Consider the following 72,089-nt stretch of genomic DNA (forward strand, 5'->3'; position numbering starts at 1 on the left):
TTTTTGCCTTGTTTATGTTGGATAAGTTTCAGTTGTTAACATCAGAGGATGTAGTTGGCCTTATCATTTGCCTGCCTGACTCCTCCATCTTGGCTGGTAAAGCCTTCCCAAGAGATGCTGTTAAATCCCACTATCAATTCTTGATGGAATGGCATCTGTACTTACAGAAGCAACTTTCTAGTGGAGGCTATTATCATCCCCCCATCCCCTGGCTCCTGGAGATCCCATTTGGTCAACATAGCTAATAGCCCTGGAAGACGTATCCTCCAAGATTTAGTACATTTCCATACATTGGTAAAAATAGCGTCACGACACCTGAATGGCATAACACTAAATATAATCGTGCCTCCCGGCCCCTCCTCATCTTTTTGATGTCTCGCTCTCCTCTGCTGCCTTTTCGCGCTTCTCACCCTCCACAAGTGCTGCTGGAAATGGCAGAAGAGATAAATGCAATTTATACACGACTCTCTTACACCTGTCAGTCAAGCCAGGCAGCCAATCTCCTTTCTTCATGCTTTAAAGGTCCCGCGATGCCCGCTAATTTTTTTTAATGCATACTTCTCCATTGCTGTGCATATGCATCTCATCATAGATACATAGTACTTTTTGAACACTACCCCTTATGGAATCACGAGTCTTGATCATTTAAAAAATTAATCTTGTTCCCAATTTTTTTTGGGGGGGGGAGGGAGCTTTAGAGAGGCATGCTTTGTCCTACAATGTCTGGCATCGCTTGTCTGCCTATTTGTTTCTCTGGGATGTTAGGCATTTTTTAAAAGATGTTTCTCTCTCTGGGAACAAGGGAGAGGGAGGTGGGTGCAATGGCAGGACAAGGCGGGTGCCTTTATTTATTTTTTATATTTTGTATTTATTTTTTGGATTTATAACCCGCCGCTTTCAAAACTGGCTTGTGAAGGGCAACAACAATAATCCAACAATTAAACCCCATTAAACCCCATTAAAACCCCAATAGACAATATTACAACCCCAAACAGATGGCAAAACTTCATATGGGGAAAGACCTTATGAGGATGGCATAGGGAGAGACCAACCTGTGTCAAGATGTCCGACGCCATTTTGTTTTAGCCTCCATAACTTCCCTCCACTGGTTACCTGCTGGTTGCTTTGCATAGGTTGCTGAATCCACTTTTTGGGATTCACCAATTAATGCTTTAAGATGGAGGATGTAGCCAGCCAGTTACTGCCCAGATGCTGGATGTTGGCGACATCATATGGAGGGGCCGGAATATAACGACTACCTAAGGTAAGCATTTCACTGCTTTTAAAGGGTGCGGAAATGCCCTTAGTCTAACCTCCTTTTAAAGCTGTTAAGCAGAGCATGGCAGGTTGTTCCACAAAGTGATACAAAATATTTTCCAGCCAGTTCTGCACAATATGCCCATCAATTCCATTTGGTAACCATGAGTTTTAATATTTTAAGTTTAGTTTAAAATAGTTTAATTTTTTAAGAGAGGAAGAAATAATTATGTTTTCTCCAAACTGCATATAATTTTATAAACCACTGTCATGATCCCCCTTTTATATAATTTACAATGCTGATATATATAATGTACAATGATAATGTGTACATGATATGGGGGAAATGAGGAACAGGAATAATAAAATTGTGTGAAAACAGGGGAGAAATTCAGAATCTTCTCAAGGATGAAAAAGGTGACCCCCAGATAACAGGCATGCCTGAATGGTTGTGGGATACGCATAGATTTGGATAGCACAGCATCAGATATGATCAGAAGCAAATTAGACTTCACACAGGATATTTCCTTTCTTTTTCTGCCCAGAGGACTAATCACATTTTCACAGCTGGATGTTAAGTAGGGCCTCATTAAGTTGGTATAAATATACCCTATCTTGTTTTCTTCCACACTGACAACACGATCTTCTGGGTACACAATAAAGTTGTCTCATTATATGTACTCCAGCTGTGTTTTGCACTCTCGGTGTGATCATTTGCCAATGTAAACTTTTCAGATTATCCCCCCTTAATAGTGGTAATGTTAATAAAGCATAGTCTTTTGTCAATACAGAGAGACTAACATGGCATGTGGCAAGCACAGAAGAGCAAAAGGGAGAGAGAGAAAGGAAGAAACCCAAGTACTGTTGAACTTCCATGAATACTCATTGATGTGACCACAGCAAATTATGCTCTAATTTATCTGCAGAGGATTTTAGGTGTCCTGCAGGCTGTTCAGATGAAACAGATGGTGTTGTAGACTAGAATGGATTCCACGCAAACTCTTTCTTCAAATATAACTTGTGTTACCAGTGATAAAACCATAGATTAACACAACATACTAACTCAGATTTAGGCAGTGTAATCCTAAACATTCAAACTCAGAAGTAAATCCCATTGAGTTCCGTGGGACTTTCTCCCTAGTGTTTTTAGGATTGCAAACATTGCAAAAAACAAATAAGTCAGTTTTTGTCAGCATTTTAAAGAAACAACCATGAAGAGTTGCTGGAGCCTGCCGACTCCCCGCCCTGCTCACATTTTAATTCAATGTATGTATACATTAGTCAGCCTTCTTGCTTTCATTATATTTGTTTAAGATTTCATTTAAGAATGCACTTGGATACCTCACTACAGCCAAATAAGACTTTACCAATTTACTTCTAACGTTTAACTAAGTTAAGTTTACTTTAACTTAGAATTAGCATAATATGGAAACGGATGATGCCTCCCTCCCCCCGCCCCCCAGCATGTACTACAAGCATGCATTTAGGAGCCAAAAATCTACAAATTATATTTTCTCTGCACCTACTCCTTATTATCTTCCGTTCCACTGGGTCAGTAAGTAAAATTAAACATTTGTATTAATCAAGGGTAGTCATGAAGAAATACTTATACAAATATAAAGAGCATGTATACATAAGCATAATTATTAATTACATTTATATGCTGCTTGTTCCATATTGAGGCTCAAGGAGGCTCAGGATTGGGTTGATAGAATGTCTGTTACCCAGACATGGAGCAGATACAGAGCTTCTTCATTTCAGCAGGTTTACTGTATCAGGTATTTTCCAGGGACGTAGTGAGAAGATAATCTCTTCAGGCACTATCAATAACCATAGCTTCTTAGCTTCAGCACAGTTCCTGTATTGTTTACTTTCAGCCAGTCTAGAAGATGATGGCTTGCACATAAATGAGATGCTAAGCAAGACAGACTTGCAAGGCCCTTCCACATGTGGAATCCTTACGGAAAAGTTACAGGGCCTAAGGGAGGAAGAAAGAAATGAATAGTGGCAACCAATAAGAGTGGAAAGTTGAAGGAAATAGAGATGTGGGGCACTCCAGCAGTGAACCATCTGACCTGTTCACAGACTGAGGGCAGTGAGACTGGGCGGGGGGGGGGGGGGGGACTAGGCAATGATTTGGCCTTGTGGAAAACAACAAGAACTGCAGTTGGCAACAGTAGGCCTTAGGAATCAGAAGGGCAGACATGACCAGCCAAGCAGCCCAGTGAAATAAAGGTTTGGAAGTGGGGCTTCACAAGGGTACAATGCCTCAGAGCCCACCCTCCAAAGCAGCCATTTCTGCCTGGGGACATCATCCTTATAGTCTGGAGATGAACAGTAATTTCATGAGATGTCCAGGCTTCACCTGGAGGTTGGCTACCCCTGGGTTGGAAATCTTCCTTGAGGTTTGAATCAAAAGGGTATAATGCCTCCCAGCCAGTCACATAGTGCCCCCTGGCCTACTTCAGATCAAGGAAACACTGCAGAGAGCAGGTGAGGTTTCCAGATAGGTGTGAGCTAATGTTCTGGAATTCCACATTTCCTAGGTGTGCTTGAACCTGACTTGGGTCATGACTGTTGTGCACAGAGAAACCTCCTCATAGGGTTGCCAGCTTCCAAGTGAGGCACAAAACCCATACCAAACCATGAGCTAGTACCCATTGCATTACAGAATGCAATGGGCTTTACTACTTGTATATCTATAACATCATGTGTGAAACTCAAGGGATGTACTGATTTAATCTGTCTGAGCTCGAGACCAAATTCATATGTTCCTGTCCATTCATAAACAGGGCAGAGGAAAGATCAAATAATGCCTTATATGGGTGGTGGGGAGAAATTTAAGCACAATTCTTCACCATGGAACGATAGTTATGTTTCTAAAGTAAAATATTTATAATCCACTTCTCTAAAAATGTGCAGTGCCTCAAAAGAAAATCAAACAATAAATCTGTATAGGACCGTAAAAATCTAAGGGAGAACCCGAAAACTCAGCCCAATCCAAATTCCACTGATTTCAAAGATTTGTGCATATTTAACTGGCTTCCTGAATTTTCTGAATTTTGGATAAATCATGCCCTAAAACTGAACTCCACGGTGTTATTGGTGATCCTGTGTTGAACTTTATTCTGGCAGGGAATAGTTTTATGTGCTTTTTTAAAAGTAGCAATGAACCAATACTTTTTAATTTGGTTCCCACCAGTCTCTTGGCTCAGTGTGGCAGGAAAACTGAACTTCTTGTACCTGTCACATTGATGAATCTTCCTGGTACAAAGCCTACATTCTTATTATTTGCTTTAAAAATGCCTTTGGATACCATTGATCAGGAAGTATTAAATCGGTGTAAAGAAAGGCAAAGATGGACAGTGATGCTTTGTGAATGACATATTTTCAAGAAAAATATCTAAAAATCTTATTTTTACCCTAGACGTCTTATATTCCGATTGACAAAGCATTTTATTTCATTAGGCTTCCAGCTCTATTTTTATTGTCCAATATGTCATCTTAATCTCTTCTGTGCATTGTTCTTTGTAAGAGACAGGGAGATGATCTTAGCTAAGATGCTTCAGGAACAAACAATAAGCGAACTTACGAAGTCAAAACTCTGGATGGCAATGAGTCATGCGACATGACTAAGAAACAAGATTATTTTAATTGTATTTTTTTAGTTGCCCCCTCCACAAACTACATGTCAGTGACTCAGAACATGTTTGCAATTAGAATGTTAAAGCCCAAACTAATAGTACAAGGCCCAGTCCTTGAAGAGAACCTGGAGGGCCCTCCTTATCTAAGCTTGTTAATTAATCTCAGCTCTTGATTTTTAACAATGACACAGACACACGTATAGCTCATTCCTGTGGAATGAAGCATCTGTTCACCAAAGCTGCCCTTTCAATACGGGGTGTCAACCATAAAGTGATTTCTCTTCTCTTTCCGTCCACTTCCACACTAGTCATAATTTTCTGAACCTCATCCTCTTCTTAGTGGAGGTTTTTTTTTTTTTTAAAGGGGGGATTGCTCTATTAAAAATGATCCACCCTTTTAAGCCTTTCGTACGCTGATGAAATATGTATCAGCTCTTTATATTTTAGTTGCTCTTCATATAACTTTTATGGTTCTAGGCTATCTGTTCTGGAGGAAGGGTGGCCAGAGTGCATCCACATATTGTTAGATATTTCACTATAGCCATTCTTTGAAATTGGAGTGGTTCGTTGTGAATGACTGCTAGAATGCAAAAATAGGGCTATTTCCACTGTGTGTGGATCCTAACTGTATCCTGACAGGGGGTGCATCAAAGATCCCTGCTGTAGTACTTGCTGTTTTATTTGTTTTAATTCTGTTCCTCATAATTTAAACACTGAATTTGCCCTTTTCTGTTTATTGCTCTGGCACAGCTGAGTTTTATTGAGATTTTTTGGGAAAAAATGATCTAAAGATCTCTTTCCTAATTAGTCACAAGCATTTCAGAATCCATCAGTCTACAGATGCAATTAGAGTGTTAGGGCCAGGCATGAATCACTTTCACACTCACTTGCACTGAATCACCTCTGTTCTTCTGCTGATCACTGAGAGGTTGGCTCTTGCCATTACCTTAGCCTCAGAAGACAAAGTCATGATATATCAGAGGCATTCAGCTACAAGACAAACCATCTCAGGAGATAGCTGAAGGGATCTTCCCTCAGTAAGTAGGAAGAGCCAGCATACTTTCATTCCTGTGGGCATTCTAAGAGAAGATCATAGAAACCATGCTGGGTGATGTTGGGCCAGTCACATAATCTTAGCCAAACCGACTTCACAGGGCTGTTGTGAGGATAAAATGAAGGAAATAAGAACAATGCAAGGTATCAGATCTCCCATGGGGAGAAAGGTGGCATATCAATGAAGAAAAAAAAAAGATGAAGACTCTCCATCTGGGTGGAAGTGGTTAAGCTTGTAGGCTCTATTTGTGATGCCTCTTAGGATTATTTGGGGTGCTGTGGAAATATTCTAAATATGTAGTACAATTGTTACCTATATACTGTTGTTGAAAATTCTGGAAGGTTGGTGCAGCAAGATTTCACTTTTTAAGAACAACTCTCAGAAAACCTCAGTAGAACTTGTTGATCAAGGGCCATTTCCGCATGGAGGGGTCAAACACAAATGGCTTCCTGCTGGCAAATGTGGAATGGTAAATCTCGCATTTGCAGCCCTCCTCACAGGGAGACCCCTCCTACATTTTCCCTCTGCCCCATTGAGGCTTTTTGCCTCCTGACGAGGCTGCAAGGGGAAATAAGCCAAACTTCACCCTCTACTCCTTGGCTTGTCAGTCACAGCAAGCCACCAATCACAGCACAGCAGTTCTCTCGTCCCCCCAAGCCCTGAAATTATTTCTTTAAAGGCACTTCCACAACACAGATATATTTTTAATAGAAATCATCACTGCTCCATTGCTAGGAAGAAACACCAGAACAATACAGCATCCCCCCTTTTGGGGGGATTTGTAATTTATTTTTTGTACTTTATTTCTGTCTAGGTGGATTTCTGAGATGTTGCACATTGTCCCTGGAGCCCAAGAAGACATTTTGTGCTAATGGATTTAAAGCAAGCTGCTCAGACTCCTATGTGATCAGCAGAAGACAGCCAGATTACCCACCCGCCCACCCCTCTTTCCCAGCTCATTTCCCACCTCCAGATGATGCAAATGGGACTGTTTTTGCCTGCCTGAGTTGTGAGAAGGCTGGACAGGTAACTGAAGTCCCAAAATACATGTTGTGCTAATAGTAGGCTTAAAAACAAAGTGCAGACATGGCTGAATGATGGGGAGAAAAGTGTTTATCACTGCCCTCCCTTTCCCAGCTCATTTCCCACTGCCAGAAAACAAAAATTGTGCTTTGTTTTGCCTACCTTATCCTAAGAATACTGTGGACACTTTAAAGAAGATTTTATTTCACCTTGGAAAATATACGTTTGCAGTTGCACTGCAACTTGGATTGCACCATTAAAAAAATTACTCTTCTTCAGGGTCCAGCTTTCGCATCCATAGGTTGTTATGGGGAAGACAATGGCGTTGACTAGCCGGCACTTTGTATTAAGGCTGATATCCTTACTCTTCCATATTCAGTTCATGCCTAACATTGCATTCCAGCCCAGTTCCTGAGCCCAGTTCCTGGGCATTCCGGCCCAGTTCCTGGCGTTCCGGCCCAGTGTTATTCGCCATTTGATTTTACGGCTGCTTCCACCACTTTGATTGATCTTAGAGCCAAGAAAGATGAAATCATCAATACGTTCAATGTTCTCGTTGTCAATCGTGACTTTGGTGCTACTGCCAGTAGTTGTCATGATCTTGGTCTTTTTGATATTTAGGTCCTATAAGCATGCTAAATCACTTGAATGTACTCCTCTTCTGTAATGAAATTTGCTGTCGCTTTGCTCTGTGAGCTCAGGGAGACATTTTTGCTGCCTTAAGAGATTATCATCAGCTGCAACTCCTAGCAACTAATATATGTGGTAGATGCAATTACGTTACTGTGCATAGCAAGCCATATAACAGTCACCATTAGGGAGCAGTAACTGCTTCGTTCAGAAGACTGGGAATACAAGATGAGTGGGTATGAACGAGCAATCCGTGCTCAACAGGGGGACTGAATGAGAACATACAATTGATCACTGGCAGATGAAAATTCCATAGGGTTGAACCCACTGAATCCTTTTCGTTACGTAAAGAGCCTTACCAATGTGATATAATGGTCTCTGTCTGATCTTGGAGACCTGAGCTCAGATCTCCACGCTGCCTTGAAGCGTGCTGCCTGACAGATCTGTTGTGAAGATAAAATAGGAAAGGGAGAAGCATGCATACTACTTTGAGCTCCTTGGAGGATGAGTGATGTTTAAAAAACAGCAACTGAAGAGCAGAGGAAGTTGTGTTCCCATGCAGGAAGACTTACTACATCAGGGGATGATTCCTCACTTAGCAGAAGGGAGTAATTGGACTCAAGCCATGAAGAGAGAAGACTGCAAAAAGACTTCTACCTCTTAAATCTGAAACAGCTACTTCCAAACCTGACGTCCAATCCAAATGTAGCTGTTCTCTACTACACTTCATCCTAGGATAAAAGTATGCCTTCTCTCAACTGTGATGTAGACATACACTCTGCTGAGTGTACACATGAAAAAAACCTATAGGTGTGCATTTATCATATGTACAATAACCTACACAGAAGTGACATTTTGCAGACCTGTATTTGAAAGCAGAAGAAAATATACAATGGAAGCTCAGTTAAGGGGAAACAAACAATAAGAGCCTAAGCAGTATCCCATTAAGCTTGTCATGCATCACTTGCCCTGATCGGATTTAATGAGACTGAAAAATGCTTCTCTTGAGTTGGATCCTGCCTTGTATGTTTAACATACAGGCTTAACAATAAGTCCAAGAGGGATCCAAGAGTAAGCTAATCTTGACATTCTGGTTCTATGATGGGTTCTTGTACTTATTTGTACTCTGCTCTTGTTTCAGAATGAGCAGAGTGGCTTCTGTAGGGTTCCCAAATTATTTCCCATCTAGGAAACACATACAGTTGCCATTTCTAGGTGGGGCCTGGAGTCTGACCAGAACTACAACTGATTTCCATACTACAGAGATAAAACGCGCTGGCAGAAGTAGTAGCTTTGAAGGGCTGACTAGGGAATCATCTTCACTGAACTCACTCCCGTCTCACCCTCCCAGATTTCCCAAAGCAGAGCTGAGAAGAACCTTAGAAGGACACCTTCTAAACATGCTCAGCTTCAGAAGTTGTGTCCTTTCGAGCCATTCTCTGTGTCTGCTCGCTCTTACTGTGTACTCCACAGATTAAATCATATCATTTAGATTTACAATACGTTGCAGATGGGCATAGCATTGCTGAAAGCCGGAGTAATGACTGATGCTACACCTGTGATTGTGTATGCTACAAGCACCCACGAGCAGCTGTTCTTATAGGATGAGGATTCTGGATTTAACTCTGGGCAAGGGTCTGTTCCATACCTCTTAAAGACATAGATCCCTGTCATAGATCCTGTCATAAAAGCATGGCTCACAACTGTGGTAGTGAATTTAGTACATGCATAAGTGCGAATTCTAATGAGGAAAGCCCACTGGGAGCCCATTAAACCCCTGAAACCATGTCTCTGCTTGACCCCTGGTTCTCTTCTGGCTGTCAACTAAAAGGCACAGCATACCTTAGACCAGCTATCCTCCTATGTGTCTTAAACTCTGAGATAGTCTCCAGGAACCTTCTTAATGATGATATCCAGAAAAGAAGGGCACCAAGAAAGGCATCCTCCAAGCTCGCCCAACTACACCAACAGGGTTGCTCATTTTAGAAGCAGCCCTTCTATGCTGAATCATTAACTAAAGGTTTTTAAGCACTCATCAGACAGAGCTAAGATTTGCTGCAGAGTCCTAGGCAGAGTGTAGCTCTTCTAAATGCATTGAAGTCAATAGGCTTGGCAAGCTGTCCCTGTTTAGGATTTGCTCTTAAGCTATGGCAAACCTCACCTGCTGATTTCTGTGCTGAAGTGTTGGCTGCTTGTCTTGCACCTTCTGTTGTCTCCCTTCCCCATTTGTATATAGTGCATTGTCTATGCTCTTCTCTAGCCCTCGTTTTGTACATCAAAACCAGGAAAATAATCAAAACCCAAATATTAGTAGAGTTATAGTTTGCCTAAGGGACTTCACTGGGGTTACCATAGTTTGGAAAGCAAAAGAGAAGACATATTTCCTGACAGACCTCAAGTTGTTGGAATATGCAAGACTGGCCGTGTGCATGATTGAACAGAATATGAAGAGTGTCTTGCAGGAGGCATCAGAGGAAATGTGTATTTAGAAGAGGAACTTCCTGATGCTTTTCAAATAATCTCCAGTCTCCTGATTGGCTCATTTGGAGACTTCCTGCTTCTTTGAGCATTCTTTCTCCTTGCTTACCAGCGGCAGGGCCTTTCAGAGATGCTAGCACCCCTTCCACCCAGCAAGCAGCAGGAAGAGGAAGGACAGAAGCCTCATGATTGGCCTTCATTGGAAGAGTGTTGTCTCCCTATTGGTAGCACACCCCCAGGAAGGGCCAATCAGGCAGGGTGTGCATAGTATGCATGCAATTTAATTGGCCCTCATTGGCAGATTTGAACTGATTGGCCCTCATCGACAGAGTGAAATTTGTACTGATTGGCCCTCATTGGCAGTGTTCTCTCCCTATTGGCTGCACACTCCCAGGGAGGGCCAATTAGTGAGTTAGAATCATAGAATCATAGAGTTGGAAGGGGCCATACAGGCCATCTAGTCCAACCCCCTGCTCAACGCAGGATCAGCCCTAAGCATCCTAAAGCATCCAAGAAAAGTGTGTATCCAACCTTTGCTTGAAGACTGCCAGTGAGGGGGAGTTCACCACCTCCTTAGGCAGCCTATTCCACTGCTGAACTACTCTGTGAAAATTTCTTTCCTGATATCTAACCTATATCGTTGTGCTGTGTGTCCTCTCCTCTGCAGCCAACAGAAACAGCATCCTGCCCGCCTCCAAGTGACAACCTTTCAAATACTTAAAGAGGGCTATCATGTCCCCTCTCAACCTCCTTTTCTCCAGGCTGAACATTCCCAAGTCCCTCAACCTATCTTCATAGGGCTTGGTCCCTTGGCCCCAGATCATCCTCGTCGCTCTCCTCTGTACCCTTTCAATTTTATCAACGTCCTTTTTGAAGTGAGGCCTCCAGAACTGCACACAGTACACCAGGTGTGGTCTGACCAGTGCCGTATACAATGGGACGATGACATCTTGTGATTTTGATGTGATGCCCCTGTTGATACAGCCCAAAATGGCATTCACCTTTTTTACCGCTGCATCACACTGCATGCTCATGTTTACAATCCACAAGTACCCCAAGGTCTCGTTTACACACAGTGTTACCTAGAAGCGTATCCCCCATCCAGTAGGCATGCTTTTCATTTTTCTGAGTTGACTGCATGCAGCTTCAACTTTTTAGTGATAAGCCTTCATGTGCAGGATTCAGGCTGTGATAATTGCTCCTAGGTATGAATATTCCTAATCTTCCAACCCAAAAAGGAGGATATTTTCATCATGTTTTCATCAGTCCAAAAGGGGATGGACAACAAAAAAAAGTGGACACCTCCTCTAACCGTAACTTCAGTATTTTAAAAACAGATTTCATAACTCATGTACTGTGTTGGTGGGTTTCAGAGTTATCTCAGAGATCACTGGCAATAAAAAGTGTCCATGTAGAGCAGTTGTAATTAATACCACATGGCCCAAATTGTGTATAATCTGCATCTGTTTTTAAAGAGGCTTAAAATCTTGAAGGTAGCATGACAAATGCCTCTTTCCAAGTGTCAAAGTTGATAACTGGAAACACATTGTGTGTATACACACACTCCTATGAAGCTATAACCAGTCTTAAATGAAGTTATATAGAGTGAACTGAGAAAATATTAATTTCCCATCGATTAAAGTGCTGCCACTGAATTTTTGCCGGAAGCAGCATTCTAAGGAAAGTTTCAAAGTTCCTGCTCAGATAAGGAATTTGGCCAAGAGTGGCAAAATTACTAGCAGAAACAAGGGTCTTTAGTATCCTTAAGCTATGATGGAGCTTTGCTTAACATGAAATCTGAGCAAAATGTGCTTCTTTGTTTTTCCTAGGAGAGCTAAAAACTTCTTCTAAGACTAATGACTTTTTTGGGTACATCCTTAATACTGAGGGTATGTGCATTTTTAAATTATTTACCATTTGGGCAGCAGATGGAGACCGCAAAGAGTCGGCCTGATTATGAACTCTGTAGTTGTTATCTTGTTATTGCTAATTAGTTTGCATAAACCAAAAGCCAAGGTTACAACCTACTGCAACGATCTCATACATCTGGAAAGACAAGCCACTGGCTAAATGGCACTGAGAATGTTAGCTGGAACAATAAATGTGTGAAGAGATACTACAACTGGCTGGTAGCAGGGTACGGAATTTTTGTGCAGCAAAAAGCTGTTTTGTCAAAAAAGAGAGAGGAATAGGAACACAATAACAACATCCCTGCGCTCAAGAGTCTTCTCATGGTTAAGATATAAAGATTAAAATGAGGCCTCCTTGTTGTTGGGTAATCTCTACTATTTTGCTCCTGTGTGCCAAAACTGTTTATTTCTTGGTTTTTTAAAAAATCACTCTCCTTGTCTTCTATCCCTCTTTCTATCTTCATACCTATTTCATGTTCAGCTCCTGAATCTCTTCTGAGAAACTCACAGACTGCCCTCTTAATCATTTTCTCAGCTTGGTTCCTTATTAAGTTTATGGCTCATCCTTTCCTTTCATTCTTAAACCACTGAAAATATTTATATAACCTTCTAGTCCTTTTCATGCACCTCTAAGTAGAGCAATATTTTTGGGTGGGTAGCCGTCTTGGTCTGCACTGGATGTGAAAGTCGCTGGCAAAGGGAGTTTCGACTCTTGAAGGCTTCTGCCCTGGAAATCTTGTAGGCCAACCTGTGGGTTGAGACCCAACAGTGAGTTGCAAGGCCTCCCAAAATGGGTTGTGCGTGAGCTCTTGACTTCTTCTTTCCCCCTTGTCAGCATCTCATATAGTCCATCTGTCATATTCTAGCTGTATCCAAAGAAGTGAGCCAGTGACTCATGAAATCTCATACTCTGCCAAAACTTTTTTTAGTCTTTAGTGTGCTATTGGACTCCTGCTGATATGGCTACCCATTTTGATATAAATGTATTGTGGTATCAGTTTATGTGGATTCTTTGTTTCTATCTAGCTATTGCCCTATTTATTCCCTTTCCAGTACCTTGAATGGATCTGAAGAAGTGTGTGTGCATACAAACACTTATCTATCATAAATAAAGCCAGACAGGAATGGTGGGAGGAGTTGGGACCTCATTACATACCTGATTGGCCATCCGTCCAATGAATGGCCAGTCAAGTAGGCTGACCTGCCCCTGAATGAAAAGCCAATCTGTCCTGCTCCTGGCCACATCTCCCTCCACTGCCAGCCCACTCCAGCCAGCAAATGTGAGGAGGGGGGAGGGCCTGGGAGAGAAGGGGGGTAAACCCTGGCCTCACCGGAGTGGGGGAGGGTAGGGAAGGGAAGGCTGCGACCCCTGCCAACACTCCCCCACCCCAAAAATGCCTCTCCTGCGAGGCTTCTGCATGTGTCAATGGTTTTGCTTAGGGTGGGGGTGGGGAGGGAGGAGGCAAGTCCCTGCCAGCACTCTCCCCCGCCCCAAGAAGGCCCGCCACAGCCTCTCCAGGCCAAGGCAGCCCTGCCTGGGGTGGGAGAAAGAGAAGGCTAGCACCCTTCGTATTTTAAATTACAATGGGCTATTTTACTAGTACCTTGAATAAAACTTTGTTAGATGTTTCTGTTCTTTTTGGTTCTTTTTGGTCTGATCTTATTCATAACTCTTTGAAGGTTTCTGTCAACTGTTCCTTTTTTCCTTGTGGATGTTAATCAAGATTCTGATCTCAGTCCCCGCCCCATCTATTCTTCTCCCAGCTCTCGTTTCAATTGGATTTAATGGCTGCCATTCCTGTAACATTGTTTTGTATCTTCCACCCTTTTCAGGGAATATGTTTCCAGTGTTTCTGTCACATGTCCAGGGAGTACCTGCTGCTTGTGGTCCTCTCAGCACACTCAATCACTATTTGGATCAGGAAGCACAATACTGATACAATACTGATATTTTGCAATTTTGGTACACCAAATGCAGATTTTAGGTAATGTGTGCGATGGCTGGAAAATTATGAGTTGCCCATTTCAAACAAAGCGCCAGCTGAACATAATGAGTGGCTGATACGTAGCCCATCCTCCCTATGTCTGACTGAGGAGTGCCAGAAACTTAATGTCTCAAAAGGACTTCCCTCTTCCTTTTGCTCACAACACTTCTTACCTGTACAGACTGGCAGGTGGCGCTCCCTGCCTTCCTCCCTAATTTCCTTTTGTTTGACAGTAGGGCCATGTTGCTGTTAATTTTCACATGGTGCCTCGTTTGGCGGCAGAAACGATGAAGTTGACAATGCACGACTGCCAGCGGCAAATGAGAATTTTATTAGCCATCTAAACAGCATCGGTAAATGACACTGCAAGTGAAATGGATATTAGCTAAATTCTAAGTGACAGGGACAGAAATATGCTGGCATGCAGTGTTTTTCCTAAGCAGGCGGGGGGCGGGGAGAGAGTTTATCTAATGAGTCCCAGCTGCAATAGAAGTATCAAATACCTTTCACAGACTTTACTGTAAATGTTTCCTATTACAGTGTGGGAACCATATTTGAGGGGAAGGGAGAGGAGAAGGGGATGAAGGCTATAATGGGCCATCAAAACTTTGACTGTGGTGAAACAGGAAAAATAAAGTTGTCGATGAGTGCAAGAATCATAAAAGCATGACAAATGGATTATTAACAGCTTTACTTTGACATGTGTGAGCAATTAAAATGAGTAGGATTGCACAGATTTCGGGTCCCCTTTCAAAAATCATATATGCAATTGACTTAAAGCATGGTGATTTTGAGATTATGTGAGTATCCATGGCATCAAGTTTGATTTTCCGCTATTTTCTAATTCAGTTAATAACTTCCTTATATGCCTAAGGGATACAGTCTTGGAAGAATGGGCTGGATCCAAAGGGGATCATTGTCTTGCTTTGGTTCAGAGAGAGACCATTATGCCCACCACAGGGCTGCTGGTGAAAATGGCATTCTGGTAAAGAATATTCCCTCACTCCACTGTATTACACATGCTGTGTGGTGCCCCGTTCCCATTCCACAGCCCTGGCTGGCAGCGGAGGTGAAATTCACAACATGGTGGCACTATACTATGGGATGAGTACGCACGAATCACGGTTGTTTCCAAAGAGCAGAGGTTCTGCAGCAAAAAGATAACCAAGGAGGTGGATTTTAGCTAGGGTTATTTCTGAAATGTTCTTCATCTTCATTCTTCTCATTACTTGGAAGGTCATTGTTTTGTTTTTATTTCCAAATGTTGCAGAAGAGTTGGTACTTATATGCCACTTTTCTCTTCCAGAAAGAGTCTCAAAGCAGCATACAATCTCCTTCCCTTTCCTCTCCCCACAACAGACACCTTGTGAGGGAGGTGAGGCTGAGAGAGCCCTGATATCACTGCTCAGTCAGAACAGCTTCATCAGTGCTATGGTGAGGCCAAGGTCACTCAGCTGGTTGCATGTGGAGGAGGAGTGAGGAATCAAACCCTGCTCACCAGATTAGAAGTTGATGCTCTTAACCACTACGCCAAGCTGGTGTTGTGTGCCCTGAGTTTGCTGCATCTTTCTTTCCCTATGTGTGTGTATTTGTAAAACAGTGTAAAAACAAACCTCAACGTGTTTGTATGAGTAGCTGTATCGAGATTCTTTTTATGTGGTGTTCATCCAATGTGCAGGAGTTAACTACTCTTTTTGTTGTTGTTGCTGTCAAGTTGTAGGGTGCTGATAGGGACCCTGTATGGCAGGGGTAGTCAAACTGCGGCCCTTCAGATGTCCATGGACTACAATTCCCAGAAGCCCCTGCCAGCATTCGCTGGCAGGGGCTCCTGGGAATTGTAGTCCATGGACATCTGGAGGGCCGCAGTTTGACTACCCCTGCTGTATGGTTTTCAGGGCAGGAGACGTTCAGAGGCGGTTTGCCTTTGCCTACCTCTGTGCCTCAACCCTGGTGGTCCTTGGTGGCCACCCATCCAAATACCAGCCAGACTTGACCCTGTTTACTTTCTGAGATCTGATGAGATCAGGCTAGCCTGGCTTAATCAGGTTAATGGCAGTAAACTACTGGAATGAATCTAACACACATAAGCAAAGTTCATGGGAAAGGGCAGTGTTCTACCAATGCATGTCATAAGGATGAATGGAGCATTCAACAAGACATTGAGGTGAATGGTAAAATTCAGCTACAAGTGGAGTTAGCTTGATGAAGGCATTTTTGCTACCCTTCTTTTCCATGTCAGCCTTGTGGAAGGTGTCTTTTGGGTCAGAACTATGTGGAATATGATGGGGCGGGGTTGTATGCAGTCAGAAGGGGAAATTTGCAGACATTCCTCTTTATCTTGTGCATGTCAAGGAACAGCAATTTCTGCCAGTTCTCCCTTCTATTGCCTCCTCTCCTTCGCTGTATGGTGTTCTAGAAGGTTCCCTGGGCATCCAAAGTAGCTTTGTGGAGGATTACAGTGAGAAAGGAATCAGTAAAGACTCAGGAAAAATCCCTTTCATTGATTTTCATCTACAATCCAATCCAATATTGTCTTTCAAAAGTAGTGCAAAGAAACTTGATTTAATGTACAAATGGTTTGTTTTTTTCCTTAAAGGAGCTTTTGTTCCCAGTTGAGAAGCAATTCCAGTTAACAAGAAAGTGGACCTTTCCTCTTATCTGTATTATGGTTTTAAACCTTTGAGAAAGAATGGGGAGTCCCATTTGCATTGAGGCGCTGAAGGTTGTTAGGCCTGACTGTTTATCAGGCACCATTTCAGTTTTCTTCTAATGATGGCTCTGGCTAGCAGCTCTCACCTCTCCTTGACATGCTCATGCCTCCTCTCACTCCTGCCTCCCTTTTTGTGACACACCTGTTGAACTCCTTGATCCTGAAGAAAATCTTGTTGATGCTTTCCTTTGGAAGAATTCCCAGGCCTTTGCAAGACTGCTGATGCTGGGAGAAATCTTTATAGCTATTAGGAACGTATTGTAAAAGGAGGAAAACATCAACTGGTATCAGCTTACATCCCCTTACTACACTTGATCATAGCCAAAAGGCCAAGCAGCTTGTTATGTAAACTATAACATCTATATGCACCCTCTAGCCCAGCTGGTCAAGGGCTGTGGGGTGGGATGTCACCAATATGCGGATGACACCCTGAGCTAATAGCAGCTGAGAAGGGATTTGTGTCAGGGAAAAGGGGGAAAATATGCTTAGTGCTCTTACCTTATACTGTTGTAATTGAGTGTCTTCAGATGATGAAGAAGAAATTCTTCCTCACAGACGGATGATCTGATTGTTCGTTATCACTGGTCTCTCTTGCTTGTCTGGTTTGGTGGGTGGATCTACCACATACGGGAAGGAATTTCTGTCTGTCTGTAGAATTTCTGTCTGTGGAGTATATAAGAACATTCAAGAAACCAAATATATCCCCTGTCCAAGGCAAATGCCTGTTGTGGGGGACAGGGCTTGGGTATCTCTTATTTCACAACACAAGAAGGTCCCCTCTGCAACGCATATTCTTGCTGCTCACATGGAAGCAGGAAAGCAGCTCAGCATACCTTCAATCCCTACTGTGACTATTAAGTTGAAGGGAAGTAAGTGGTATTTGTTCTTCAACCATCCCAGAACTTGAGTAACTTAGTTCTGTTATACTATGGGGGACAGGGAAATTTCCCCATCTTTCTGAGATCCCCCCAATCCAAAACAAGTAGCCCATTTACTGATTTCTCTATAAACATGCATTTTAGAAGACTAGAATGACCTATTTCAACTTTTCCCAGAAAACCCCTCCAATTTTGATCATAGCTATGATTTAGGCCACTAGATGGCCTTCTAATTTTCTTTAGCCTTCCTCTATTCTTGTTCTTCTGTAATGAGATATGGGCAAAGTTAAACTCACCGCCATCTATTTCAACCAAAAGTTCTATGAGAAAAAAATCATGGCAGATTGTTTCTAATCTTGACAAACACATTGCAAACGAAGCAGAACACTGTAATTATGACTGGCATGATTGTATTTGATACCATCAGTTGTTCAGGAGATACTATTTTTTTCCCAAAATAAGTTTTTAAAAATAGACCGTATGAATAAGCTTTAAAATCTATGCACACTTCTTTCAGCACAAAGTCATCTTATGCAATGAGATGAGATTTAAGATGTTCTTTTAAAAACCAGAGACAATGTAGTTGTGAGCTCCTGCATCGTGTTAGGGGTTGGACTAGTTGACCCTGGAGGTTCCTGGAACACAGAGGTTTATGTTTTTTTGTTGTTATTTTGTTTGGTTGTTCAGCAAGAAACTACTTTCTTCCAAGGCCCCCAACTTTATTCTGTTGCTGTAATTGTTGTTCTTAGATGATTTTCAAGACATATCCTCTTCACCACCACTATATACTGGCTTGGTTACAATTGTCCAAGAAAACAGTCCAAACTGATTCTCGTATTAAAACCTCCTGAGGAAATTATACAAGCCCACAAAACATTAACAGCAACCCTATCCCCCAGCTGTTAATTATATTCCACTACCTAAGAATCACACCAATTTTTATGCCAAAAAGACAGGTGTGTGATAGACTTTAGTGCTGGGTTATTTCATTATCAATCAATAAACAAAATCAACCTCCTGAAGGTAGCGGGTGATGTATACTGGGACTGGTTGGGAAATTGGGGAGAGTATTTACTGGTTTTAGGCCACTGGGTGTGTGTTTTATCCTTGTTTTATTGCCTTTTTGTAAACCACCACGAGCTTGCATGGTGTGGGATTGGTAGTCAACAAACAAACAAACAAACAAATAAATAACCCTGGAAGACTTTTGGCGGTAGGGCATGGGGAAAAGAATGTTGGTGACATGTTGGCATCCATTTTGCCTGTAACCTGAAGGTAAAGTGCCTACAAAACTATTTTGTCCAACTCTATGGTAAAAACCACACACAATGAGAAGATTCCTAGAGTGTTGCCAACATATTTTCTGAGTCCCAGCTGGAAGTGATGTTGACACATTGCCAGCATTCTTCCTCTATTTCCCCCTGCAAATCTAGTGGGGATAGGAGTGCATTGGTGGCAGAAATCTGATGACACGTCAGGCCGAGTCTCATCATGCAGCATAATGATGTGTGTGTGAGAGAGCTGCAGTGGTAGAATGGATGGTCCAAATTCAGACTTCAGGTGAGAAATTAACTTTTTTCAAAGTTCATTTACATTAATAAATTCTTTGTAAATGGAAAAGGCATATGGCATGAAAAGGGCTAGGCCAGACATTTTCTCCCTGTTCAATGCCCTAAATTTTGATTTGCAGGGAGACTTAGATGGAGGGCCATTTCAAATGTGAATTTCTCCCCACAAAGTGTGGCAAAGTACAACACTTTACCTGCTTTTGCAGCATGCAGACTAGGCCTTGGAGCCTGAATCCAGGCTGCTGTTTCTAATAATATGAAGGTGTCTTTTTAAATAAATGCACCAAAAAAGGAAGGAAGGAAGGAATGGATGAATGAGCTGATACTGATGGGGTCAAGAGATCAAGGCAAGTTATTAAAGATATCTCCCCGGGCTCTCTGTTTCACTGCTCTCGATGTGTCTGATTGGGATAGACAGAAACAATTAGTAGAGTTATTAAAAGCCACCCACAAATAGAAAGGGCATAATAACTCCCACTAGTAATTTTAATTTGTCATCTAGTTAGGAATTTGTTGACCTTGCATTATGACTCTTCAGGCTTTTAGTATTAACGTGTTTGTCGTGTTTAATGCACCAAACAACAATGAGTGATTGTGCGTGTGTTGCGTATATTCTACTGTCTTCTCCTCTCTACCTATTTTGTAACATTTCCGGGTGAACAACTGAAACACCCATAGTTTTAACTAACAAAGAGAATATAATGAGAAAACTGTAATTGTCTCAAGCGCCCGGTACACACATAATGATTAAAGATCCTTTAAGCATATTTCTATGAGTTCCTAAATCAGGGTTACTGAATCAGACTTCTGGAGTTTGTCACCCAAATTTTTATAAACAGTCAGCCAATGGACAGGAATGTAAAAAGGGGTGAGCTAGAAGCTGTTATAAACGTGTGCCAGATTCAAAGTTAGGAAGTTATATATGAGTCAACAAATGTATTTGGTTGAGTCAGATCACTTCTTCAATAGCTGAAACTATGAGGAGAGGCTCTATTTGGGGCCTTCATTCCAGTCACATTATTTCAAAGTAATAACCTTTGACGGAGCAAAGCAAGGACTGGAGTTTTGAGAGGCTGGTTAAGACATTATTGTGGGAATATGTAGAACATCAACATGGGAGGGAGTAGGGGGGGGGACGACTCAGGACTTGGGCAGAGCAAACATTCACATTTTGAATTTATAAAATATTAGTACCAACAATCTGGGTAATATTTTTTTGCCTTTAGTTCAGGGGATGCATGTGGGTTATGTGAAATGAGAAGTAACATTTAGCAAACTTCAGGGGAGAGAGAAGACCATGTCTCTACCAGTTGCTATCAAGTGGAAGGATTGTACGAAGGGAAGAAGATGGCTAGCACCACTGAAGGTGAAACTGCTTTATGGCCAAGTGGGCACTGATGGTCAGCTAGCTACTGGACACCTGTGTAGTGCTGAGCTTCTTTCCTTCTGCATCTTGACTGCTCCTGGAAGGGACTTGGGAATTTTCTTTCTGTGACTGCTTAGAGCAGCCTTTTTGAACTGTTTTGCCATTGAGAAACCCCTGAAACATTCTTCAGGCTTCGAGAAACCCCAGAAATGGCACGATCATGCAGAATATGATTGGGAAGCATAGCTGTGGACATACCCACCCCAGGGCCTCTCCCCTTCCCAACCCCTACAGGCCATTTTTGGAGGGAGGGTGGGTCAACATGGCCATATATGGTCATATCGCCCAATAAATATTTAACAAATTAAAAATATATAAAAACCTATTTCCCACCCACTCAGGATCCCCTCCATGGCCATAAACCCCCTCCCCCCAAGGGTTTCATGAGCCCCTGATTGAGAAAGCCTGGCTTGGAGTCAGCTCTGTATTAACTTTTACCACAGCTCACCGGCTGCTTGAAATAAAAGTTTAAAAAATGATTCTCGTTGTTTTCAGTCTGGGAAGTTCATAGGCAACTTCAGTCCCTGATTTATCTACCAATTGTTATTTAGAAAAAAAAAACCTGCCCTTCTCCTTAGTCCTAAAGGTACACATATTAAAAAAAGACTAATATAAGGTCCCAAGAGTAGTAGCTAAACATACTCAAAACCATTAAAACCCAATAAACTACCAAAAGCCTGGGGTATAAATGCATTAAGTAAAGGAAACAGAGGTGGTGTCTTATGACTATTTCTGAAGGTACTTGTAGAGGCCTGCCATACTGGGGTGACATCACTGTGGGACCAGAGCTAAGACACTCCGCCTGGTGCTCCGCCTCATGGTGGGAGGAGTCTGTCTAGGCACCCGTAGAACCATAGAGGGAGTAGGACCAGGCATGGGCAGCTGTCAAGAGGAGACTGGCCAATGAGCCCATGGCAGGATATGTAGTCTTGCTGTGGATAGTTCTATTAAAGGTTTGAAAACATGCTCTGGAGTGTTGGAAGATATTATCAAATCAGAGATATGTTCAAGGATTGTCTGCATCTTTCCTAGTGGAATATGTATCAATGGTTTATCAGTATTTCTGTCCCTTGTGGGATGGATCATGTGTTCTTCCTGGAGTGTTTAACAGGGCCCTAGACATGTGCCAGATGATGCCGTCTTCAGAAATAGATTAAGCGCTCCACGCTGCAGTGGAGTCTTTTTCCTTGTAAGAGTTTCTCTGCTACTGCAGTGTAGAAAGGGGTTGAGTGGCTTGCTCAGAAATCTCTGTGGTTCTCCTTTTCAGTTACTGGCTATTAGAGAAGCAGAATATCTTCCTTATGTGCTGCTGAACGACTGGAAATTAGGGTGTGTTACACAAATTACCTTATGTGAATGCCATTAATGCAAAGGAGGAGGCAGGAAAGAACCATTCAAAATGGATTAGCCCATCCAGGAATTATGCCTGCTTTACAGAGGGTGGAAATGCTTGCATCAAATTTATCCTTAAAACCATACGTCCTGATTCAGAATATCTGCAGATTTCCCAGTTCAGAGCTGCGGAGAGATGAATGCTTACATGTACATTCCTTTTTATGTCTCCTGCCAATCTGAAATTAAGAAGAGTTCCATAGATGGTCACATGCTGGGGCTTCTTCCTTCATGTCAGGTGGTCCTGCTATGCTTACCTGCCATTAGATAATTAAAGACAGAACAACCCTCCTTGAGAAAGGGTCTATGGACCTTATAGGCGACCACAGTGATGTGAATCCAAATTTTAGTGAGAAAAAAGAAAATGCAGGTGGGCAACTCACATCAATATCATTCTGGGAAAAAGAGCTGGAAGTCCTTTTTAGTAAAAAAAACAAAACAAAAACAAAAACCTCTAAAGTAAGATATTTTAAACTTTCTCCCAGGATTGGATACACTCAGATCCAGGGAATATATGGGCCTGTTTGTCACTTTACAGCCTATGGGGGGAGCTGTGAGAATGTTGAGAAGATCACTGTCCACATATTATTGTTGGCATAATATTCTCCTAGGTTGTATATTTTAACCTTTTTTCGTGGGGGGGGGGGATAAGAACTAAGCCAGGAGACGTTTATGTGCTTCTGTATCTCTAGGACAAGAATCCCCAACCTTGAAGGTGGGCCTCTCTTGGATTCTCTGAAGAGCTAGTGTGGCCAGTCACAAATTATGACGGAGGCTGCTGTCTCTTGAAAAGTTGTCTGCAGCCTCCAGGACCCTTCTGAAGCAGCTCCTGCTCCACTGAGGCAGAGGAAAGTCAGCACTGGCTCTTTACTTTGGGGAAGAAATGCTTATGGGAAGAGGGAAGTGGGCGCCAGGAAATGATGGGGGCCACAGTACCCAAAGCTGCTGCTTCTCAGACCACTGGGATACGTCTAACAAACTTGCAAATTCATTTTTAAAAAGAACACGAGACACAGTAGAACTTGACAGATGAGGAAATCCTGACTTCAGGTAAGCCTACGCCCAGTTTTGTTCATCTCCTCCAGCAGGGTGGCTGTTTCCACTGTCATGAGCCACAGATACAACTCCACTCTCCAGTTCAAAATGGATCAGTGAAGGTAAGGTCTGAATTGGCCATGGTGGAAAGGGGAGCAGGACTGGAATAACCGTCTAACCATAATTTAGATGATGATCAAAGTTCAAGTCTAGGGGCAACTTTAAGACCAACCATGTTTTACTCAAGGTATAAGCTTTTGTGCCCGCCCTCAGATATCTGGAGGCATCTTGTCTTCAATTAAGTATCATCATCATCTTGAATAAAACTTCACTTTGTTCTGCTGCTTCACACCAACTCACCTGAATCTAGTATACACTAGTGATGCGTGATGGTTTCAATAATAAGCCTAACGATAATCATAGCACACTGAATATGTCTCATTTGGAGAAGCACAAAGTTTTGCCAGTGTTACCTTTAATTTGTGTTTTCTTTCGACTGAGTGCTTCTATGTAGCAAGATGGGAAGAGAAAGAAAAATGGCTGTAAATCAGTTATTGAGAAAGCATGTGGAACAGCACCACCCAGTGGCTGGTCTTGTAAAGTGCGCTACAAAATGATCCGGACTTCGCTTCTGAATGCTTATGTTGCATCAAGGCTCGGGTATAAATAGAGACAGCATAAAATAACATATGCATGATTTGTATTTCCGCTTTTACAAGCTTTCCTTTTCTTTTGGTTTCAGCAATGGCCAATGTCAACACCTATGACAACGTATCATTTCAAAGGCATAAATCCCAGGGCATAAATTGGCAGTTTGAAGCAGGCCAAGAGAGACGGAAGCAGATGCACACCACTAATACTTACCCAGGACCCCATGGTGCCTTCTGAAATTAAAGGAGCTTCTTTAAAGGGCCATGAGGGACAAGCCTTCCGAACATGGACAGCCATTATTGCGTGATCACATGTACCCTAATATCCTGGCTGATGCAAACTGTGCACACCAGCCAGGAAGAGCGAGAGGCAGATGCAAAGAAGGAACCAGGTTGTCTAACACGTGTGCACCATTTAACTAGAACAAAACTTTAGTACCTAAGCAGCAACTGAGTGCTTTATTCTGAGGCAAGTCTTGGTGGTTTCTGTCTCCCTAAATAGTCCAGGCAGACTTAAGCCTCAGTGTCTCTATTATTAATTTTTTTTGGGGGGGGGACGGGGAGAAATAATCACAGGATTGTGGAGAAAAGGGCTCTGAGAACAATTCCTGCCACTATATTTTCCATTAGGAGACACAAAACAAGCCATAACAATTATTATTATTTATATTTCTTACCCACCACTTTTGCCATGCCAGCTTGCCAACACAAACACAAAAATCCATTAAAACAATACAGAAGAGTACAAAAAACAAAATGGTGGAAAAAACCATCCTTCCCCATAACGGTATGTCTGCCACTGGGCGGCAGAGGGCTATGTCAATAAGTCATCACCCAAGATGTTCCAATGGGTGGTGAACCTTCCTGAGGGGGGCCCGACCAGATCTTCCTTCTACACCAGCCTCAACCATAGACCTGGTGGAAGAGCTCCATCTTACAGGCCCAGTGAGAAGCCAACAACTCCCACAGGCCCCTATTTAGTAGATGGGTCTTAAAAGAAGAAGAGTTGGTTCTTATATGCTGCTTTTCTCTACCCGAAGGAGGCTCAAAGCGGCCTACAGCTGCCTTCCTTTTCCTCTCCCCACAACGGACACCCTGTGGGGTGGGTGAGGCTGAGAGAGCCCTGATATCACTGCTCAGCCAGAACAGTGTCGTGGCGAGCCCAAGGTCACCCAGCTGGCTGCATGTGGGGGAGCGCAGAATCGAAACCGGCATGCCAGATTAGAAGTCCGTACTCCTAGCCACTACACCAAACTGTTTTCCTGAAGATCTTGGTTAATCTGGTAGATTAAGTATAGTAGAGGATATCCATTACCAAATGACCCTGAACTGCAAAGGAGAAGTGAAATGACTGAACACGGTTGTTGGCTGCTTTTCCCTATAGGGTATATAGCAGCTGGGGTGTGTGTGTGTGTGTGGTAGGGGTGATGAGGGAAAACTACACTGAAGTACTTCTAGGGCTATTTCCCTTCTAGTTTCAAAGGATCGAACTTATATTTCACAGCCTCCACATAATCTTGAAATCTCTTACAGCAGGGGTAGTCAACCTGTGGTCCTCCAGATGTCCATGGACTACAATTCCCATGAGCCCCTGCCTGAATATGCTGGCAGGGGCTCATGGGAATTGTAGTCCATGGACATCTGGAGGACCACAGGTTGACTACCCCTGTCTTACAGGATTTAAATACTGGGAGTAAGACTAGAACACTATGGGAAAGAGAAAGGACACACTGCTTTGGGCTGCAAGTAGTTAAGGATGTTGTTTTTCTACAGAACGCTACAGCTGAGAGCTGCTTGTATTCTGCAGAAAGCCACAGGAACACCCGTTCTACTCACAATACACTCACAATACACGCATACCACAGTGCTGATGCAATTGCCCTCTCCAGCTTGCCAGTTGTATATATCAGTATGGTATGGGGAAATTGGCAAGAAAAATACTTTGCAGGCATGCTGAATTGCCTGGCTGTACAGAGCTATGAGGACCTTTCTCCATACATACAGAGTGCCTACCACCCTCCACATCCGTTTGTTCAAGATTACAGGTAGGTCAGGAAGTCACACATCAGTACCTGTTTTGCCTCTTTTAAAACAGAGAGCCATGACCATTTCACATACCAGATCCTCCATCTTACTTGCAGAGATACCACCAAACAGGGTAGCCCAGTCCTTTTTAATTACCACCCCTTCCTGACTGCGCAGAGCTATTGGGGTTGGGGACTCAAACATTTACATGCCGCCACACCATTTATTCATATGTGTGTATCCCTGAGACAACCAGGTTGCTGGATTAAACAGGGAATTCACTTTTATTCCTGATTTGAACATAACATTGGAGTAGATTGGACAGGGGTTACAACGCTGCTTTTCAGTGGAGCCTTCAAACTATTTAGCTATTTAGCATTTGAGTCTCTTTGTTTCAACTTGCCCTTTTCCCAGTTAGGATTACGCAGCTCTTCTCTACAGCTTCATTCAGCTAGACTGAACTGAGCTGCCCTCATCTCTCCCTCACACCAGCCTTCCCACTGTACATTCTCTCTTAGGGAGAGGCGGAACCTAGCCTGTCCGTCTCAACAGCAAAACCAAGTACATCGAACACTCTTAAACATGTCCCTCGCTTTTTATGATATATTATTATAGCACGACAAACACATTTCCCCAGCAGCTGAGGACTGTTAGGCAAAAGCATGCTTAGCTTGCACAATAACTAAAACCTGCAATACCTCAGCACGTGATTTTTTAAAAAACAATAAGCCAAACATATGTCTCCAGGTTAATGGTGTAATTAATCTAGATTTGTCAACATGGGAGCTCCAGACTAGGTTTATTTTCCTGCCACTTCATAAATCTAGACACAAACACTATAGTAGATCAGCATCTCATAAAAGGAAGGGAAATGCTCTATTTCCGAAATGTGGAAATCACGACTTTGTTAAACTAAAACAGCTATAAGTCTGAAATGGAACATTCTGAATAAAACTTAGGATCATTCCAATTTGTACATTTTATCATCACAAATTGTAATTTATGATATATGGACTAGGCACATCTTCATACCAAACATTACATGGTTATCCCCCCTCCCCATTCCCGCCTTTGGCTCAGGAATGGCACTGTTTGAAGGGTGAATGCTGACTAAGTTCATGTAATACTGGGGATTCCCATGAAGCCACTTTTATCCGTAATTCTCATGAAGAACAGTGCCCTTGGGACTCTAGACAGCACCCTGTAAGACTGCTGACAGGCAGCTGGGGCCCGTTTTCTTTGTAATTAAAACAGGTAACTGGAATTTTCTCCATAAGACAGGATGAAAATATGTAATACTTCTAATATATTGCTGAGTGTTTGTATTCCCTCATGTTTCTGAGAAGCCATTCCTAAGACCCAAATCCAACTTCAACTTGAAATTAGTTTTATTAATGTTTTGTAGATTTTCTAAAAAGTCTAAATACTAAACATTCTCCTAATTTCTTTGTTTTTTCTTAGCCTCGAAAAGCATTCGTTCTATATTTAAATGCACCCAAAAGAGTCTAATGGGATAGTTTATAAAAAAAGAACTCAAAGGAGCAATTAGCAAAAAAAAGGTGTAATTGGTCAAAGAAAAAATATATGTAATTGCATGTTAAGTAATGTACAATATTACACGCCAGTCAGATACAGAAAATAAATCTCAGTAAGTTTATGTAGTTTCCATCCAAGGAAAGATGCTTGAAGGATCCTATCTATCAGGGGCTTTGTTAGTTGAAGGGGAATATTTTCAGCTTCCTATTTCTGCTGTTCCCTATGGGGCCTCCAAAAGGTATGGCTGTGGGGGGCGGGATCCCTGAGAACAGGGGTTTAGCAGGAGGAGGAAATTGTCCCCATACTGTAAATTTAAAAAAGGATAGCCCAATTCACAAGTTATTTTGGTGTCACAGCTGCCACAGAACAGAAAATTAACATAGATGATAGTTGCTTGGTAATGTGGTTACCCATGTTAAGAGACAAAACAGCTAAAACAATAATATATTAAGAAATATATTTCTTGCATCTCATTAGCATTTTGATCTGGTTTCTGCACAAAATCCGCTCTTAGCAGAATTGGTACCTCAGTTTCAAAATGTGCATTCATGTACAGTGCATGCTTGAAGATGCTCCAACACTTGCTCAGAAGAACCTATTTTATACAGTGGACCCCAACAGAAGATTTGGTATGATTGGTGTTCAGATGGAAAGGTCGGCATGAACAAGCATATCTTCCAAAAACAAAAATCACACTGTGAAGGACAGCAGTATATCAGTTTCCAAGGAAATTTCAGAAGAAAATTTGGCTCATTTGTTTTTCTTATTTTCTCTTCTTGCTTTCCTTTTCTGCTGCAAGGTCTTCAGTTCGGTCATCACATTCAGTGTTTTATAAACCCATGCAATCTGGAAATCAAAGCAAAACATTGACATATGCTGTGACAAATAGCTATCAAGGGCTTGAGTTTGTAAAGTGACAGATGACCACTTACCACAATTACGATCGCATTTAGCAGCAAGGGCACTGAAAATACTAAGGAAATAAACATCCCTCTTGAATCAAAGTACTGGTGTTTTGAGAACAACCTGCAAAGGAACAGGAAAGAAACTTAATTCCATCAGCAGAACTTACGCAACGTTACACTGGATAACATTCGACAGGGATCCTGTTTTATCATCCTTCAAAGGTCTGTGATTTCTACCAGTAAGGAATACAACCGATAACTGTATCTCTGATTTCAGTTATATTTAATCAGGATGGTCTTCTAAATGCAATGCTCTTCTAAATGCAGTCCTCTGAATCAATGTGCGGGAGTGCATACAGAAGTCCTTATTCATTCCAAGGGACAGAGCTGAACCACACGAGCAAATTAAACACAAATGGTCTGCCTATGTTCAAATGAAGTGAGAGCTGGGAGTTGAGACAGAGATCACTAGACTCAGGCGTTTAGATGCAACTCAGTTCCTATAAAGCCAAAGACAGTTTTTGCCATGGCCTTCAAAAGACTGCGAGTGGCATGCTCTTCTTTTTCTGTGGGTGACCTGTCAGAATGGTGTATGCACCCCCTTGAAAATGCAACACAGCCAAAGTAATAAACATGCGCTGAATGTGGCTCAAAAGCTCTTAACACGTATTCTAGGAAGGGCCAAGTCGTATCCTAAAAGGTTATTTTCATACACCATAAAATACGCTTACAGAATGCAGCCTCCAGAAAAGTATCTTTAACAGCAAGCCACGTGCGTCATAACCCCAGCAGTGATTTTAAAGGCATAGGTACTTGGTGCTATAGGAAACTGGGCCACTTTAGATCCTAGCACTTAATTTTAGCTGCTGAAGTTTGAAAACGCTATTTCCCTAAGCTAGGCTTTCTCAGCCAGGATTTTGTGAAACCCGGAGGGTTCTTGACAGCCCCGGAAGGGTTTCCTGAATGGGTAGATTAATTTTTTATATATTTTTAAAATGTATTAAACATTTATCAAGTGAAATGACCAAATATGATAATGTCGACTTGCCCCCTCCTCTCCAAACGATCAATGATGGGCCTGAAGGGGGTGAGAAAGAGAGGGGTCCCAGGTGGGCATGAACACAGCTATGCTTCCCGCCCATATTCTGCATGCTCATGCCGCTTTTGGGATGTCTTGATGCATGAAGAATGTTTCAGGGGTTTCTCAGTGGTAAAAAAGTTGAGAAAGGCTGCATATAATCAGCACCTGCTTCTTGCAGCTTACTACCCCCAACTGCTCAACACAGCTATGAGAGCTGTGATAATTCTGGAAACAACATTGCAATACTCCTGCTGCTCAGCAATGGCATTTTCTCTGTCTTACATTTTCAGGAAGTAAGCCCACTTATTGAAAACGCTACGCTTGCATCAGCGGTTAAAATCATCTTCCTATTTCACTTCTTCATTTCTTTAACAAAATAGTTTTTGCGCTCACCTCACAACTGGGGTCAAATTGACTTGGAGCAATGGAGAAAAAAATACCTGATAGCACTTCACAATCTCCACACTTCCTGTTTCCTGCAAGTGGTATAAAGTCAACTGCCCCGTAGTGTGTCATGCTCCCTCCCCAGTATTTTCTAAAAATTGCAATATGAACTGCATCCTTGCAGGAGTCATTTACATTTAAACTGTACATTGCTATTTAAAAATAATGCTGTGGAGGGAGCATGAAACACCGCAAGGCAATTAATTAATAATAAGAGACAATATATTTCCAGTTTGCTTAAATGTTCTCATTTTGGCTGCTCTTCTACAAAGGGATGGTCCCCTCTACCCCACCCTTTTGGCAGCTGGTAGCAGGTGTAATGCAATTCTCACCGTCTCTTGTTTTTGTGACTCACTTTGGGGTCCACTCAACTCCCAGGCAAGACTAGTAAGGTGCAGTTTCTCAGACTAGGCCTAAATTACAGAACATTCTTGTGTGCACATTACGGGCTGAACAATCTTGTTCCCAACAAAGACCATTCAGAACACTAAACATTATGAGCACACAGTGCCCCATAGCTGGGCCTGCGCTTGGCTTTCCCACAGAAATCAATGGGATGTTGAAACCACTTGGACAGATGCTTTTGTTGACAGTAAAACTTTACAGCACCCATAACAACATGCAGCCAAAAAGAATTGGAAATGAAAGACTGGTGGGGATGGTGGTGGCCTTAGTGGAAATTACCTCCAGTTTGCTGCAGCAGCTTCATTGATGTACTCTGCACAGAACACCAGGATCACTGCAAAAGAAAAGACAATGGCAGTTTTCAAACCATTAAAGGATACTGAACATAGTACCACATCCTGTATATGAAACCATAATCAAGCCACCTGTCTTAAAGTATGACCTGGACGGCCCACGGCTTCAGGGTAAAGTTCATGCTCTGCCTGCACAACACCTCTGTGCTGCCTTTTCCGCATACTGTGGCATTCAGGGTGAGTTATAAAACCAGCAACTAGATCATAAAGGGTTCAAGTATTCTCTGCTATGGACTCTGTCCAATTTACAAGGTGAGGAAGGCTCCCACTCTCTCCCAGAAGGATATTTTCATAACGGGAATGTGGATCTGGGGACCATCATCTGAGCTGGCCCCCTCCCACGACAAGATCCCCTGGGATAAATGAGGTATTTGTACAGGCAATTGCTTCAGACTTCGAGGCAGTAACAGAAGTTGAGAGAGGTGTTTTACTATTTTAATTAATGTTATTTTTATATTGTTACCTTTAGCAATTATGTTTTATTTATCATGTTGTTAACTGTCCTGAGTCGGCTTGCCTGGAGAGGCGGTCATAAAAATCCAAATAAATAAATAGATAGAAGATTTCTACATGTGCAGCAGTCCCTAAACACGCAGAAGTGCTCAAAATTATCCCCTTGCTGTCTTCTTGCACTAAATGAGAGGGACGATTTCCCTGCTATTTATGCTGGGCACACAAGGAACTACCCAAGGAGTTTCTTTTAATAAAATTTCAACTCCAAATGTAATGAAGTCGTGCAAACTGGTGGATGAACATTCCATTGCTCCATATGCACAATGCTGTCTTCTTAAAAATTATATTTAAGTGTTACATGTTGATATAGCTATTGGTCTATTGTTTGGTCCTACCTTGCTGCTAAGAGAAAGGTGTGCTACCACTGAGCTCCTTGAAGAAAGAGTAGTGTTTAAAAAGTGATTCATTTAAAATGACAATAACAATATAGGCTGCTACACTTTAGTAATATACAAGATTCTCATTATTATAATTGAAATGTCGTATTTTTGTTCCAGATACTTCTGTCCAAGAGACATGTATTTACTTATATGAAGTTTGTCTGAAACACTAATAATATGTATTCATGACATTTCCATGCGTATTATATTTATTTACTAATAATTATTGTTGTACAACTACTAATTTCATCTTTGTATTTCCTAAGATTTGTCCCTTGACAAAGCCAGTGGGCGAAACGCATTGGGACTTGTATGAAATAAGAATTAAAGAATAATTGAAACTGAAGAGAGACGACTCTATATAAGTCCAATTTGGATATTTTTTATTGCCATATTGGTTTCCCAGTGCGTCTGTACTATTCTACACGTATTACAGATAACATGTGGAGGCATTATGTCACAGTTAATGCTTGTCCAGTTGAAAATGCACATTAAACCCCACATTTATCAATTGACACAGCACGTTGTTTAGAAAGGTGAGAATAACAACAACCACGTTCTTCACCTTTAACTACGTCTAGATCTTAGCCAAATAGAGAACAAAAACATCATAAAAATTCAAATGAGTTGGTCTGAAGTAGCACAATAAAATCAGAGTCCAGTAGCACCTTTAAGACCAACAAAGATTTAATCAAGGCGTGAGCTTTCGAGCGCAAGCACCCTTCGTCAGACTATGATCTTCTTACATGACAGGGAAAATATAGGAAAAATCAGTTCTGTTACATCTGTGTCACAACCAGATACAGCCAATGATAATCCTTTGTCAAAACAGCCAATGAATCCCCTAGATTTCCGTGTACTTTACAAAGGGAAACCAAAGTGTTGCTGGTAGAGAGATCAAAGGCTATCACCTCTCCATATGTTGCTTGCTCCATACAACTGTGAGACATTCCTCCCAGGGAATTGCTGGTCACAAGCTTCTATGTATCCGGTTGTGACACAGATGTAACAGAACTGATTTTTCCTATATATTCCCTGTCATGTAAGAAGATCATAGTCTGACGAAGGGTGCTTGCACTCAAAAGCTCACGCCTTGAATAAATCTTTGTTGGTCTTAAAGGTGCTACTGGACTCTGATTTTATCATAAAAATTCTCCATTCATTACTCACTGAGGGAGAGGAAATGCCCTATTTGCAGGCGGTAGTGGTGGAATGAGAAGTAAGTGAGACACAGGCACGCTGCGTGGAAAAAGACAAGCCCTATGAGCCATGGTTCAGACCAGTCTGTGTCCTAGGAGTAAAACACAAAGAGAAAGCACATATTAGCAAATTGTCATAATGACAGAAATGGGCCACTTGACTTAGCTTCATTGACAGATTTATCACCCTTTTATAATGATTCCCCCTATCTTGTTCTCCTAAACCTGATTATATTAAATCTCTGAATGAATTCATTAGAAAATATTTAACAGGCAATTTGTCTGTGTGTTTGTAATGCAACACAGTTCACCAAATGCATGCCAAAGACCAACAGTACAATCCTAAATTGAATGACTCCACTATATTGTTAGGTAACTCCACTTTCATTACAGTCATCTTTCAACAACCCCGCAAGACAGGAAAAATTTAGACACAACTATTTTCTTAAAGCAAATTCATGGCAGAGATTTGATCTAAACTAGAAGCCACACCAGAAGTTAGAAATGCTCTCAAATTCCATTCCATTGGGGGTTGGAAAATGCTGCCTCTTGTTTACAGAGGGAGTAAATTCTGAGAAAGTTTTATATCATGCTTTCAACAGTTAGGAACAATTACTTCAGTTTATTCAAATTCCATTTTATTGTCCTGCTGTTGTAGATATTTGGACAGTTTTTCCCCCATTGGATAAACTGCAGTTGTTTTAACCGGAAACAGTTTTATTGGCTTTGGGAGCCATTCCAGTTGAAACACAGGCTACTGGAAGCAAGTAAATAAAACCCCCAAATATTCTTAAAATAACTCAATGTTTAGATTCTTCGTTGTTGTTACGTGCAAAGTCGCGTCTGACCCATTGCAACCCCATGGACAATGATCCTCCAGGCCTTCCTGTCCTCTACCATTCCCTGGAGTCCATTTAAGTTTGCACCCACTGCTTCAGTGACTCCATCCAGCCACCTCATTCTCTGTTGTCCCCTTCTTCTTTTGCCCTCAATCGCTCTCAGAATTAGGCTCTTCTCCAGGGAGTCCTTCTTTCTCATGAGGTGGCCAAAGTATTTGAGTTTCATCTTCAGGATCTGGCCTTCTAAGGAGCAGGCAGGGCTGATCTCCTCTAGGACCATTTATGCACTGGGAACTTCACTGCCCCAGCTTCCATGCAGGAACACAAATCGGGGGCGGATGAGGTGCACTGGGCCAAGTGCTTCCCCATGTGAGTACAGGAAGAGGTGGGGCAACCTGCCATGACTAAAACTCCAGCCTGCAACCCGGCATGAAATCTCCAGTGCATAAATGGTCTAGGACTGACTGGTTTGTTTGCCTTGCAGTCCAAGGGACTCGCAAGAGTCTTCTCCAGCACCAGCGTTCAAAAGCCTCAATTCTTTGACGCTCGGCCTTCCTTATGGCCCAACTTTCACAGCCATACATTGCAACTGGGAAGACCATAGCCTTGACTAAACGCACTTTTGTTGGCAGGGTGATGTCTCTGCTTTTTAGGATGCTGTCTAGATTTGCCATAGCTTTTCTCCCCAGGAGCAAGCGTCTTTTTAGACTCTAGTAGTTTTATTTACTTGTTTCCAGTAGCCTGTGTTTCAAATGGAATGGTTCCCAAAGTATGACTCACCACTGGTTCTGCCCCTTTGTCTCATCTATTTTACTTCATAAATATTTATATTTTTCAAGGCATCAAGGGATTCACAGGGCTGTGGTAAGGATAAAATGAGGAGGGGGAAATTCACATATGCTACCCTGAGCTCCCTGAAAAAAGGGAAGCATTTAAAAAGTGAACAATCTTCCCTGGCCCCACTGACTAAAGAGACCATAAACCCTGTTCATGTTAAAGTCTACACATGGAAACATTATGTTACATTAATTCATATGTAGTTAATGCAGCTGAAAATACATATTAAACTTCACATTTATCAACTGGCATTCCCCTACTTATATTCTTTTAAGTGTACATGCACTGGCTATTTCTTACAAACTGGTGCTCATATAAACATGTAAATACTGGCATAAATTCAGCAGATTATAAAATAAGTATTAGTTTAGCAGTACTATACTTTCTATTCATTTATTTTGAGATGTATATGCCACCTTGTCTTCTAAAACTCAGGGCAGTTGACAACATTATAAAATACATATAAATTCCAATATAATAAACTTTAAATTATTCCACTAACTTTGATATTTAAGCTTCACAACAGTAAAATACCAAATTAAACATTAATTCTGCACCATTCTAGTAGTATTTATTCCATGTAGCACCTTTCCCTGTCACACTTCTCTTACAGAAATCTAGCCAAAAAGGATATATTTCTGTTCATGCATGCACATGCAACCCAGAAAGAAACATAATTCTTGAGGGACAATGGAGGCCATTCAAGCCAACAGCAAAAGCTTCACATTATAGACATAAGAACACAGGATAATTCCCCTCCTGTACCATAAAAAAGCATGTTTTACACTATTTTCCAAGTGAATGATGAACAAAATGAAAATTAATCCGTGGTATTGTAAACCGTGCCACTTCTCCTGTGCTCTCAGCTCCAGAAAGGACCTGCACATTCTCTCTATTGCCAGAAGAAATCAACTCTTGTTTTCAATGGGTTGTTTCCATTTGGGCAGAACACACCCCAGCATAAGCACCATTTTCAATCTGTACACTCAGGTACTGTACACTCTGTGCAGCATTTGACATAGGATGCTTCCAAGAGTCGGCCCTTAAGGTGACAGCCTAAGATGTTTCTTAGTGGTTAGAGATCTAATATCCACTTCACCACAAAACTTCCTGGGCAACCTCTGGCTAGTTACTCTCTCCTAGCCTAAAGCAGGGGTAGTCAACCTGTGGCCCTCCAGATGTTCATAGGCTACAATTCCCATGAGCCCCTGCCAGCAAATGCTGGCAGGGGCTCATGGGAATTGTAGCCCATGAACATCTGGAGGGCCACAGGTTGACTACCCCTGGCCTAAAGCCTTCCAAAGGCTGTTGTGCAGATAAAACAGAGGAGAGAAGAATGCTGTACTTTCCTATGGGGACACAAAGCATCTGGCAACATCATAATAATGTTCAACATAAACCGCCCAGAGCTGCAAAGAAATGGGCGGTATAGAAATCTCAATATATATTAAAAATAAAAAAATAATCATCTCCTTCATTTGATCCTTGCAACCAAGGTTGCCGGCTCTGGCTTGAGAAATATCTGGAGACTTTGGGGGGTGGAGCCGGGAGTGGGCGGGATTTGGGGCAGGGAGGGACCTCAGCGGAGTCTAATGCTATGGACTCCACCCTTCCATGCGGCCCCTTTTTCCTGGGGAACTGATCTCTGTTGCCAGATGTGCTGTAATTCTGGGAGATCCGCAGATCTCAACTGGGGACTCGCACCCCTGCTTACAACAACAACCTTGTGTGGTAGGTGAGGCCGAAAGAGTGCGTGCATGCCTGTGTATGTGCCTGTGGGGTTGGCCCCATGTCACCCAGCGTTATTTCTGCCAAAGTTGTAGTAGCTAAGCTATTGCTGCCGACCAGAACTGCACAGGGGAGGAGTTCAGCAGCAGCAGCAGCAGCAGCAGCAGAGGCCTCCTTCTACAGAGGTCCTTTGGGGAGAAAGCCTTTCAACCCCCACCAGGAGCCAAGAGATCGTCGCCAGACAGCGTGAGGGCAGGGAGGGGATTCCAGCCTACTACTCCGTGGCGGAGACACGCGTCTTCCCCTTCCGAGCCACACTCCCAGGCACGACGCGTGTCGCGCCTGCCCCAGCCGGGCTGCAATTCCTGGAAGCTCAACACCGCCCGTCCCCGCCCCCGCCCCGTGGGAGGAGCGGGAAACCCCAAAGGGAAAGGCTGAATTACCGTGAGGATTCTCGTGACACCGATGGGGACCCGCCCGGGAGGCTCCATAGGAATCAGGGGGAGCGGAGGGGAGCGCGCACGCCGGGGCAGAGCCACTCACCCTCTCTTCCGGTTGCCACTGGCGGCGGCCGCCATATGAGGGGAAAGGGCCCCGCGGACGGTCAACCCATGTCTTCGACGGCCTTCGCTTCGCTTCCCCATTCAGCAAGGAAACAGCCGCACGGCTCGCGCGTCCCTCCGCCTGCACTCACATCTATTAGGCAGAAGTTTGAGGCCGCTGGCCCCTTGAAGACCAAGCAAGTTGTATGTCTTGAAGGAAACTTGGAGGGTCTTCAAGGGGCCACCGGACTCGGGCCTCCTTCTGCTGCAGGCCAAGGGGGCTCCCCGCCTGACCCGACGCCGAAGGCAGAGCTGTGAGAGAGCGGCTTACAGCTCCCTTGCAGAATAATACGAGATAGGAGTGGGCTGTTGCGCTCTCCAAGCAAATTCGCGTTTTGCACGGGGAAACCCCGCTGCAAAAGCGCATGGTGCGTAATAGATTAGCCCAGCAGGTGTGGCTTATACTTTACAAAGATCTAATAAGTGGCCCACAGGGTGAGGGTATCGTCTGGCAGGAGCGCGGCCGTGTTGACCCTCTTGCAGCGAAGCAGCACACGGAGTTTAGTCGGACCTAAAAAACTAACGGCTTGACCCACAACAACTACACTCCCGTCAGTCTTTAAAGCATCCCGAGGTCCCGCTCGCTCCGGAACAAGCGCCCACTTGCCCACACTGTAAGGTTTGGCCTCAACCGGAAGACAAGGGAGGCGGATTACTCTAGCCTTTTCCACCTCTACAGTGGAAAGCAGCCTCCCGTTCTCGCGAGAGTCTAACGCGAGACCGGGAGGAACCTGGGACGAAGAGTGTCGGTAAGACACAAAGGGGCAGTTTAAAAAATAAAAACCGACAGAACGCCGGCTCAGCTTGTAACCGTGGGTCGCTGCGTCTCGCGATACTTGCTTGGGAGGGGGAGGTATAAATGGGCTGAAGCGCCACGTGGGTTTTCAGAATCGATGGGCGGGCGCGGTGGGTGGAGGGGTTTGTGCATGAGGGGACTGGTTTTTACATTAGCGCGGAGGGAAGGTGCAAACTCTGTTTACTAGCCAAAAATTGGGGGAGGGTTATTATTATTTTATTTTCATTTGTAAAGGCTTCTTTAGTAGTATCCTGTTGTTTTAAACATGTTGCAGTTCATCAGGGCCCTATAGTTTTATTCTCACTGAAATGGGTATGGATGAGTTTCAAGTTCAGTGTATAGTCAAGGAAGTATACTATGGGCAACTGCTTATTATATAATGCCAAGCGTCAGGTTATTCTGTTTTGTTTTGTTTTGCACTTAAGAGATTAGAAATCTCAGCATCAGATAGTAAAAGGGAATTAAAAAAAATAAACATTGGTGCATGAGGGGAAGATACAGTTTTGTTAGCAAATACTAGTAAAGAGTGTTTTTATATCTTTTTTTTAAATGAGAGACATGTAGACCTAGGTGCAAGGCATGTGAGCTGCATGTAATATTATTTGTAGAAACAGTTCCCTCAAGTTTTAGAAATTAGGTTAGACATTTTCTCTGAAAGGAGTTCACATTTTTGTAGAAAGCAATGGATAACCTTAAGTGGTATCTTTGTGTAAATACAGGATAGTTCCCATCTTTAGTACAAAACTGGAAAAATATGGGTAGAATTTTGAGTGTTTACTTGTGTATATATGGATATACACAAGCAGCTGTATTAGGGTCTTATTTGAGGTTTTTGGGAACACATTAAAAATCTTGAAGACATACAAATGTTAGCTCCCAATGCCTCTCTGCTGTGCTAAATGTGGGATGTACTAATACTTGGGACATCATTTGGCCTTACATGGTTGTTATTGTTAGGTGCGAAGTCATGTCCGACCCATCGCGACCCCATGGACAATGATCCTCCAGGCCATCCTGTCCTCTACCATTCCCCGGAGTCCCTTTAAGTTTGCACCTACTGCTTCAGTGATCTTTGTTCTCTTGATGTTGAGTTTCAAGCCATCTTTTCCACTCTCCTCCTTCACCCGCATCAAGAGGCTCTTTAGTTCCTCTTCACTTTCTGCCATTAGAGTGGTATCATCTGCATATCTGAGGTTGTTGATATTTCTCCCTGCAATCTTGATCCCAAATTTGTGACTCCTCTAATCCTGCCTTTCTCATGATGTGCTCCACATACAAGTTAAATAGGCAAGGCGACAGTATACAGCCTTGCCGAACTCCTTTCTCAATTTTGAACTAATCAGTGATTCCATGTTCAGTTCTCACTGTTTCTTCTTGACTTGCATATATGTTTCTCAAGAGACAAATAAGATGCTCTGGTATTCCCATCTCTTTAAGAACTTGCCACAATTTATTGTGCTCCACACAATCAAAGGCTTTAGCATAGTCAATGAAGCAGAAGTAGATGTTCTTCTGGAACTCCCTAGCTTTCTCCATGATACAGCGTATGATGGCAATTTGATCTCAAGTTCCTCTGCCTCTTCAAAATCCTGTTTCTACTTCTGAAAGTTTTTGGTCCACATATTGCTGGAGCCTAGCTTGTAAAATTTTGAGCATAACTTTGCTAGCATGAGAAATGAGTGCAATGGTGCGGTAGTTTGGACATTCTTTGGTGTTGCCCTTCTTTGGGACTGGAATGTTAAACTGACCTTTTCCAATCCTGTGGCCATTGTTGAGTTTTCCAAATTTGCTGGCATATTGAGTGTAGCACTTTTACTGCATCGTCTTTTAAGATTTTGAATAGTTCAACTGGAATGCTGTCACCACCACTAGTTTTATTGTTGCTCAGACTTCCTAAGGCCCATTTGACTTCACATTCCAGGATGTCTGGCTCCAAGTCAGTAACTACCCCATTGTGGTTATCGGGGATGTTAAGCTCGCTCTTGTATAGTTCTTGTATAGTTCTTCTTACATGATTACTCCTAGACAATACATGATTGCCTATATCAGTGGTCCCCAACCTTTCTGAGGTTGGGGACCGGCAGGGCATCGGGGCGCGGCCCGTGGCCTGCGTGGGCCATGGCCACGCATTGGGCCGCACCCACGCATTGGGATCTGCTCTGGTACCATTGTCTACAAACACAGCAGTAAGCCATTACATCCTCTGGTGAGAAGCTACCTTTGCTTGGGGACAGTCTGACCACCTGCTTTTCTCTGTGCCACTTAATTTTATTCGATATGGAACCAGTGATATGTATCTCTATCACCTCTATAGCAGTAGAAACTTTTAATAGTTGTTGATACAAATGAGCTGTTTTTTGTTTTCCTTGCTTGCAGGCACAAATCTTAAACGTGCCTGCCTGTGCACCAATCCATGATCTGGAATGTTCACTGACAACATATTCCTCACCAGTTATTGTAGAGTGTGCATTCAGAAATGTGTAGACTCCACAGTCATAGGCATTCTGCTGTTACTTTGCATCTGAACATAAAAACACCTTCCACAAGTCCATCTTGAATTTCACATTGCTAGTTGGTGACAAGCTGCTGAAAAACATAAGAGAATGTGTTATTTTGACCTGTCCTATTTTATCATTGAATCGACAACAATGATTCCCTTTGTTTTGAAAATGATGACACCGAGAAGCCAATGTTGATCTGTACCTGCTGTGTTGGTGTTGAAAGGAATGATATGGAAGTCTTTGTTGAGAGCAACATTTCGGTCAAGGAAACCATAGATTTTTCTATTCTGTTCAGATCTCGTTGAACTCTGTCTCTATCTTCCGGAGTATTTGCCAGTCCTCCCCATTTGGTGTCATCTGCAAACCTGATGAGTAGTCCCTCCACCCCCTCATCTAGATCATTAATATGTTAAAAAGTACCGGACTGAGCACCGAGCCCTGAGGTACCCCGCTACTCACCTCCCTCCAGTGACAACAACTCTTTGAGTGCAGTTCTCTAACCAATTCCCTATCCACTTAAATATCTGAAAATCCAGATTGCAGTCCTTCAATTTATCCATCAGAACATCATGGGGAACCTTATCAAAAGCTTTACTAAAATCCAAGTAAACGACATCAACCGAATTTCCACAATCCAGCAAACCTGTCACTTGGTCAAAAAAGGAAACCATGTTGGTCTGACAGGACCTGTTGGAGACAAATCCGTGCTGACTTCCTTGGATCACCAAATTGTCCTCCAGATGTTTGCAGATCGCTCCCTTTAATATCTGCTCTATTATCTTCCCCACAACAGAGGTCAGACTCACTAGTCTGTAGTTTCCCGGGTCATCGTTCCTCCCTTTTTTGAAGGCTTCCTGTGGATTTGGGTGATTGGTTACAGTGTATTTTGAATCAGTAGGATCCCTAGTAGATCCCACTGTGAGCCAACCAATCCAGCAGCAGCTATCCATTATTAATCTACTGGCTCCCATGGACCAGCCAGCCGCGAGCCAATCGGTGCCTCTGGATTACGATCATGCCTTAAAATCAATCTTCAGGAAAAAACTATGGCCAGTTGGCTGAACTTAGTTCTCATTATTATTTGTATTTTGTTCTTTTAAATGTTCACAACTTGAGATACTGCACAATAAACAGCAAGCTTCTGAAAGCACATCAGCAACAGGAGAAGGCAGGCCTAAACAGAGAAAAGCGAGGGAAGTCAGATTAGCTCTGGGTGAGAGCTGCTCTTCAGGCCATGTGGACACACAGCAAATGCAGCACAGATGGCGTTGCCTTCAGATCTCCTGCTGCATCTTGGCATCTCACAGAGCCGCCAACAGGGCTTTCCACCCCAAAAGGATGTTGGCACTGGGAAGGTGCCGGCGGCCGGGGCAGGGGCCTTTCCAGCATCCCGTTGTCCCGCTAAGCCAGCTTTGTGGGCAGACGGGAAGCTGCTGCTGGAAGGGAGGAGCCTTCCCCTGCCACTTTCAAAGCCCATTCTTAAAATGGGGTTTGCTACTAGTATAATGCTATTTCCTGTTTTCAATTTCCTCTTCAGTGGTATTTTCTATGAAATGATTTTACAACATATTAGTATTTTGTGCATACTCATATTCATTTTTAAACAATGAAATTTCCACCTGCTTCAAATATAAAGTTCCTCTAATTCTTTCAAATAGGTTCTATGAGAGAAAAAATATATAATATCAACGTGGTGTAATGCCTATAAACTGACCATAATTCATTTTTACACTCCTACATGAATGTTTGAAATCTTATCATATACCATGTCCTGGCAGGCTCAGACTTTCCGGGAGGTTTTCTAACAGCTCACAGGCTTCGAAAACCCCAAGAGACCTCTTTACCAACTCACATTGAATGTAAATTAACAGGTGTGACTCTGACTCATCCAATTACGGAGCCGATTAAAGTGCTGTATCACAATTTTTTGGGAGGGGGAACAATAATATGAAGCACTTGATACCTAAAGTGCTATGATATGAGATGCTTTTTGTGGGTGTCTCAGTGTTGAATCTGGATACCAGGTCTGGATACCAGTTTATAATGCACTATTTCTTTTACCAGTGAGTAAACGTATAAAGAGAGAAAGAAGAATATCTTCTTGGTATTGCAGTGAGATAATATGAAGTGCTTCAAACACTTCAAATCGGTTTAAATCTTAAGTGTTAATTTTGTTGTTTTCTCAGTGGGGCCCCCCTCAGAGCTGACCTAATATGAGTCATAAAGAACAAATCGGGGAGAAATGTTACATGAAACAGAAAACAAAAAATCTAACTGGAATTAGCTAGGACCTGAAAGGTTTAATTTCTGTACAATAGGTTATAACCCAGCAGATTTCTGGTTTCCACACCCTCAGGTGGCAAGCCTGGCCCAAAAGATCTACTGAAAGCAAGAATCAAAGTCCAGTTCTAGTTACTGGCTAGGCAGGTATGGGGCGAGGCAGAAGCATGGTCATGGAGCGAGCCGAGGTCAGAAGTCAAGTCAGTAGTCCGGAGAGTAGTCAGGAAGCAGCCGCGGTCACAAGCATAGTTGGAAGACTGAGTACCAAGAGCCAAAGGCCAGAAGCTGAAAGCAGGAGTCAGTAAACGGTAGACAGTTGGGCAGACCTCTGCTGAAGTGAGGTCGAGACGGGAACTGAGAGCAAGGCGGTGGGTGGGGTCAATGTTCAGATGGCACCCATGAGGAAGCATAGTTGTCACCTCACTTAAGTGCAACCTGCTAACCGGCTGCACCTGTGGCCTCAGACAACATCCCTTGAAGTATCTGAACCTGAGGCCCATCTACCTTGACAGCATGCCATCAGCTTGGCACCTTGCCTGTCAAATCCTCTGTCTACTGTGCCCTGGTAAGCTTCGGTGCTGTCTCCTTCACTCCGGTGAGCTGTCTGGGCTTAGGTTCTGATGGGGGAGTTGTTGGGCTGGGACCCGATTGCTCATCCTGCTTGGGTCTTGGATTGTGTTGATCACGCTACGATTTCTCGCTATTCAGTCCCTCCTCCTCAGCACATGCTCTGGCAGTGGCGGTTGTGGTGCAGGTGGTACAAATGCAGATATTTCTGGCAGGGATTGCATGGGCACACACGTCCTCCAGCATGTGCCTTTGCCGTTCCCCGCCATGTCCTCGTCTCTCGGGGTGGGGGATGTCTGCCTTCCTGGCCTGGTTTCCCAGGAATGAGTTCTGTGCCGGGTGATCCAGGCAATATCTTATAAAGTAACTTTTTATTTCCAATATTCAGTGAAAAAGTATGAGTCTTAATCTTTTTGAAAGTATCTTCAAGGCATACTTATACAAACTTATAATTTGTGATGTCTTTTTAAGCATCAATATTTTTATTATTTTTACCAACTCTTAAAATTATTTTCTAATTTTCATTGTTTTATGTTAAATCTTCTCCAAGGAATATGTACCCCTTCCATAAGAAGTTATACGGATTTTTTTAAAAATAACAGATATTACACTTTTTACATGCCATTGAAAGACACAAGGGCAGCGTGGAAATGCAGAAACATTTAATACATAGAAATGTTTAATAATTTGGTTAGTAACTGCAACTATGACCTGAACAGTGTTCTTTTAAAATACCGGTTAGGTAAAGACACATAGAACCTCTCTACTCCGCTTCCCCTTTTTTGTGAGGATGATATTTTGTGATTCTTAATATTGAGAATTTGTCCTTTTGATACTGAGCAACCCAGGGATGTCAAACTCATTTGTGGAAGTATGATACTGTGAAGTGTAATGCAACAAGTTTGGGAGAAAAGTTTTGCTATATACTATCCTAATGGAATCTTATACCATCCAGTAGGGCTGTTGAAGGTTATAAGTTCTAGGAGCTCTTTGCTATCTGGTTTTGTTTTTTAAAGTTTAAAGGAATCTAGAGACTACAATATATGACCGAATTGCAGCCTAAAAGCCACCAAGGCTGCTTTTTGGGTTTCAAGGAGCTAAACTGCTAATATCTCTGAGAGTTTTTATTTAGCCTGGCTGAGTGACATATGTTTCCTTTCTTCTCCTAGGTTCTGAATGAGACCGATTCTTCATGCTGAATGGGTGCGAGGTGTGCTAACTTAATATGACTTGTCGAAGAGGGAATCACAAGCCCTGCCTCTCTACCACCTCCTCTTACACTTTGAACTGTCATAAGCCTCCAGTATGTACAGGTCAAGCTCACAGGATCTGCATGGTGTCTGACTTTTTTTATCCAAATATGGGAGGAGTAGAAAGCCACATTTATCAGCTGTCACAGTGCCTGATAGAAAGAGGACACAAAGTTTTCATTATCACTCATGCTTATGAAGACCGCAAAGGAATTCGATACTTGACCAATGGGCTTAAAGTCTATTACTTGCCATTAAAAGTTATGTACAACCAATCTACAGTAACAACCGTCTTCCACAGTATGCCTCTGCTCAGGTATATATTTGTACGAGAGAGAGTCACCATTGTCCATGCACATAGTTCATTTTCAGCTATGGCTCATGACGCACTGTTTCACGCCAAGACAATGCAACTACGAACAGTGTTTACAGATCACTCCCTTTTTGGGTTTGCTGATGTCAGTTCGGTGCTTACAAATAAACTCCTGACTGTGTCACTATGTGACACAAACCACATAATCTGTGTTTCTTACACGAGCAAAGAGAACACTGTGTTGAGAGCATCACTGAATCCTGAGATTGTTTCTGTCATCCCTAATGCTGTCGATCCCACAGACTTTACCCCAGACCCATCTCGGCGGGACAACTGCACAATAACTGTGGTTGTTGTTAGCAGACTGGTATATAGAAAAGGTAATTATTTCCGGATTCTGAGTTCTTCTTAAATGTCTGTTTTGAACAGTATATGGAGCTGACCAGATTTTTTGGCAGTGGTGGTGGAGGAGATTTAGTTGTATACTGAAATGCCCTTACCTTCACTGCATGGCAGAATGGTGACTAAATTCTAGTAGGTGGCCCGTTTTACTTAGAAATCTAGGACCTGGTTCTGATACATTTTCTATGCCACCTTTTCAAAGGGAGTTTAAAGTTACTTATATGAAACTGAATAAGTCATTGGAGAAAAAAAACAGCATGTAATAATGAAACTATCCATAATAAAACATGCTTAAAACAGAGCAGGAAGCGCTGGAAAGAAAAAAGTTCTGATTAACAGCTTGCCTGAAAAGAAATGTTTTGGCTAGGTGCCTAAAAGACAGCAAGTTAGGCACCAGGCGAGCCTGGAGGGCAAAGGGCGTTCCGCTGGCAGAGTGTCTGATTGAGGTGATACTTGCATGCAGAACTTCTTAAGATGAGTGATTCCAGTAGCCAGGTAACTGCCTAGAGTAGCAACAGCAAACAAGGAGTTTATATCTCATACTGGAAATACTGGTCAAAAATGAGGATGCCTTCACTTAGACCAGCCTTTCTTAACTTTTTTACCAATGAGAAACCCCTGAAACATTCTTCAGGCTTTGAGAAACCCTAGAAGGAGCGTGATCGTGCTGATTATAGTTGGGAAGCGTAGTTGTGTACATGCCCACCCAGGGCCCCTCCCCTTCCCACCTCCTCTAGACCCATCATTGGTCATTGCAGGAGGGAGTGTCAGTATATATGTTTATATCACCCAATAATTGTTTAACAAATTTAAAAATATATTGTACATTAATTAACTTTCTACCCATTCAGAAAACCCTTCTAGGGCTGTCAGGAAAACCCAGGGTGTCATAAAATCCTGACCTAGACATTGTATTTGTATAAAATCCAGGAACTCCATTTAGAACCTGCTCTTGCAGTGATTTGTGTGAGAGTTGTGAATCCATGTCTAGTGCCTTTTCCATCTAGACCAGACTTCTATTTGGAGTCTTTCCTTTGACTTTCCAGACAGTTGGTAGTGTTTATAATCCAATGTCGTTTACTGGAAGATTATAATCCTTGCTTTTCAAATTAAAAGGCATAGGTAAGTGCTAATTGGAAACAGCTATTCAAATCATTTGACTTTTGAATTCTTCCAATACCGATTAGCTTTCATCTCTACTTGCTGCTGTCATTGGGCAAGTCATACCATTAGGATGGCTCTGTGTTTCTTGACTCATAGCTGTTGTACAGACAGTACTATTACAAACAATGTTTCAGTCTTCTAAACTCTGACTTGAATTGATTTTGAATGGTGTTAATCTGTTTATGATTGCATTGTTGGACTTCTGGTATAATAGATATTGGTAATGTAGCAGCACTGAGCTCCTGTGTTAGTAAAATGTCCTTTGGGGACTGTATTCTTAGAACAGGCATAGAATAATAGACTTCAGCAAACATGAATGATGAATCTGGAATCCAGAAATTACTAGTGACAGTTCTGTTTATGATTCTGAAATTTTCAAATGTTAAAGGAGTTAACACTGAAAGCTACAATTTCCCATTTCTGCTCTTAAATTATTGTGAAGGTAACTGGCAGTTTTTACTAAATCAACCAACTGGTTTTAAAATTATCTCTCAGGTATAGATTTGCTTAGTGGTATAATCCCTGAGCTTTGTCAGAAGTATCCAAATCTACACTTCATAGTTGGAGGAGAAGGACCAAAAAGAATTGTATTGGAAGAAGTACGAGAAAGATACCAGCTTCATGACAGGTACAGCCCTTGTGTGCAATTTGATGTTGCTGAATTAATTGAATCTATCTACTTACCTACCTACCTATCATCCTATCCTAAATATATAATATATATGTATGTGTGCGTGTTAGGCAATGAAAATTCAAAAAAAGATATCTTTGGTTATTTTTTTTTACTTCTAATTTTTTTTAAATTTTAATATTACATTTACAGCTATTTTAGCCCAGTATTTTTTTAAAGGGCAATAAAAAAGAGAAGCCCATTTTATCATAACATTTGCAGCTCTTAAATTCTTCAATTCAAATTGTTTTAAAATCTTTGCAGTTACCGTAAGTATGAATGCCATCCATATAAAAGTATACAGAAACAGAAACAATATAGAAAAAATCCCCCCCCCCCGCCGCCTCCCAATCTTCTTAAGGAGGTCTCAATTCGAGGCTTAGGAAATGAAGTTGTGCCCTTTTCCACAAAATATCTGCCAATGATTCTTGAAACAGTTGCACCTCCTGATCTCCAATTTGGGGTGTGTTAGGATCATTTTTCTCCTGGGAAGCTCTTTTAGAGTAATTACTTTCAGGACAAACCAATGGGTCTTTTGGCTGATTCTTTTGTGCTTCTGCTTTGAGATATGACTTTTCAGTAAAGGTCACCTCATATGGGGGAACTTGATCAGTGATGATAATAAGTTCTTGTTGCAGGTCTTGCTTTCTGAAGGACTCCATCTCCAATGCTTCAAAATTCTCTTCCGCTGAAGATTTCCAATCCTGTAATTCTTCACTCTTGCTATTTTTTTGTTCCAGTTGGTTAATATTATCATTATCATTTGGTTCATCATTCCTGTTCTTGCCATTTCAGATTTCCTTAAAAATATCTTTCAACAAATTTTCTGAGAAGGCATTCAGGTCTTCTCTTTGTTTTGCTAATAGATGGACCATCTGAGTCAAAATAGCCATATTAAAAAACAGACTTAGAAGCCAACACCAGCCAGTCTTATGCAATATTTCAAACAGCCAGGAGAGGTCCTCCCGCAGAAGTTCTGATTGCTTAGAAAGTCACACAGTGGGAGAGATATCGTGAGAGCCGTTATCAAGAGAAATCTCTGTATAATGTAAACAGTCCAAATTAGCTAATTTATCTTGTTCATATGTTTCACCTTTTCCTCAGAGTTTGAAAAAAGACAAGAAAAACAAGCAAGAAAATCTTTGTGAGAAGGATGAACTCACTGATGTGGCTTGGTAGACGAGACGGGGAGGTGTACAAAAACAATTTAGTGTCATTAAAACGTTACTCACTGTTGTTGATTGCAGACGTTACAAGTTAGAGAACTCTGAAGTCTCTTCGAACAGTTCAGAAAATGAGAGGAATGAGAATGAAAAGGTGATCCTTGTTAGAGAAGGCTCAGATGGCAGACTGCTTCTTGGTCACGTATAGCTTTGATGATCTTGGAGAATACCTCTCCGCAGATCAGTAACGGGCCTTTTTAGAGCTCCGGAGCTTGTGTGGTGGAGATCTTTTTCCAAGCCCATGTTTATGAGGGCCAAATTGTTCTTTGCCACGAGCCAACAGATCAGGTCGCAACACCACCTCCCATTCAGTGGGAGTAGTAAAGAATGCTTTTAAACAATGTCCTTTGTTGAATTTACTTTCAGTTTATTTCATTCCAGGGGCGTCAGCCAGAATGGCTTTCCAGATAAAATCCGTTTTCTATTATCTTTTCGTCAGTGGCAAGTCCTAAATTATAAACAGTCACACTTAATATATCAATTTTAATTCCGTTAATTTAATTTCGAAACTCTTATAAGGAGAATTTAGCAAGGTGTGCGCACCTTGCTTGCTTCTGCTGGACATAGATACATTCAGCCCCCTATACCGACCAAGAGCTCCCCCTTAGGAGAACAGCTCAAGCAGCCATCTTTCCCATCATCGTCTTTGGTTATTTTTAATGCACTTCATAAGTTCTGATACACAAAAATGAAATTAAAGCCATAGTTAAATGACATCCAGTAAATTTATTCTACATCGGTATTTAGATGTTCTAATATATAATCATTCTAGCCAAAGACTGTTGTGATTATTAATCATACAAAACTCTACAAGTCATCAAACAAAGAATATTTACCCAGGTCTAATTGCTTCTACAGATAATATTACTTCTACAGATAATACTAGCTCAAGATGTTGAAGACTTTTCTTGCTTTGTCTTAAATAATATGTTACAGGTGTACTCAATTCACACCAAATACTTTTAAATAAGTGGCCTGGCTAAATAGATCCCTTCCCAAATGAACCCATAAATAACAAACATAATTAATAGGATAGATCCATCTCATTTTTCAAACTAGTTAGAAACAAAGTATTTAAATAATGAATAAACACTGCCTCTTTTTAAAATAAAATTCTTCCAATGTCTATTTTTCATATGTATGTTCTATGTCAGTGTTAGTAATGTGTCACCAAAGGTGCTTTGGGGTGTCTTGTTCCTGATCCTTCCTGAAGCTTAATTGGTTTAGTTGACTTTTCTAGTGGTAATTTATTATTGTGGTTGCTTTCCTACATTATTTTTACCACAAGGAAAAATCCAAAGTTATATACAACGCTTAGTGTTACAATTCAGAAACACATAAATTGTAATTAAAATTATTACCTAGTAGAGAAGAGATACACATTTCATTTCCCACACATATTTGCAAAAAAATGCAAATGGGACATTTAAAGTGACCTGGTACCACATTTCCAATCCCAATTACCTGATCATGACAATCAGTGTGTATTATCAAATTTCTAACCTGGGTTTTCTGAGACAAATTTGTGGTTTACTTTAACAATCTGAAATCTCCCTGAGAATGTGCCAATTTTTAGATATGATTTTCTTAATGTCATATGCTAATGGAGACTACTTCAGAAACCAATCAATTACAGACTTTTAACTACCTTTTGCTTGGTCCATTCTATGTGTTTCAGAAATCCTCTTAAAGGATTCTGGAATGCTATACCTTCAACATTCTCTAACAGATAACTCTTGTGCCAAATTCTTTGCACATTTTTGGAAGTCCTGATCCATGGTGGAATTTCTTTTGATCCTTGTAAAATGGCTATAGTGAATATTCCTCTTCAAAAAATGGTTTTTTATAGCCTGCCTATTGATCGTATCAATGTAGTGCTGTTTGTCCAATATAGCAGTACCACTTCAGTTCTGCTTTGTAGGAAAGTTCCAATTTCCCCACAAGCTCTCCAGCAATTTTTATTTTGTGGTTTTGTTATATAATACAGCCTAATTCGGGTGTAATACCTCCTCTGTATGATCTTTAATCCTGTACCTTTTAAGATATTAAATTTAAATGATTCTGGTGAACGATTTTCCCGCAATCTTCTTGGTCTATTTCTATATTTAATTCTAATTCCCAATACTTTTTAATCAAAGTGAGTGGTAATGGACTTTGATTTAATATTTTATATAACCTGGAAATTAAATGTCTTTTCCTTATCCAAATTAAAAACAAATGTCTCAAATTTAGGACTCTTCATTTGTTCCCTTATTCCTTTTTTCCTTAGAAAAGTTGAGAATTAATGCTTCAGAAGCCAGTCATATAATCAGAAAGATCCATAGACTTCCAGTTCTCTAAAATGAAGTCTGTATTTAAAAACAAATCAGACTAAATATACAAACATGAATTTTATTCTCATAACTTTTAATTAATGAAAATGTTGGATTCTACCTTTTCCTCTTCTACCTTCTAAAATTCATCTTCTACCTTTTCCAAACCAAGATTGGTCGATATAAGATAGTGGACTAATATTAACATTTTTAATAATCCCAATTATATATCATATATCCTTCCACCCACATCTTCCAAGAAATACCTCTCAATTAATCAACTATCTTTTCTTTAAGAGATAAGTATGGGATCAAGTGTCTTAACTGACAGACATCATAATAGAAAGCAAGGGTGAAAGTGGACAACCTTGTTTAGTACCACAATTAATTTTGGCAGAATCTGAAACAATTTTTCTGCATAAGAAGGAGGGAATAAAAGGAATGTGTATTAGCAAAGGGATTTAATTCCTGCCACGACTTACAAAAACAAAATCTATTAATTATTTATTCTTAAGAATTCTTATTCTTAATGCTTTCCTTATAGAAGCAGAAACTTGTTGATCAGTCAAGCCCATTATGCACGGCCGCCGAAACGGCAATTTCAGGTCACATGGAAAACACGGAGGGGGAAGACACAAAGCAAACCGCTTATGCACGGGACGGGACGCAACGGCGGCAAAACCCAGAGTAACTGATTATGCACGCGGCGACCCCGGTCACCCGGAAGCTGCGCTTTCTTCTGCGTTTCGCTAACGCGGCTTTTTCAGCGGCATGCACCGAATCTGCGGCCGGTTGCAGCCAGCACCATGCGTTATCGGTGATTTTAGTCGCCGCCATTCCACCCCGAATGTGCGTTATTCCCCCCGTGCATAATGGGTCTCAGAGGTGGCTGATTTCCACTATTTATAACCTGTGAGGATTTTTTTTTGCAAGTTAATATTGAAATCTTTGCCTAACAGTGAACGAAAATTTGTCGACAATTGTATGCACATTCTACTTGCCCCTTATTTGAAAAATAGACTGAGACCAATATACTATGGCCATTCTGCTGGTGTGGAAGATGTAATTGCTCCTAGCCTTGAGAAAGGGGAGCAGGGAATGAAGTTTTGGGGACAGTCCTTTGGTTGTCAGCACACAGTTGCCTCTGTGTATTGCTTCAGAAGATGGGTTATGTCTTCTGTAGGGGAGAGATAAGCTACAGGGTGTGAACTTTTATTTCTGCTGACATAAGGGTGTTATCACTGAGAACTGAATGGCATATAAAAATAATAAAAACATTTTATAAACCATATATAAAAACAAACTCTTGATAGTTTGGGATGTGATAACAAATGGTTGAAAAAACAAGCCAAGTTATAACATGGTGTTATGATGAAGTGGTTTTGGAATAGTTTGTGGTTCTGCAAAATGCAATCTAGGTGGAATTAGACTTTTAAAAAGTATATTTTTAAAAATTTAGATCGATAAATGAATGCTTAAATCGGTTCTACTGAAATTATTGGAATGTACAAATACTTGACTTTGTCTAGGATCATGTTATGCTATTTGTAAAGATTACTTTTTTTTAAAAAAGATGTTTTTAACTTATATGCAGAGTTCGTCTCTTGGGAGCTTTAGAACATCAGGATGTAAGAAACGTCTTAGTCCAGGGACACATTTTCCTTAACACTTCCCTCACAGAAGCTTTCTGTATGGCAATTGTGGAAGCTGCCAGTTGTGGCTTACAGGTAAAAACAAGGTTAACTATTTCTGTAAAAATAATGGGATCCTTTCCTAATGACATGGTACAAAAATAGGAATGTAAACACATTTTATTTTTCATTTATCTTTTTATTTATAAACCATCCCTCTCTGCAGAACAGGCTCAGGTTTTTATGCCAATAAAGGTACTCTATATCGGAACAGGCTCAGGGTGATATACAACATATTAGATTTTCGATATAAATGTAGTTCCAATAAAACAGTAAACTCTTAAGTGCTCCAATCTCTTGGGACTTGTTCTTATTAGGAGGGGGAGGACCATTTGATTTTGTTTGTTCTGGTATCAGCCATATGTCTGGTGAAATAGTGCTGCTTTGGGAACTTAAAACATTTTGCAAAGATGCTACAAATTCTAAGGAAAACTGATACAAGCCTGTTAATTCCCAGCTCACTGAATGAATTATGTAGGACTTCTTATTCATGAAGCATCGGGTATGGTGCATCAAATACTTATTTTTCTTGCCTGTGTCAGATACGTGGATAGAGACAATAAATCTATTCCTCCTAATAAAAGGGTAAGAGGGTATAGGGAGGAGCTAGGACTCATTACCTACGTACCATTCAGGGAGGCTGTCCCAGCTGTCCTATCCCTGATTGACTGTCTGCCAACGAACGACCAGTCAGAATGGATGTCCCGCCCCTTGCTATGTTCCCCTCCAACTTTTTCCATCTGGAAGATGTGCGAGCCACTGGTAAGGTAGGCAGGCAGCTGGAGCTGGGAGAGAGGCAGAGGGTCAGGGACTTCGGGCAGTGGGAGTGGGGGTAAAGGGAGAAGGTAGGGAGACCCTCGCAGGGCTGCCTGGGGCAGCGCAGGAAGAAACGCCACCCCCCAGCACTTTCCCCCCTGAAAAGGTCTGCTGAGGCCTCAGGGGGCCTTTTGGGGAGGGGAGGGGCCTAGCACTCATTGCATTCCTGACTGCAATGGGCTTTGCCCCTGGTAGAGTATAAATGCTAGTTTCTTTTTTGATGAAAACGTCCTATTACAGACATTATATACAAATGTTGTATGGTGTATATTCTGGATACTAGCAATATGGAATGAAGAGAGATGATGAAATGGAATACTGAAATACTTTTTAGGAAACAAAACTTTTAAATCGTTTTCCTTTTAGTTCATTTTGTATGGTGATGTATGTAATATGCAGGATTATCTATGTTCAAAAAATTGTTAACACCCTGACTATTCAGGCACTTTACACTAATTTTGGTTTGCTTGTGATGGCAGGCTTTGTAAAATAAACTAGGCAGGCATAATAAATGTGAAGTCATGAACTACCCCCCCCTTGTAGGGTGCAAATAACTGCCCCTCCTCTTTGTGTGGTGCAGGGGCTGGGGATCTGGGCAGTGCCTCTCCCAGTGGAGAGATGGGGAAACATCTCTGCACTGTCTGCTTTTAAATCCTCCCCTTCCCCAAGCCCCTATATAGCATGTGGTGCATTCCTGGCTGCACCAGGCTTTACTTCTAGTAATAACATATATTTTTAATATATAAGGCTACCTTGTCTGGAAACCTGTTTTTTTGGTCCCTTCTTACTTGCATATTTGGTAGGCAATCATAGATCAAAGTTTGAGAACTAGTGATGATATTTTTTTCAGTATCACATTTCAGTTATGTAAATAACATCTGGCTGTTCTGTTACCTTTGATATTAAAGGCTTTGCCATTCCAAGATGCCCCTTGTTTGTGTCCTGCTTCATTTCATAACTATACTTATTTGCTTGATTTCATTCAGATATTTTTGGTCTAGGCCAGATGGTTAACCCATTAAATCAAATGCATTCCCTAGCCATGTATTCTGTTGAGTGATAAGCCTGATTCTGGGTTTGCAGATCTATGCGGGGCCTGATTTAGTCACCCGTGGCTGGTAGGCTATGCGCGGGTTGATAGACAAGTAACCATGTAGCCACACTAGTTAGGCTAAATATAAAAAATGAGTCTGTGCGACTCATTGTAATGTAAGTAAGAAATGTTACTAATGTAATCAAGGAACTTCTACTTTAATACAAACAAAACATGTCATCAAGGGAATGAATCCTCAAATCTTAGTTCTCAGACAATTTTTAATAAATATTGTTTCCATCAAACTTTGTCTGGAGAACTAAAATTTATCGCATCCACTGAGCTGCAGATAGGGTCAGGCTTGATAGACTATCTGGCAGTCACAGTCTATTAAAACTGCAGAAACATGTTAATGTCATGTTGATGAAAAAGGCCAGGAATGTGGAAAACAATATTTTATTTTAACTTAGAGGGGAAAAGTAGAATTTTTTAAAAAACGAAAGTGTTTAACACCAGTGGATTTTGCTGTTATGGGTGCTGTTGGTAAGAGAACCTATATTACAGAAATAGTCTTTGTCAAACAAACATCCAGAAACAGTATAATTGTGTCACTGCTGCTTTTATCCACTTTTGAATGAGAAATTAATCTTGCTGTCAGGATAGCCTTTTGTGCCTCATAACTATAGGGTCAGGTCCTATACTGTGAAATGAAATTAATTTATTATTATCAAGTACATCAGAACTTTTATAGAAACACTACAGTATAATAGATGTAATGTACCTGTGTAAGAACAATTTTTTTCCTGTTGGTTTAGGTTGTGAGTACAAGAGTTGGCGGGATTCCTGAGGTGCTACCAGACAATCTTATCATCTTGTGCGACCCAACAGTGAAGTCTCTGAGTAATGGATTGGAGAAGGCTATAACTCAGCTGAAGTCAGGATCACTGCCATCCCCAGAAAGCATACATAGCCGAGTTAAAACTTTTTATACTTGGAGAAATGTTGCAGAGAGAACTGAAAAAGTAGGTACATTTAAATACCCTGTAATTTATATAGTCCTTTCTTACTTCTGGGTTTTTATTTTTAGTAAATTCCATAGACCAGGTGTAAGGATGTTTGGGTCACCTGCTTTACCCATGGTGAGAGCCTAAACTCAGTTGCCCCATTTGTGGGTCCCACAGGATGCTGAGAGTCAAAAGAATCAAACCGGTGCTGAACACTGAGTGTTCTCAAAAAGATATGCTAAGGTTACAACAATACAAAGTAGTTAATCAGGCAAAGGTGGTGTGATAGAGTTCCAAGGAAAAACCCTAACTGTCTCCCCCCACTCCCACCACGTAGCTGGGGTGGGGAGCATAGTCAAAAAGTCCTATTTTCTGTGGAAATACTGGACCCCTTCTCCCCAAATTCAGTGTTTATTCAAGCAGGGCCCTTGCCAGCATCAGGGCAATCACAATGACAAATGAGTTGACTGAAATCAGATGGCCACCATAACATTCAGATGTGAAAAGAGTAATCTTGATGCTATCGGACTAGGTCAGAGCCCTCACTCCCAGGGAAAGAGCTTTGAACCATGTGCTGAACAGGGGGTGGTGGATGGTGGAGTTTTTTGGAATTCCTATCGACTGCCATCTTGTTAACTGTTAATTGTATTAAGGGGTGTTTTTAGGGGTTTAACTATTTTTACCATTTTATTGTAAACTGTTGTGAGTCCTTTTGCCACTGCTCGGCTTCCCTAAAATATTCTAGAGCTATCCCTTGTACCCACTTACCTTGTACCTTGATTAAGGCTTCCTTCAGCTGTTTCACTTTACAAAATTTTAAAATTTATAAAAAATGACAAATATCAGTTCTCTGAAGTTGACTCACACAAATCCTCAACATTTCAAAAAATGACATCTTCTCCCAGTGATAGGGAGCGTCAGCGGGTGTGTTGAAATCCCAATGTAAATAAATTGACATGGGCACTAGATGGCATATACAATGTTTTTGGAACTACAATTTATGAATGTATTAATATTAATTTTGTAACCATAAGTATGTACAAAAAGGCTTACTTCACAAGCGGTACGCTGTCCACATTTTGACTTTTACCCTATTTAATTTAAAATCCTAATTTAATTTATGTAATGAATGTTTTATTGTTTATAAGTATTGGATTTGTTTGTATGGAATATTTTGATTTTGCTGTTGCCAGGAAAGGATGGGCTGTCAAAACAAAGTTCATTTTATTATTTATTTATTTAAATATTAAATATTCCTGCATGTTATTATAGAGTTGTGCTGAGGCCTCTTAAGTCCTGAAAATTAATGCAGATGCCCATAATGAGTGCAGTTATTAGACTCAGATCAGCATAGAATATTATTCTACCCTACTGGGGAATGCGGTCTAAGTGTTGAGAACACATCTAATGCGTATACGTATTTCCTCCCCTCTTAGGTGTATGACCGAGTGGCCTGTGAAATAGTACTGCCAATGGGAAAACGGCTTGACAGACTCATCTCACATTGTGGCCCTGTGACTGGTTGCATTTTTGCTCTTCTTTCTGTGCTCAGCTTCCTTTTCCTGATGTTTCTGAGGTGGCTGACACCAGACAACCTCATTGATCCTGCGATAGATGCCACAGGCCCATATGGGGCTTGGACTCAACACAGTTTCCGCAAAAAAAGAGAAACTTCAAATTCAAACTCTTAAAAAGTGTGCAGAAAACTGGGAGTCAGGACTTCAGTTTCACAGACACATTTATAACTTGTTGGACAGCATTTCTTACTGGTTGGGTAGAAGTTTGGTAAGATCTGCTACCTCAAATTAGCACTGACCACTAACAGACCTGCTTGCCAAGATTTTCAACTATACCTGTTCACTTTTTCCACCCGAGTTGGATTATTTTGCTATTGATGCGCAGCATCGAAAATGATCATGAGACACAAGTTGAAAGAAGGGGAAAGCTGGTGAACAGATGGGTTTTCAGGATATTTTTTATTTTCCCTTGTATTTTAATTTTTTGAAAGAAATACACGAGTAAAAACAAGATGGCAATGGAGTTGAGTTTATGTGAGGCTTGCTTTGCTGCTTGGTTCATACTTTTAAAAATGTGATAAGGGGAATATATGTCCTAAAGCTGGAAGGTCAACTATGAATATATCTCTCTCCCATAGTTTATGGGATCTTCTCTGTATTCACACATCTGTATTCAAACAGTATGAAAATCTGCACTCTGGAAAAGGCAGCAGGAAAAAAGGAAGACCTAACATGGGATGGATTGACTCAGGAAAGGCAGCCATAGCCTAAAGATACTATGGTGCGTTTTGGAGGTTATTAATTCATAGTAGGATCAGCATAATTTGGAACTGAATAGATGGCTCTTAACACATTTATATGTGAAATGCAAATTTCTTTTGGTGATCCTGTAGCCCATTTTTTAAAAAAATTGGCTGTTTTGTTCTTGCTTTCCCAAACTAGATAAGTTGATTGGTTGTGTATTCTAATTGGTGGGGACATGACACTTAACATACTGAAACCACTGACATGACGAAGACTCTATTTTTCCCGTAGGACTATAAAGAGCTTTTCTCTTTCACCTTGATATGGAAGAATGCACATAATAAAATTTGAGTCCAGGGGCAACTTTAATACCAGGACTCAAACTTCATTCTGCTGTTTCAGACCAATTTATTTTCAGGTAATGTTAATGTAGGCAGTTGGCATTTATCTATTGTATTCCTACCATGATCAGCAGTTAAGGGGTACTTTGTACAAAATTTTTGAGTTCTCACTTCTCTTTTGAAAGATTTCCTTCCCTGTTTGCTTTGTTTTAGTATATCCTTTGGGACATTTCAACATCCTAATTGTTGGTGTCTAATGTTTAGAGAACTACTGAATAATAGCACAGCACATATTTTTTTGTTAAAGAGGGTGAGAAGGATTGTTTTATTATTAGAGTTTATTTGGCTATTTACAGATATCAGCCGTGGGAACCCATGGAGTTGGGAATAGGGTTGGGCACTTCGGTGCCCGAAGTGGCCGGTCTCTTCCAGCGCAACGAGCGCCACCGGGGGGGGGGAGAGGAGGCGCGGGCATTAGTGCACCAGTGGGCACACACTCGCAGGCACGGAGTCACCCTGCACAGCAAATGGCTGGTAAGATTAGTTGGAACAGGCAAGCTGCTTTCTTTTCCAAGTTATCTACCTGTGAATAAGGGGGATTTTACTACCTCATTATTACAGTTATGCACAATTATGGTTTTAGACTGAAGTCCTGTCGGCACATGATGAGTTATTTTTTTCTGAGCTAGCCTCTTAGAAGTTGGCTATAGCACTTCCGGGATGCCCTTTATTTGCTCAAGAATTTAAATTCTTCAAAACTTGAGTAGTTATGTCGTCAAAAATGTCATGAGAGAAACAGAATCTATCCAGTGGCTTAATAAAGCTTGAAAAGATAAAGAGTCTCTTATGTTATTTATTCAGGCTTTGACTCTGCCAGAACAGTCTCTAGATTTGTTTTCCGTTTTCAATCTTTCGTCAGTGGCAGTGAGTCCGTCCTTGTTAATATTTGAGTATAATTAGGCAAACGCTCCTGTATCATGGAGAGTCAAGGCTGTGAGCTCACACATAAGAGACTCTTTATCTTTTCAAGCTTTATTAAGCCACTGGATAGATTCTGTTTCTCTCTTGCCACTATTTGGAATCGTCTATTTTTTTCATGCAGCTGTCAAAAATGTCATGTCATCAGCATGCTAGAAGCCTTTCATTGCAATCCTAAATTTCTTACTGAATCCACTGAAGTCAGTAGGCTTAGAAGAATGCAGTTGAAGGGCACTGTTGAACCCATGTGAATATGAAGTTCCAGGGAGATATAGAATGCCAAGGCAAGTAAGCCATTTCTCTTACTTGCCAAGTCATGGATTCTAGCGGCAGAAATGAAATTAATGATATTGGATTCATACGGGTGGCTCCCAGCATTCACATTACTTAACTTGATTTGGGAAAACCTGCTGCTTCCTTGTGTGTCATTTAGGAAAGGCCAGGGGTGTCTTTTTTCTGGTCCCAGAATTGCATCAGTTGCATCAATCTAGGAATATTTGCACTCCACTTTGGGCTGCACTTTTAACTGTTAGGGAACCAACCATGCTGTTCTGTAGGATAAATTTATTGATACTAAATTTGTTGGGTGGGGGAACAAAAAGCAGAATCATTCTAAAAGCAGGCCTCTTTCAAAGCTTGAGAAACACTTGTTTAACATAGATTTTTGATGTAATAGACAGTTTCAGTATTGTACAACATGTCAAGAATTTTGTTTTTGTAAAAATTTGTTTTTTAAAAGTTTTCTCATAACTTTGTAAGGGCTTTGTGTTTGTCGTTCGTTTATCAGCTAGGGGGGCTCTCTAATTAAAACTTTCTGCGACCTTTCTTCTTCTCTGTATCTGGATATCTGTTGCTGATGCCTCATCTTCACATACATTCAGTCCCTGATGTCTCTTCGCTCTGTGGGTACTAATCTGGTTCCTGGCCCTAAGGAAGTCCGCCTGGCCTCAATGAGGGCTAGGGCTTTTTTGGTGCTGGCCCCGACCTGGTGGAATGAGCTCTCAGGACAGCTGACGGCCCTGACTGAGCTATCACAGTTCCTCAGGTCCTGTAAAACAGAGCTCTTCTGCCAGGTCGTGGGTTCAGGCCAGAGCTAAGATTTATGTGGCCCCTCCTCAGGCTAGAGCACTTACACCGTTCCTCCCCACCCTGGTTAGTCAGCTCGGGAGATGGAAGGTATCTCCATCTTGGTGGTTTTATTAACTTATGAATGTTTTATCGTAAGTCGCCATGAGCTCTTGGAGAAGTGGTGGGATATAAAGCCAAACATTAAATAAGTATGTAAGCCAGCCATACAGCTTGGGTTTGTATCAGAATATACTAAGAATATACTTGGGTTTGTATCAGAATTTACTAGAAATTAAGAGCCTCTTGTGGCGCAGAGTGGTAAGGCAGCAGTCTGAAAGCTTTGCCCATGAGGCTGGGAGTTCGATCCCAGCAGCCGGCTCAAGGTTGACTCAGCCTTCCATCCTTCCGAGGTCGGTAAAATGAGTACCCAGCTTGCTGGGGGGGTAAACGGTAATGACTGGGGAAGGCACTGGCAAACCACCCCGTATTGAGTCTGCCATGAAAACGCTAGAGGGCGTCACCCCAAGGGTCAGACATGACCAGGTGCTTGCACAGGGGATACCTTTACCTTCACCTTTATACTAGAAATGAAACATTAAGTCAGGGGGAATCTTTCATATGTGTTGCTTGGTGTGGGCATCCTGTGTTAAGAGAGAATCTGTAAATTGGATCAAAAAAATCATTTCCCCAAGTGTGGCATAAGCCAGTCTTACCTTTTGATGAGTGCTCTTTGTGTGCATGCCTGCACATGTGCATAAATTCACAGTAGAATTGTCTTCCAGGTTGTGAAAGGCAAAATATTCTCCTTCACCCTAAAAATGCTATCAAACCAGCACCTCAGAAAATTCTATTCTATGTTTAGCCTTTTAGCGGTTTTGTTTTTGTTTGTAAAAAATCTTTTTCCTGGATGTGTAAATTTTGAATGTCCTTTATACATGCAAAGTCATTTTTTGGATGTTTTTGAAGCAACAGTATGATTTATCCAATAAAAAACATGCAGTACTTTTAATCCTAAGTATTTGGGAGTTTGATTGCAAAAATATATAAGCACAATATATTTTTGACAACTGAGGAACATCAGCTGCTAGAGGGTTTAAAGTTGTCATCGATAACAGTGGAATGAAACTTGGTGAAGTTGTGAAATTCTATGAAGGGCAAACCAAATAAAGGGGGGCATGTATGCTTTCAATAACATTTATTTTTGCAATCTTTGCTTTATTTTGCTTCAAGCTCTTAATTAAAATCTCTTCGTCTTTATTGACTCATTTCTGTATTAGAAAAGAAAACAGGAAATAGACTGCCAGAACAGGAGAGAGAAATCTATGGAATAGCCCCAGGTATAAAAGAAAAATGATTGAAGAGCTTAAATAGTCTGACACATGCTGTACTTTTCCACAAAGATGGTTAGAAATGGATGTCAGGTACTTTATTGCTGTAGACCAGAATGAAAATGCTGATACTGATCTTGCAACTGCTAATGTGTGCTACAGTGTGTGTGTGTGTGTGTGTTCGAAAGTGATCTTTGAGATGTCTACTGAGTAGGACAAAGTCACCTGCAAATTTCATGGAATGTGGAAATGTGAACCATAATCTCCCCAGTTCCAATCCAGTCTCTTGTGAATTTAAAACAAACCTGCACAAAAGTAACTTTGTAAATCTTAAAGTGGTAAGGATAAAAATAAAAATATTTTGCTGTCCTTTAAGTTAAGGGGGGAAAAAACTTCTAAAAAAGATATCTAAACATTCTTAATACTAATTAGGATAGCATTCTTCTTACATAGGGTCTCTTGCTGGAGGCAATAAAAATGCTTAAAAATATGAGTACATATTGTCAAAAAAGGCAGCTCTTACAAAACACATTTGGACTACTTAATTCTTCCTGCAGTGTTTTAGTCCTGTTCACTCAGCAGTTTCTTTCACTAAAATTGTTCCTGTGACATTATTAAAACATACATATTTTAAATGAAAGGTGTCCTGACCTAGCCACAGATTCACTGGGAGAATATTGTTATCCTTTGGTATATTGGCCGAGAGGCCCTTGTCCTCGGAGTAGGACAAGAAATGGCCTTGCTGGGCTGGAAGCGGAAAGAAATGGTGCAGTGGAGATAGAGGAGTGCACCAGAAAAGCACAGGACCAGCCTGCCCCAGGAAGGCACTCTGAATTGATAGGAGCACTGCCCAAGGACATACCAGACCAGTGTTGCTAGAAGAAGCATAGAAGCACGCACAGGAGGAGGGCCAGGCCCAGGACAGCTGGTGGAACATCAGACATGGACAGGGGAAACTGTAGTTTGGGCCTGACTCGGGCAAGTGTGGCCCTGGGAAAAGGCAGCTGGCTAGGCAAGACCCTGAGAAGGGAAAATGTTACAGCTGAGCTGAAGGTCTGAAAAGGTGGACATACAAACCCTGGTGGAAATTGGGTATACAACGTGGGGGAAAGAAGAAGGAAGATACAAAAGGAGACAGTTTCCCTGAGATGGGAAGATATGAGCATTCTGGTTCCAGGCTGGGAAACCAGCAGGACAGGATGGCATATTACATAGGTGCTTTAATTTCTTTTTTGTCAATGTATCATACAAGGGGCGAAGGGAAGAGCCATGGCAGAAGGCTACTCAAGTGCACTGATTAAGAGGGGCATATCTCAAAAGGTTTTTTTTAAATGCAGGCTTCATCATTGAACATTATAAAATGTCATCAATATAGCGCCCCATAAAGATTATATTAGAGTAGTAAGGGTTGCTATCAGAGTTTAGAAAGGTACTCTTTTCAAAATGTGCCATGTACAGAATGGCTACTGTGGGGTGCCACTGAGCTTCCCATGGGCCCATTATGCACGGCCGCCAAAACGGCGATTTCGGGTCACATGGAAAACGCGGAGGGGGAAGACGCGACGCATACCGGTTATACATGGGGCGGGGCGCGGCGGCGGCAAAACCCAGAGTAACCGATTATGCACGCGCCGATCCGGGCGCCGCTTCTGGTTGCGCCCCGCTCACCCGGAAGCTGCGCTTTCTTCCGCGTTTCACTGACGCGGCTTTTTCGGCGGCATGCACCGAAGCTGCAGCCGGCTCCGTGCGTTATCCGTGATTTTAGTCGCCGCCATTCCACCCCGAATGTGCGCTAAAACCCCCGTGCATAATGGGTCATGCTGACTCCATCAATTTGTAGGAAGAACTGGTCCTCAAATCTAAAAAATTATAATAAAAAATAACATCAAGAAGGTCCATAAGAAAATGTATGGGAGGATCTAATACTTGCTCACGAGTATTTAAAAGGTCTTGCAGAATTGTTCTTGCTTCATTTAAAGAAATGGAGGTATATAAAGATTTAACATCTAAAGTTGCCAATATACTTGCTGAATTCACCTGTAGGTTCTCAACTATAGAAATAAAATGTTTAGTATCTTTAATAAACGTGGCTATCTTGGGGACAAAAGGAGATAAGTAATGATCCAAAAATTTGGAAAGGGGCTCTAAAAGAGAGCCAGAGGAACTTACTATAGGTCTCCCAAGAGGAGGGAGAATTCCTTTATGAATCTTAGGAAGTGTATAAAACACTGCAGTTCTTGGAAATTTGACTGTTAGAAACTCAGCCGTGGGTTCTGATAATGCACGAGCCTCATTTACTATAGTTTTAATGATGTTACTGACCTTCAAGGTGGGATCAGAGGAAAATTTCTTATAAGCTTGCCCATTGCCAAGTTGTTGTAGAGCTTCTGCTCTATAGTCTTCTATATTGAGAATAACAATGGCACCTCCTTTATCTGCAGGTTTCACAATAATGTCAGTGTCATCTTTAAAAGATTGTATTAATTGTCTTTCCCTAATGCTGATATTATGATGTACTTTAGGGAGATTATGTTCTGCTCTTGTTATGTCTTGGGAACAGACCAACACAGAGTTTCAGAAAGAAACACAAAGCACAGAGAGCGAACACACTCCCCCCCCCTAACATACACAGAAACAGAGCTTGCTTCAGCAGGACTTGATGATACATAAGACACCAACATTCAACAACTTCCTGAGTCTGGAGGTACAGTTAAGTGATATTGCCTTAAAAAACATAGGGCACCTGTCCATACACAGTGCTACACTTACATTATAGATAGGTAAAGCTGACTCCTGTTTAACTTATCTGCTACTATGCTTCCCACAGATTTTAGTTCCCTTTCATATGACATGCGTGTATCTCCCATTGCGAACCATTGCCCAATTTGTCCGTTCTCAGAGCAAGTACAAACTACTGTTTGACAATTCACACTACTTGCAGCTTATAATATGCACGTTAACTTTGCCAAATGATATGAGAACCACTTACCTGTAGACACAAGTATTCCCCTATTGGCCTCTGCTGTCTGAGTCTCCTGTCTCCCTGTCTAAAGACCTCTGGATGTCCCACCCTGCCACGGTACACTATTTTGGCTACTAGCTCACCCAAGGAATTTGAGGGAAGGATTAGGAGACTGCTTTACCTTAAACAGCTGAAATGGCACTGAAGGCATTTTAGAAATCAAACACCCCCCCCCAAACCCCCAAAAGTCTCAGATTAACACCCCGGGGGAAGGTTGCGTAAAATCAGGAGTTGATATTTCTGAGCTTAAGCCACTACATGCATAGATAGAAACATCACTCTTTCATTTCAGCTCGCTGAGAGTTTCTAAAGCTTCCCAGGCCATGCAGTCTCCCTCAGACTACATGCCTCTCTTCTATTTCACCAGATGACTGGGGGGGGGGGGCTCTGAGCACTTACACCTTGGGAGTGCAGACTTCTAATCTGGCATGCCAGGTCTCATTCTGCACTCCCCCACTTGCAGCCAGCTGTGTGCCCTTGGCCTTGCCATGGTGCAGATAACACTGTTCTGCCCAAGCAGTGATGTCGGGGCTCTCTCGGCCTCACCCAACTCACAAGGTGTCTGTTGTGAGGGACAGGAATGGGATACTACAGTGACTGGCACCTCACTAACAGCCAGTCCTCAACAATAACAGCATGACAATCTTCACACAACATAATTCCTCTAACACAACACTCCTCCATGATGTGCAGCAGCTACAACTCATAATCTGTTACTGTCAATAAAGAACTGATTACAAACCACAATTCAGCCCATTTGTCTTTATTCCATCATTTATGGGTATTTTTACACTCTAATACCTCCAAAGTACTTCACAGGCATCACCATCTAACCCTGCTCCTCTTCGACCTCCACACACGCCACTCCCTCCATACATTGGAGGGACTATAATACTGCAACACAAAACAGTGAGAAAAAAAAACATCAAACCATCTCCAAATAACCCCACCTACATTTAATTTATACCCTACAACCCATCCTCTTAGCAATACAGCCATCCACTACCTTTCCTACACCACCAGTTTAATCCCTTCTTAACAAAACAGTACTACACATTCCAACTTACTATATCTTTACTTTCCTGTACCTCCCCCAGACATTCTGCCCAAACACCTACAATACCACTTCCAGAATTAGAACGAATATTTAATTAATATTTAACTTTCTCACGATAACACAATACTAATACTATTTATTATTGCTATATTAATCCCATTGGCTGGTACAAGGACATTTCCGGCGCGAAGAATACACGACACTCATTACCTTGGCTTAAAACTGGCCACAGCGTTTCTTAACACACCTCTCCTGCCAGAGGGTTGGCGCAGCATGGGGATGAGCCTAGCCTGTGCAGTCAGCCGACTGCCAACAGAATCCGCGCCCCCAGAGCACGTCATAAATTCCCCGCTGGGAATACATGATTCCAATTTGGATTCCCTAAATGGGAGATGACCCATATGGGGGCCAAAGGGCATGAACCTCCTTGGCTACCCCCAGAGCCATCCGGAATGCCCCCCCCCCCGCAGGACTCGCACTTGTGCTCAAACCGGCATCGGCGCCACCTGCAACCTTTGTTATTATAGTCCCAACACGGCAACCCAACCGATCGCCTGCTAAGACGACTGGTACGGCTTTTTTCCACAGGGCGTTGTGCATTGGGACCTACGTACACCATCCATAAATCAGTATCTTTGAGATCCCACCTGGTGTCCGGGTTTTGAGACGCCATTTCTCTAAAGACCTTGTCATAATCCATGGCAGCAGCATCGCCTGCCAAGCGATGAGCCTCCAGGATATGACCTTGATAACGCCCAGAGTGCCAAGCTCTTTCGGGATAAGAGCCCACGATAAAGGAGGTTGAGAGGGGACATGATAGCCCTCTTTAAGTATTTGAAAGGTTGTCACTTGGAGGAGGGCAGGATGCTGTTTGCTGGCTGCAGAGGAGAGGACACGCAGTAATGGGTTTAAACTTCAAGTACAACGATATAGGCTAGATAGCAGGAAAAAGTTTTTCACAGTCAGAGTAGTTCAGCAGTGGAATAGGCTGCCTAAGGAGGTGGTGAGCTCCCCCTCACTGGCAGTCTTCAAGCAAAGGTTGGATACACACTTTTCTTGGATGCTTTAGGATGCTTAGGGCTGATCCTGCGTTGAGCAGGGGGTTGGACTAGATGGCCTGTATGGCCCCTTCCAACTCTATGATTCTATGATTCTATGATAAGAGTTAGATACTCTGTGAAACCCCTCATCCAGTTATCAAATGTCCGTTCACATATGGTGGTGTCTCTTTGCTTCTTCCTGTCCCTCTTACTACCTGTATCTCCTCCCGTGGATTGACCCTTAATGAGGGAAAATAGGTCAACAAAATAGCCCTCGAGGGCTCGTTCCCGTAGATGTACTCCTGGTGGTGCTTCCGGTGCTTTGTATTTGAGAGGTGGACACCTGTCCTCCTCTGGAATTCCGGCTTCATCAGGCGTGTTGATTTGGACCTCCTAAGATCCATCCAAACTGGAATCTTTTCTTTTTTTTTTATAAGTGTTCTATCAGCCTCCTCAATCCAGCGGCGGGCGCCCAAACACCCAGCCAAAGGCACTGGAGGGGAAGGATGCTGGCCTGAGAGAAATCGTGGCCCCCAACTTGGTTGCTAGCCTGTTAAAGGCCTCTAACTTGAGGCAGCGCAACCTCCGACCTCGTCACCAGCTGAGCGGGAAGGAATACGACTGTTCACTTTCCAGTCGGCCAGCAAAAGGGGCAGGGAACAAGCAGGTGGCGTCCCAAGCAGCCGCCTAGCTCCGCCCCCCAAACGGCTTGTGCTGGGCGCACCGCACTAGCGAGCGCAGCAACCGAGCGGCCAGCATCGCTCTCCCCGCGCCAGCCCTTTCCCCGCCAACGGACGGCTTAGGTGAGTTCCGCTGTCTTTTAATACTTAAAAAATAGGAATTGAGTGGCCTAATACAACCTAATTGCTACTAATATAAAGAAAGAAAGAAAAAGAAAAGGAGGAGCCAAGTGACTACTGAATGTCCCTTATTTCTTTATACTGTCTTTACTTCAAAGTTGCCTGTTAAAGTTCTTTTCCACCACTATCATCTTATTTTTCTCCTTGGTTACAGGTCTTTGCCATTCCTCTGTAACTGTCCCTTTAAGGTCAGCTGCATCTTCAGTTTTCTCAGTCTTCCTCCTCCAGTGTCCTAACTGGAGGGGGTATCTGTAATTTCCCAGAATTAACATTTGCTTATGATTAGAGGCTGTTAAAATTCTTGCCATCCTTATGGATAATGAGAACAAAGGGGAATCCCCATTTAAATCTTATTCCTTTTTGTTTCAGAATGTCTGTGAAAGGCCTCCGGTCTTGTCGTCTTCTAAGTGTTTCAGGAGTCAGGTCCTGTAATATTTGCACTGTATCTCCTTTGTAAAGTATTTGCTCCTTTTTCCTATATTCACAGAGAACTTTCTCCTTCAAAACAAACCTATTGAAACAAATAATTACATCATGAGAAAGTGGGCTAATGGAATTAAATCCTCTAGCCCTATGAACTCTTTCAAAATCAGATGCAGTTATAAAAAGTTCTGGGAGTTGAGCTGAGAGCCATTCTGCCATGAAGTCAAATAAATTATCTTTCCCTTCATCCTCCTTCAGCCCCTGTCACACGAATATTGCAACGTCTCTGACGATTCTGCAGGTCCAGAAGTTTCATTTTGGTTGTGGCATTCTCCTTCTCTAGCTGCAACAGTCTTTTGTGATGTTTTAAAAGATTTTTTGTTAGTTGTGGCTAGGTTAAAAGCCTGTGAGGCCGTAGATTCAACTTCCTGCAGTTTATTCAAAAGAGTGTCCAGTTTAATATCCAAAAGCTCGCCCATGCCTTTTAGAATTTCAGTTTTAGCAGATTTAACAGCAATCTGAATGTCTCTTTGCCATAATTTACGACTTGACTCACCAAAGTCGTAGCTTCCATCAGATGCCAGATCTCTCCCTTGTTATCTTGAGCGCTCAGCATCGTAAATTAATGAGGGGAAAAGAGAGGAAAACAAAAAAAGAAGCAACACCAATTCAAGAGCCAGACAACAGCAGAAATTAGGAAATGCAATTAAGAAACCAAAGGGAGTCACAGGACTCAAACCTGCCCGCTATGTCTGTAAAGAAAAGTGGCTATCACATCCTGTATTCCGCAGCCTTCTTCATAAATTCTTTTCTTTCTGCTTCTGGACATGGGTGCATCCTCCTGCAACACCACGGGTTCTGGCTCCTCCACAGGAAAGGGGATATGGTGGCCCTTCTCTTCACAGATATTATGTAAGATCACACATGCAATTATGAGGGGAGTTGACATTATCTAGGTGCACATGTATCCTGGACATCAAACAATGAAAAAAGCCCTTCAGACGTCCAAAGACAAGCTCCACCAAGCTGCGTGCACGGGAGTGCCTTAAGTTATAATCACTTTGCACATTGGTCCTTGGGCGCTTGTAAGGCTTCAAAAGCCATTTGCGCAAGGGGTACGCTCTGTCCCCTAGAATCAGAGCTGGGACCTTAACCCCCTCTATAGTCACAGTTGGGTTTCCAGGAAAAAAGACCCCTTCATCCATGGCTGACCTCAGGTTGGACTCCTGAAACACAAGGGCATCGTGCCTCCTTCCACTCCAGCATCAATAAACCGTCCTGAATAGTCCACTGTGCCCTGGAGCAAAAGTCCTTTCCAGCCTGGGTGTCCCGTTTCCTGGTCCTCCTGCCTAGCAGGCGTACGGGCTGAGGGTGGCTGGGTGTGCTCCACAGTGCTGCACTGCCCTCGGTGGCCTGATTCTCATGGCTGGACTGCCCTGCCCTATTCCAGCCCTCCCGCCAGGCAAATGGCCAGGTGGGCACTGCTGCACTGGCATGGGCTGCCCCACTGCCCCCACAACAGGCATTCTGTGAGGGAGGTTGGGCTTTAGAGCATTGCTGTACAAGAACAGTCCTATGAGAACTGTGAATAGGCCAAGGTGCCCCAGCTTGACCGCACAGGGAACAGGAGTGGGAAATCAAACCCAACTCTCCAGATTAGAGTCTACTGCTCTTTATCCGCTACATCATGGTGGCTCTCAAGATCAAACTGGGAAGAGGGGCAGGTGGGCTTGCACTCAAGAAAGCTACAATATAGGCATGCATGCTAGCACCCATTGTATTCCTGGGTGCAAAGGACTTTGCCTCTAGTACCCCAGTCAGTTGATATTATCTACCTGGAAATTGTTGAACTGATGCTGGCTTCCCATTTGAAGTACCCGAGAAACATATAAAAACGTAGAGATTGGCTGAACCCTTTTTTTCTGTTCAAATAAAACAGTAAAGATCGTTTTACCTCTAAAGAGTGCAGCTTCTTTTTCACTTCAGAATCAGGAGATGGAAAAAAAATAACTGGGAAGGTCTATTTCTGTGAAAGTTGAAAACTAGATACTATCTTTGGTAAAAAAAAATGTAGACTAGGTCTCAACACTGCACGACTAGACTAAAACACGACTAGACTAAAGCACGACTAAACAGGTGGTTGGGCAGCTCTCAAAGCTACAAACTCCTGGCTGATATGACAGCGACTAAAACATGACCTTTTAGGACGAAAGCCTCATGCTACAATGGCTCAAATGGTCCTAATGTCATCCAAGACAAAACTACTCCCAAAGCAAATGAAACTTAAAGGCAAAAAGTTGTGTCTTCTTGACATTTATTAAATGCAATCCTGAATAATTTTGCAACAAGAACGGGGGCCCAGATATTCAATCCTGCTTTCTAGTGCTTCTTCAGTGGTTGCAATTATAGTCTATAATGAAAGCAACACATTATGTAAAGTAACAACTCATATTTCCATCTGTAGCCAGTAAAGCACGCCCGAACCCTTTTAAATGAATTATACATGTCTATTCAGATCCACAGTTAACCTACCTTAATATAACATCGTATAACATCACCAGTATTACAGGTACAGGATATCACATAAGCAATAGCTCTTCAGTAAAGGGGTCACTTCTTCGATTGTGCCTAACCAGTTTGTTGCCCAGTTCAGATTTAAAGCACACACTGACAACTTCCAGATTGGCCCAGGTAGTAACAAGGTTCACTTCCAGGAGCCCTCACTGTAATCTTAAATGTAATCTGGATGGCTAGTCACACCCTTGAGTAGAAGGAGGAAAGGAGATGCGTTTGTGTCTCTCAAAAGATGCCCTCCTGTGTACATGAAACATATAAGTTGTATAAAGATAAAAAGATAATCTACTTTATTCAGGATATGTCTATGTAAAGGTTCTTTGAATTATATGTATATAGATTTGAAAAACCTGGTTTGCTATTTTGAAAAGGGGAGCATGATCCCTGTTCCCAGCAGAGTCATGTCTTTTGCAGTGGTGGGGTGGGTGGTTGAACAATTCCCCTACTGTTATTTTTTGGTTCTTTTTCAATGTTCAGATATTATGCCCAGATTCAGGGGGAAGGGTGCTTTTCTGCAGGTTACTATCCACATTACATTACAATTAAGTTATAAGTGCTTGCAGTACATGGGTTGTATGCTGACAAATGTGAACAGCTGTGTAATAGCACCATCTACTGTCTTTCTGAGTTTTACAAGTTTCTCTAGGTATCTCTTCCCATGTTCCTTGTTTTAACTCAAATGCTATGACAGGCCTGCTCATGTGCAGTCCACATGTGTATGGTTATCTTGAAAGTATCCCCAGGGACCTGGATTCATGACCTGCAGTTGAACAAAAAGCTGGATCTTTGGCATTGGTCAAATCAAATCTTTATCATGATCAAAAATCATCCTTATATACGGTTCCTCTTAATATTTGTGAAACCAGCTGGGGGGTGGAGCATGTCTGGGGTGTCCGAGTTGGAATAGGGCACATGTGCTTCATACATGCAGATGTAAAGGGTGACCCTTGGTCTGTTAATAACTCCCAAGGTAACCCTACTTGCACAAACAATCTCATCAAGGCTCCAGCTACCCCCTCACTTTTCATGGATCTCATGGGGATAACTTCAGGATCTCATGGGGATAGCATAATCGACAACTACTAATAAGTATTGTGATCCATGGGGAGTTTGAGGCAGTGGCCCTATGAAATCCATCCCAATTCTTTCAAAGGGGGTTTCAATTTTAGGTAGTGGCTGCAAAGGGTTTTTAGGTGGCATCCAACGTGTTGTGGTTTGGCACACCTTGCAGGACTGGCAGTGGCTTTGTACATCCTGGACCACATTTGGCCAAAAGAAACATCTTAAAATGTGCCTTGATGTCCTGCCTATTGATGTTCATGGGCTATCTCCAATACCTCCCACCTATAACTCTGGGTTACCAATAGCTGTTTAATAACTACCCCTTCTCCTTTCTATGAAGGAACCAGTGGAAACCAGTGGATACTTCATCCTCTGAGCCACTGCCAGTTGTTGTCCTTGGTGATGAGGGGTCAATGGTGGGGTCCACCCATGATGGGTGGGAATTGATGGGAGTGGTATGAGTGTGGGTGGGGTCAAAGTGCCCACATTCTTCACCACTGTGGCATCTGGAGGCCCACCACTTCTGGCTCAACAAGTTGCAAACAAGATGCTTTTATTCAGCTTGTATCTCAATAGATTCTATCTCAATAGAATCTTTCACACTCCAGCACTTCCTTCTCTGTTCTTCTTTCTGCTACATTCACCACCACCACGTGCTCCCCTGCTTCCCTTTTATCCTCCTCTGTGACTCCTCCCTCTTGTACTAAACAGCTGTGCCCTCTTCCAGCCCCCACCCACTCTTTCCTCAGCCGTTGCCTGCTTCCGTTCCTATTTGCCTGGGTTTAGTGTGTCATATTCTCTTTCAGTTTCCCGATGCTGTTGCTACCCTTGTTGGCTCTATCTTGGGGCTCAGGGGCTGTGGAGTTGACTTTCTGCTCCCCCCTCCCCCACCCCCTTTTATGGGCTGTCTAAGAAACTCTGTCTGGTCTTGTCCATGTCTCCTGGACTGAAAACGTGGACACGTAATCGTTTCCCTTGTCTCGGTTTTCTCCCTTCCCTTCCCCTCCTGCATGATCTTCAGCGTCCTCCCACTCTGTTGGCTCCCACTGTCCTTCCCAGCTTTTTAACTCCCTTTTTCCATTCCTCTGCCCAAAGTTTAGTCTGGATGGGCAAGGAGGAATGACTGCAGCATTTTTGGCAGTGACGGGGATTTTCCAGCCTCCTATTGCTGCATGTTTGTTTTGCCTCGAGGATTTATGACACGTGTCCCGTGCCTCATGCTCACCCCCTCCCCTTCTAGGCTCTGGGATGTTCTTTGTTTCAGCAGTCACCTCGTCCAAGCCTGGACAGCGCCCTGGATGACAGAAGTGACCTGGGGGACCTCAAACAAGCGGTCTGGTGCAGCAGAGATGGCGGACGACTCTTAGTATTCATAGCCATCTGCTGTAGATGCTGAAGGACTGACTGATGCTTTTTTCTAAAATTTTGCCAGGTATAGACATCAAGCTGATGAGTCAATAGTTACCTGGGTGCTCCTTTTTTAAAAAGAACTATATATTTATTATTTATTATATTTTGATTTCTATCCTGCCACTTTCCATAGACGCATGGTGGGTTACATAAAAC

At 42.1% G+C, this 72,089-nt stretch overlaps 2 protein-coding genes across 7 annotated transcripts; one reads left to right on the top strand and one right to left on the bottom strand.

The window, feature by feature from the left end:
- Positions 1-25,926: 25,926 nt before the first annotated feature.
- TMEM18 (transmembrane protein 18) lies at positions 25,927-36,809 on the bottom strand. Of its 2 annotated transcripts, XM_077309704.1 has the most exons (5): positions 36,329-36,584; positions 32,453-32,573; positions 30,316-30,370; positions 28,134-28,227; positions 25,927-28,047 (listed from the first exon to the last, which is right to left on the bottom strand). In XM_077309704.1, the coding sequence occupies exons 1-5, from the start codon at positions 36,374-36,376 to the stop codon at positions 27,952-27,954; spliced, it is 414 nt and encodes a 137-aa protein (XP_077165819.1). In that variant the 5' UTR covers positions 36,377-36,584; the 3' UTR covers positions 25,927-27,951. The 2 variants fall into 2 exon arrangements, with proteins under 2 accessions (XP_077165819.1, XP_077165810.1); XM_077309695.1 differs by having other exon boundaries at positions 25,927-28,227; positions 36,329-36,809.
- PIGA (phosphatidylinositol glycan anchor biosynthesis class A) lies at positions 35,760-60,351 on the top strand. 5 transcript variants are annotated; one of them, XM_077309654.1, is made up of 6 exons: positions 35,760-35,888; positions 43,801-44,574; positions 46,256-46,388; positions 51,560-51,692; positions 54,321-54,527; positions 55,946-60,351. In XM_077309654.1, the coding sequence occupies exons 2-6, from the start codon at positions 43,857-43,859 to the stop codon at positions 56,198-56,200; spliced, it is 1,446 nt and encodes a 481-aa protein (XP_077165769.1). In that variant the 5' UTR covers positions 35,760-35,888; positions 43,801-43,856; the 3' UTR covers positions 56,201-60,351. The 5 variants fall into 5 exon arrangements, with proteins under 5 accessions (XP_077165769.1, XP_077165758.1, XP_077165779.1 ...); XM_077309643.1 differs by lacking the exon at positions 35,760-35,888 and adding an exon at positions 37,110-37,236; XM_077309664.1 differs by lacking the exon at positions 35,760-35,888 and adding an exon at positions 37,247-37,299.
- The last annotated feature ends 11,738 nt before the right edge of the window (positions 60,352-72,089 follow it).

This window comes from Paroedura picta, chromosome 1 (genome assembly GCF_049243985.1).
Source record: "Paroedura picta isolate Pp20150507F chromosome 1, Ppicta_v3.0, whole genome shotgun sequence".
In the NCBI taxonomy this organism is placed as follows: Eukaryota; Metazoa; Chordata; class Lepidosauria; order Squamata; family Gekkonidae; genus Paroedura; species Paroedura picta.

Bases quoted from the DNA above. Each gene is read 5' to 3' on its own strand.
- TMEM18 (XM_077309695.1), bottom strand. From the start codon at position 36,376: ATGGAGCCTCCCGGGCGGGTCCCCATCGGTGTCACGAGAATCCTCACG. The intron at 32,574-36,328 runs GTAATTCAGCCT...TTTTACTCCTAG, and splicing joins GTGTCACGAGAATCCTCACG to GACACAGACTGGTCTGAACC. The intron at 30,371-32,452 runs GTGAGTAATGAA...TTTCTTTTGCAG, and splicing joins AGGGCATTTCCTCTCCCTCA to TGATCCTGGTGTTCTGTGCA.
- PIGA (XM_077309654.1), top strand. From the start codon at position 43,857: ATGACTTGTCGAAGAGGGAATCACAAGCCCTGCCTCTCTACCACCTCC. The intron at 44,575-46,255 runs GTAATTATTTCC...ATTATCTCTCAG, and splicing joins CAGACTGGTATATAGAAAAG to GTATAGATTTGCTTAGTGGT. The intron at 54,528-55,945 runs GTAGGTACATTT...CTCCCCTCTTAG, and splicing joins TTGCAGAGAGAACTGAAAAA to GTGTATGACCGAGTGGCCTG.